Raw genomic sequence first — 72,089 nt, 5'->3', positions numbered from 1 at the left:
TGCTTTTTCCGGGAACAGAACAGGAATGGAGTCTTTGAACTTAGTAAGTAATCTAGCTAGATATGCGTTAGATTCTGTTTAAATGGCTGATAAAATAAGCTGTGCTGAATGGAATGTATATTCCTGTTTTTGTGTCTTTTTGTAACTTAAGGTTTTGCCTAGAGGGATTCTCTATGTTTTGAATCTGATTACCCTGTAAGGTATTTGCCATCCTGATTTTACAGGGGGGATTCTTTTACTTTTTTTCTTCAATTAAAATTCTTCTTTTAAGAACCTGATTGCTTTTTCATTGTTCTTAAGATTCAAGGGTTTGGGTTTGTGTGCACCTATGCAAATTGGTGAGGATTTTTATCAAGCCTTCCTCAGGAAAGGGGGTGTAGGGTTTGGGAGGATTTTGTGGGGAAAGACGTTTCCAAGTGGGCTCTTTCCTGGTTATATATTTGTTAGACGCTTGGTGGTGGCAGCAATAAAGTCCAAGGGCAAAAGGTAAAATAGTTTGTACCTTGGGGAAGTTTTAACCTAAGCTGGTAAAAATAAGCTTAGGGGGTTTTCATGCAGGTCCCCACATCTGTACACTAGAGTTCAGAGTGGGGAAGGAAGCTTGACACGTGGAGCAAAGATGTTTTCTACTCTTGATTTGCAGAGCGCATACCACCAGGTTATGTTGCATGAAGATAGCAGAGACCTCACAGCATTTATTACACATGAGGGACTACTCCGTTTTAAATGTGTTCCATACAGTCTCGCATCAGCCCTTAGTGCCTTCCAAAAAATGATGTCCTTGATTTTGAAGAATCAAAATGGAGTTCAGTGCTATCTGGATGATATTATCGTGTTTGGAAATACTTCAGAGGAGCATGACAATAACCTGCAGTCTGTACTAAACTGCATCAGCAATGCAGGCCTCAAGCTCAATAGGTCCAAATGCAAATTTAGACAATCTGAACTCTCCTTTCTGGGACATACAATTTCACAGGCTGGACTAAAACCTGATCCAGCTCATATCCTGGCAATTTCAAATGCTCCTTCTCCAACAGATTTGCAAACCTTACGTTCCTTTTTGGGTCTTACCTCCTGGTATGCAAAATTCATTCCCAATTATGCTTCTGTCATTCAACCGTTACGAGAATTACTATGGGGAAGTTCAACCTTAGTGTGGACAGCGGATGCACAAGCTAGTTTCAAAATGGTGAAAGACTTGATTGTACATAGTTCAGTACTTTCACTATTCAGTCCTGTATTGCCCACAATTGTAACTACTGATGCTTCTGATTATGGACTTGGGGCTGTCCTCACACCACTTCATGAGGACAACACAGAGAGGACTGTTGCATTTGCTTCAAGGACACTAAGTAATGCTGAGAGGAAATATTCTACAGTCGAAAAAGAAGCACTTGCTTATGTCTGGGCTACTGAAAAATGGAGAACTTACCTGTTGGGCCTCACGTTCAAGTTCCGAACAGACCACAGCCCTTTGACAACCACGAAAGGACTGGGAAGAGTAGGATATCGTATTGCTAGATGGTCTGCAAGACTACTCTCTTTCAATTATGAACTGGAATATAAGCCTGGAAACCAAAATGTGGTAGCTGATTGACTTTCTCGCCTGCCTTTGCTTTCACCAGATGGTCCACCGGAGGATGAGGATGTAGTAGTTGCGCTTATTACAAGCACTCTTACTGCAGTTACAAGAGAACAATTTCAAGCTGCTTGTTCAGCATGTCCAATTCAACAAAAACTATGGGAATTTCTGACAAAGAGATGGCCCAGTAACCCTAAAAACCTTGACCCAGTTTTGCTGCCTTATTTTAGAGTTCGGGATGAACTTTCTTTGCTTGATGGCTGTGTGCTACGAGGTACACACCGGCTACTTGTGCCAGAAGAATTACAGTCAAAACTCATACACCTGGCACATGATACTCATCAAGGAATTGTCAGAACCAAACAACGACTACGGGATCTGTATTGGTGGCCAGAGATGGACTCTCAAACAGAAGCACTCATAAAATCCTGTGTCACTTGCCAAATGCATGATAAGACAGCAGTGACATGTACCCCTCCATTACAGCCTGTTCCTCTTCCTGAATCTGCATGGGGAAAAGTGGTCATTGACTTTGCAGAACCCTTTGATACTGCTCCAATTGACTGTCATTATGCCATCACCTTAATAGACTATTTCAGTAAATGGCCTGAGGTAGCATTTACATTGCAAATCTCTTCTGCTACAGTAATTAAGTTCCTCTCTTCAGTTTTTAGCAGGGAAGGTAACTCCAAAGAACTGCTTTCTGATAATGGTAGTCAATTTACTTCCCTGGAGTTTGAAACTTTTCGTGTACAGATGAACATTTTACACAGAAGGTCATCCCTATACTACCCTCAAGCCAATGGGGAAATCGAACGGTTTAACAGAAGTTTGAAAGAGAGTTTGTAAATGACTAAACTGGAAGGGCGATTGTGGATACCCTTCACTACTGATTTCTTGCAAGCATACCGGGCTACACGACATGCCACAATGCAAAGATCACCCGCAGAGTTACTGCGTGGGAAACAATGAATACTAAACTGAACATTGCTGGATTGTTAAAGGCACGACCTGATGTGAGAAAAACAGTTGAACAGAACCAAGCAAAGTATAAGGCTTTCACAGACAAGCGGCGGGGTGCTAAGGGACCAAAGTTTGAGTGTGGTTCCTTCGTTAGAATACGAAAACCTGGAATTTTACACAGAGGGGACCATAAATTCACAGCTCCTCTTAAAATCATAGAGAAGAAGGGACCTTACACCTATCGACTTTCTGATGGGCGGGTATGGACTGCTTCTTATCTTGCACCTGCCTGTGCAACAAGAGGAGATTATGCCAACACCCAGTCTGCATTGGATGACTGCACCATAGTATCAACACAACAAGACATTGCACTGGAACCGGGGCTTGAGAGACGGCCTGTCCAGACCCAGACGACCACCTGTCTGGACTAGACTATGCTATGTAATATCTAGTGTTTTCAGTGTAATATTTCTGTCAACAGTATAGTGCCTTGTTTCTTATTTGTTCCTGTGGTTAGAACAACAATGTTTATTGTAATTGGGAGAGTTTCTTAAGAGAGGAGGGAATGTGGTGTTTAGATGTTGCTTGTAATTATTAGAACTGGGAGCACTGGCTGTTGGGAGTCTGAAAGGACAGGAAACAGGAAGGAGGGGGGAGTAGTTGAAAAGGCTGAGGGAGAGCTGCTGAGGGGGCAGCAGCAGCTTGGAAAAGGGGTTTCCACTTAAAAAAATAAAGTCCTGTTGAAGTTTGTTAGTACCTTGCCTGGCTACTACAACACACCTACACCGGCATCAGGCACAAATGAATGATTATCAGAAATATACTACACTTCCAATTCTAGGACATCAGCACAATCTTCCATGTGGACAACCTACTCCCCCCTTTCTGGTTATCATCTCTGCCCCATTGCACTAGATATTTAAGCAGCACACAAAGGTCTGCAAACAGAAATGGCTGGTTTAGGAGGTGCTTACAGATGATGTATGTATTCTGCAGCTTCCCATATCCAGCAGCTGTATCCCATCTCATGGAATCATTTCTTTTTTTTTTCCTTTGCTGCTGGTCATGTACTGCTTGAGTGTATGTAGAACTGCCATTATCAAACAGAAAAAAAGCACTTTGATGGGTAATATTTCTCAGGGCACTGTGTTCCAAATATTAAAGTGTAAACAAAATATGATACTTTAATTATAATGTCAACTAGATTAACATCTGATCAAAGACTATATAGATAAAGGGGATTTAACATGGCTTTGACCTACATATTTTACTTAAGTGTCAGGCTTCAATCACATAACACATACAATATAGATCTGTTTGATCTGGACAGGCAAAATGGAACAAATTCTCAGATCTCAGAAGATGGTTGCCCTTGGGATATGTTATACTACAGTGTGATGAAGAAATATAAAATAATACCAAACAGAGGAAAATGCAACCATTCCCTGTCTGTATAAATCATGAGATAAAATAACCTTGAGGAGTGCAGGCGTCTCTGATCTTTCTCAGAGCTTCTGCTGCCTGTGGATTTCCCTTGTAAAATTGTAAAACCTTCCATTGATTTTGATTATTAATAACAAATCAGATCCCAGGTACCCTAATAAATGATAAACAATTCCCAGCATGTTTATTGTTGTACTGAAGGGGTAGAAAAAGAAAAGACGCAATGTTTTCCCTCACAGGTTTACAGCCAGTAGTCTATCTATAAAACAGAGTCAAAATGGCTTCTGCTAAGTCTCCTGGATACATGGGGCTGACTCTGCCATTTGGAGGACCAGAAACAATATCTATATGACTTAATTTGTTTGGCCAGTCCCAATCATATTAGCTCAGAACTCAAAAATACACTGCACTAATCATAGAATCATAGAATATCAGAGTTGGAAGGGACCTCAAGAGGTCATCTAGTCCAACCCTCTGCTCAAAGCAGGACCAATCCCCAACTAAATCATCCCAGCCAGGGCTTTGTCAAGCCTGACCTTAAAAACTCCTAAGGAAGGAGATTCCACCACCTCCCTAGGTAATGCATTCCAGGTTCACCACCCTCCTAGTGAAAAAGTTTTTCCTAATATCCAACCTAAACCTCCCCCACTGCAAGTTGAGACCATTACTCTTCATTCTGTCGTCTGCTACCACTGAGAACAGTCTAGATCCATCCTCTTTGGAACCCCCTTTCAGGTAGTTGAAAGCAGCTATCAAATCCCCCCTCATTCTTCTCTTCCGCAGACTAAACAATCCCAGTTCCCTCAGCCTCTCCTCATAAGTCATGTGTTCCAGTCCCCTAATCATTTTTGTTGCCCTCCGCTGGACGTTTTCCAATTTTTCCACATCCTTCTTGTAGTGTGGGGCCCAAAACTGGACACAGTACTCCAGATGAGGCCTCACCAATGTCGCATAGAGGGGAACGATCATGTCCTTCGATCTGCTGGCAATGCCCCTACTTATACATCCCAAAATGCCATTGGCCTTCTTGGCAACAATGGCACACTGTTGACTCATATCCAGCTTCTCGTCCACTGTAACTCCTAGATCCTTTTCTGCAGAACTGCTGCCTGCCATTTGGTCCCTAGTCTGTAGCGGTGCATGGGATTCTTCCGTCCTAAGTGCAGGACTCTGCACTTGTCCTTGTTGAACCTCATCAGATTTCTTTTGGCCCAATCCTCCAATTTGTCTAGATCCCTCTGTATCCTATCCCTACCCTCCAGCATATCTACCTCTCCTCCCAGTTTAGTGTCATATGCAAACTTGCTGAGGGTGCAATCCACACCATCCGCCAGATCATTAATGAAGATATTGAACAAAACCGGCCCGAGGACTGACCCTTGGGGCACTCCACTTGATACCGGCTGCCAACTGGACATGGAGCCATTGATCACTACCAGTTGAGCCCGACAATCTAGCCAGTTTTCTATCCACCTTATAGTCCATTCATTCTTCTTTAACTTTCTGACAAGAATACTGTGGGAGACAGTGTCAAAAGCTTTGCTAAAGTCAAGGAACAACATGTCCACTGCTTTCCCCTCATCCACACAGCCAGTTATCTCATCATAGAAGGCAATTAGATTAGTCAGGCATGACTTGCCCTTGGTGAATTCATGATGACTGTTCCTGATCACTTTCCTCTCCTCTAAGTGCTTCAGAATTGATTCCTTGAGGACCTGCTCCATGATTTGTCCAGGGACTGAGGTGAGGCTGACTGGCCTGTAGTTCCCTGGATCCTCCTTCTTCCCTTTTATAAAGACGGGCACTACATTAGCCTTTTTCCAGTCGTTTTTTCAAGGCACTAAGCTACCTTGAACTTCTTCTGTGTATCCAATCAGTGGAAAAACCCTCAACTAGTGGGGAAAAAAATGGTCTTGCATTGAGAATTTCATCACAATTTCACTGAAAAGGAGTAGTGTTTTCATTTTTGCAGTAAATATTTTGCACAGTTCTAAGTAGTAAGGTCTAAAATGGGGTCTACTGCACAAGCTCAGCAACTTTATTTTCATCAGGAAATTCAATACACATCCTTGTTGTTCATTTATAATTGCCTGGGCCCTGCATAGGCACAATAGTGAGTAGTAAAAAGAATGAGGAGTACTTGTGGCACCTTAGAGACTAACAAATTTATTAGGGCATAAGCTTTCATGGGTAAAAACCTACTTCATCAGATGCATGCAGTGGAAAATACAGTAGGAAGATATATAATATACAGAGAACATGAAAAAATGGGTGTTGCAATACCAACTCTAATGAGACTCATCAATTAAGGTGGACTATTATCAGGGGGGAAAATTAGTTTTTAGTTTGTGTAATGACTCATCCACTCCCAGTCTTTATTCAAGCCTAATTTAATGGCGTCCAGTTTGCAAATTAATTCCAGTTCTGCAGTTTCTCACTGGAGACTGTTTTTGAAGTTTTTTTGTTGAAGGATTGTGACTTTTAGGTCTCTAATTGAGTGACCAGGGAGGTTGAAGTGTTCTCTGACTAGTTTTTGAATATTATAATTCTTGACTTCTGATTTGTGTCCATTTATTCTTTTGCGTAGAGACTGTCTGCTTTGGCCAATGTACATGGCAGAGGGGCATTGCTGCACATGATGGCATATATCACATTGGTAGATGTGCAGGTAAACAAGCCCCTGATGTTGTGGCTGATGTGATTAGGTCCTATGATGGTGTGCCTTGGATAGATATGTGGACAGAGTTGGCAATGGGCTTTGTTGCAAGGATAGGTTCCTGGGTTAGTGTTTTTGTTGTGTGGTGTGTGTTGGTTGCTGGTGAGTATTTGCTTCAGGTTGGGGCGCTGTCTGTAAGCAAGGACTGGCCTGTCTCCCAAGATCTGTGAGAGTGAGGGATCATCCTTCAGGATAGGTTGTAGATCCTTGATGATGCGCTTTAGTTGTGGGCTGAAGGTGACGGCTAGTGGCATTCTGTTACTTTCTTTGTTGGGCCTGTCCTGTAGTAGGTGACTTCTGGGTACTCTTCTGGCTCTGTCAATCTGTTTCTTCACTTCAGCAGGTGGGTATTGTAGTTGTAAGAATGCTTGATAGAGATCTTGTAGGTGTTTGTCTCTGTCTGAGGGATTGGAGCAAATGCAGTTGTATCTTAGATGGTGGCTGTAGACAAAGGATCATGTGGTGTGGTCGGGATGAAAGCTGGAGGCAATGTAGGTAAGTATAGTGGTCAGTAGGTTTCTGGTATAGGGTGCTGTTTATGTGACCATTGCTTATTAGCACTATAGTGTCCAGGAAGTGGATCTCTTGTGTGGACTGGTCCAGGCTGAGATTGATAGTGGGATGGAAATTGTTGAAATCATGGTGGAATTCCTCAAGCGCTTCTTTTCCATGGGTCCAGATGTTGAAGATGTCATCAATGTAGTGCAAGTAGAGTAGGGTGTTAGGGGATGAGAGCTGAGGAAGCGTTGTTCTAAGTCAGCCATAAAAAGGTTGGCATACTGTGGGGCCATGCGGGTACCCATAGCGGTGCCGCTGACTTGAAGGTATACATTGTCCCCAGATGTGAAATAGTTGTGGGTGAGGACAAAGTCACAAAGTTCAGCCACCAGGTTTGCTGTGACATTATCGGGGATACTGTTCCTGTCGGCTTGTAATCCATCTTTGTGTGGAATGTTGGTGTAGAGGGTGTCTACATCCATAGTGGCCAGGATGGTGTTTTCTGAAAGATCATCAATGGATTGTAGTTTCCTCAGGAAGTAAATGGTGCCTCGAAGATAGCTAGGAGTGCTGGTAGCATAGGGCCTCATGAGAGAGTCTACATAGCCAGACAATCCTGCTGTCAGGGTGCCAATGCCTGAGATGATGGGGCGTCCAGGATTTCCAAGTTTATGGATCTTGGGTAGCAGATAGAATACCCCTGGTCGGGGTTCTAGGGGTGTGTCTGTGCAGATTTGTTCCTGTGCTTTTTCAGGGAGTTTCTTGAGCAGATGGTGTTGTTTCTTTTGGTAATTCTCAGTAGGATCAGAGGGTAATGGCCTGTAGAATGTGGTGTTAGAGAGCTGCCTAGCAGCCTCTTGTTCATATTCTGACCTATTCATGATGAGAACAGCACCTCCTTTGTCAGCCTTTTTGATTATGATGTCAGAGTTGTTTCTGAGGCTGTGGATGGCATTGTGTTCTGCACGGCTGAGGTTATGGGGCAAGTGATGCTGCTTTTCCACAATTTCACCCCGTGCACATCAGTGGAAGCACTCTATGTAGAAGTCTAGTCTGTTGTTTCGACCTTCAGGAGGAGTAGTAAGTTGTAAGTAAGTGAGTAATAAGTTGCTGTACTCCAATGCAAATGAGTGGGCATAAGCTTCAGTAAGGTTGAATACTAGCCATAGTTCTGTTGACTGCATGGAAGTAAATCTTAAAATCCTTGAGTGCCTGTTCCCCTACCCTCAAGAGCATAGGGCTAGTTAAAGAAGTGAAGTCATAGAATTAAATGAACACATTTGATGAGATATTGGTTTAACAGTAGTATTAAACATACAAATGACCCACTTCGATAACTGCTTTCTTCTTTGTGCGTGGTCCAAAAACTTTGTGGCTGTGCAGCAGCATTCTCCTAGATGAAGGATCAAGTTATAACGTGCTTCCCTGGCTCAGACATAAAATACTCCATTCCTACTCTGTTCAGAATCAAGCACAATAGAGTAAAATAATGTTTTTTTTCTAGAACACAAACTCCCATCAATCAAAGCAGTCTAATATCAATAAATCACAGATTAATGGTTACCAAGAGTACACAGAAATATTAGTTATGCTCTCTGACCCATGATTCATAGATTTGTATTATAGTGTCCATTAAAACATTCAATGAATTATAATAATGATTATTGTGAAACCCTATGAATAAAAATAGTTGACTTTTTTCAATTAATGTTGAAACTTAATATACAAAAAGAAAGCAAGGAAATTCACAGTGCAAGTTCCAACTCGAAGCTTGACTTATCTCATTGTGTCTTCACACATACTCTATTAATATGTGTGATTTTTGCATTCTATTATATGTCCCTGACAAAAATCAGAAACCATTGCTTATATAGGAAACAATGGCAACTGGAAGTGCCACTTGCATCAGATGACTAAGATTTGTGGTTATGCATTATAGGGCCCCAATCTAGCAAATCTCTTAAACTCATGGTTAACATTAAGCACATGCTTAAGTGCTTTGCTGGATCAGGGCCTAAGATAGGAGTAGTTACATATCATGATTCAGGACATAAGCTGATTTCCATAAGAGCCATGAAGGAAATTTATCCTTCATGTAGAGAACTTGTCAGCCGGGGTTTTGCTGAACCCAAAGCTCTTGGTAACTTTACTTTTTGCGAGGTGGTGGCAGGAAATAAATCAATGGGGACACGGCTGTCCAGCTGATAGATAGTTGATGCAAGCAGGCAAACAAAAGTGGTTTCACTCAAAGATTCTATTTTATTTAGTCTCCAGCACTTACATATGTCTGCAACAGGTTAGTAGAGCATCCCAAATTACCCCCAGATTCATATTTGCCCAGGGTCTTGAGGAGGTCTCGAGTGGTTAACTGTAGATGTCCAGTGGGCAGCCTTCTGTCTGCAGGGGAACTTGAGAGGTGTCCATTGAGCTCAGATTTCTTCCTCTTTTTATACCCAATTTGTTAGTATTACATAGCTTGGTCATCAAAAACAAACACACACAAACAACAACAGCTGAACAGAAGCTAAGTTAAGTGTGGCGTTTTCCTGCCTGATGTGTGGAATTTTCCATTAGTTAACCAGCTGTATCTCACATAGCAATAGTGAAATAACTATTTCCAGACTTTCCATCTTGTACAACGGCATGCTTCAACAAAAAGCTCAAGTGAGGAGGGCACAGGGTCATGTTTATTCCTTGTGATCATTCACTTCCCCCCTCCCCTCCTGGCCTGTTAGTTGTGCTAATGTTTCAGAAAGGCCTTTCTAGCTGCTTTTAGCAGTAAGCATAACAATTGATACTCCAGCTGCAGGCAATGATCTAGGCATGTTACTGGATTAACAAAATTTCCTCCTTACAAACTGAATTATGGTAAGTGCATTTACAGGGATTATCACCTTCTCCTGCAACATCAGGCATTGGTTTCTGTTGGAGACAAGCTACCACACCAAATTGGACAGATTGTTTGAAATAGTAGGGAAATCCTATATTAGTAATAAAATAGAACGTGTCACCATGTAGTATGGTATTCAACCATTTATTGAATAACCCAACCAAGAGTTATTAGCCTTTGGCTATACATAATCACAATGGGGCTGAGTTAAAAATAAGATACATTTGAGATAGAAAAGAGCTAATAGGTTATCTAGGTAAGTGGTTCTCAAACTGCTGTCCACGAATCACTAGTGGCCCACAGAAATTTAGTCCAGCTTACTGACAGTGTAGAATTGCTCGTTGCAGTATTTATTTATATTTACATACACACATTAAAAGAAAGCTTAAATCCATATACTCTAGTTTGTTTACATTGACCATCCACGGGCACGGCCACCCTCAGATCCCAATGGCCGTGGTTCACTCTTCCTGGCCAATGGGAGCTGCGGGAAGCGGCGTGGGCTGCAGGGATGTGCTGGCTGCTGCTTCCCGCAGCTCCCATTGTCTGGGAATAGCGAACTTTAGCCACTGGGAGCTACGAGTTGCCGTACCTGCGGACACTCAGGTAAACAAAGCGTCTCACGGCCCGTCAGGGGCTTACACTGAACAAGCCGCGAACCAAGTTTGGGAACCCCTGCCCTAAATAATTCTTCTTCATATCCTTGCAGTGGGCTTTCATTTCCCCCTTTTTTCACCTTAACATATTTAATTGTTTTAATATTTCCTAATGAGTCAATTGTTCTGGTTATTGAGTTGCTGATGTTGCTTTTTTTCTGAATTCCCGCCAGTTTATTAACCACTTTCTGGTATTGAGGTTTATAGAACTGAATGCACAATTCTAGGACACAAATTTCTTAAAGTGAAGCCATTGAAAATGTGAGGAATTGTCCTTAGATTGTGTCTATTCAAAATATGATAGAAAATGATTGGATCATAGAAAATCACCTCTCTGTTATTTTACCAAAATGAAGTACTTAGTAAAATATTCTATTATTGGTCAACAGATGAGGAACATTTTCATAAATAAATTTAGGAAAAACAGTATAATAGAATATCATGGTTGGAAGGGACCTCAGGAGGTCATCTAGTCCAACCCCCTGCTCAGAGCAGGACCAATCCCCAACTAAATCAATTTTTATATCATTTAAGTTGACATGCTGCTAGAAAGAGTTATTGCTTGTTAGTTCATTTTGCCTGAAAAGTCAGTTTCCATTCTATAGACAAATGGAAAGTAAATTACTTTATGCCACTCTACTGAGAACAAGGAAACATTTAAAATAATGCTATCAATACAACACAATACTCTTCACGTCCATCAATTCGGATGCCACATTGGTTACTATGTTGTTGTTGTGTAATCTCTAAAATGAAATGATTGACACGTGAATTATCTTTACTTTGACCCAAGAAAAATTGGAAAATGATAGGCTGATCTAACAGATTTATCTTCAGAATAGCAGAATGCATCTAAAAATAATCTTTAATGATGCCTTTTTATGTGCTTTTCAATGTGCTAGGAACATTGTGACTTATTACTGTACTATGAATTATGCTTAAATGTAACATTAATGAAGCATGCAGTTTTGCCATCAAAACTGACAGAAATGTATGTGCCCAGTGTCTATGAAATAGATTTTAATATATCAAGCTAATTTGATATAGTTTTTGCCATTGAAAAGGCAACATTTAAAACAGTTTTTTACACAGTGGTGCCTCAGCTATTGCAATATTTTTCTGATTTTTGTAAGTAACTGTGGTACGTTAGGTCCCAGTCCTGTGACAGGATCTGTGGAGCAGATCCAGGTGTTTCTATTGGATTATTGGGGCCTTCATTCCCTCAGCATGTCTGCTGTTGGTGACTGTTGAAAATTTACTGACAGCCATATCATATCTGACTGTACAGTTTTCCAGTAATGATAGTCTGCACACAAAACTGTTTATAAAATTGTTAAAGTCCCATTCTTTCGAATTGTCCCTCTTAAAACATTTTTTTCTTTTTTGGAGGTGTGTATCATGACACAGGGATTCAGAGGACGAGGGTGCTGCAAAAGGACAAATTAGAAGGACCATTTGTTATTGACTTTGGATAACAATTTAACACTTTAGCTCCACCTGCTTCAAACTAATGCAATTCTCTGAGTGAATAAGCAAACTCCAAGGCCCCAGAGGTCTAGAATCCAGGCCTACCAGGCAGCTAACATCTCCATACTGCCACTGACTGGCAGGTGTAATCAGCTTGCACTCCACTGCCCATGACCCACTGTGGACAGAACATGGGAAGTCCCACCTCAAAGTATCTGATAGGCAGCAGCCTCATGGCTCCTGATTGGCTCTCCACCCTATATAAACCTAAGGGGCATTTCAGGAAATGTCCAGGTAACGTTGTGGATCTCCTGTGGCTGCCATGACCCCTGCTCCTGAACTCCTGGTTTTGACCTCAGCTTGATTTGAACTTTGGCTCCTGCCACAGACCCTGAAACCTGACTCAGACTCGACCCGGGCCTGGAACCTGACGACATGCTACTCCCTGCCTTCGGTTTGCCCCTGCTCTGATTCTTGGTCCTGACTGCCCTGGTTGGGATCCGAACAAAAACTTAAACAACAACTCATAAATAAATAAATATATTTTCTAAGCACATTGAGATAAAGTATTCTCTGGATGAAGTACAACCTGCTTCTGATTATACAGCATGTAAGGATTTAAGGGATCAGATCACCACAAATTTGCGTTTTCAAGTTACATTCTTAAATCAGCTTTTAAATAGATTTATGTTGCCTGTGGATATGAAGCAGCAGAGTGAAACTAAACCTTTCTGATTTCCAAATCAGCATTTAAAGTACTATAATTCACATTTAATGAAGAAAAACGGCAAAATAAGCATCCACAAGCATTTAACTAGAGACTTTATGCACATAAAGTTTTTATCCTCTGCTAAAAGCTCCTTCACCTTATCTTTTTTTTATATGCTGAGGCAAAATGTTGGAGTTGGATATTGTTAGCATGCTATTAAATTATAGAAAGAATGAATATTAGGAATAAATTTTAGTCTATTTAACTAAGGCATGGCTGGAGATTTTCCGGAGTTGTACAAATCATTTTCCTTTTAAAGGAAGAAAGTACTTTATTGCAAGTAGAGCAAGAAATAATAATGAGGCCATATGTCCCTGACATGGCATTATAAAGAATAGGTCTTGCCAGACAAAGCTGATTTTTTTTATAGAATTACAATATTAGTGGGTGAAAGGAAAGAAGAAGATAGACAATAGTTGGATTTTAGTAGGCATTTGATAGTGTGCAATCCTTCTCTCAAAGCTGATTTAGATCAACTTGGATATGAACATCATAATATACATTGCAGCCTTACTAAGAAGACTATAGATAAAAGTTTACGATAAATGAAGTATCGTGGAGGGGTGTCTGATCGGGAATGACTGGGATCTGAATTAGTTCAGTCTTATTTAAAAATGTTCCGTAGTGATCTAAAAGAAAGGTGGAGATAACATACTGAAAATTAGAGATGATAACAAATGGGGAGGAATTGCAAATACCAGCAAAGACAGAGAGAGAATATAAAGGAACCTTGAGAGATTAGAAATATGGACAGCAAAGATTCACTTTGGAGAAATGAAAATTAATACATATGGAAGAAAACAATGGGCATGTAGAGAGAGAATTGTAATATTTGATTGAACACATTGAATTTGAGGAAGAACCCTAGAGGTCAACAATGCTGACAAGTTACACTAGGGGTGATAGACTGGATGTTAGACTTGAGTTTGCAATGTAATCGATTATAAAAAGAGAAATTCAGAGCAACATGTAACCATAGGATATGTCAGGCTTAGCACAGTCCCTCTCAACATGGCTGTACATCTGGTTACCAGAAATATATTGATTGATTAGATATTAAAATAAGCAACTAAAAGAAAAAGAAATGATTGAAATATTGACTGGTTAATAAAAATGATTAGATGACTACTGGGACTGATTTATGAGGAAAGACTGAAAGAGTTCAATATGTGTAGTTTAGGTAAGGGATTACTGTGAGGGTGGGGGAACATAACAGTTTACAAATATTGGCAGGATACAAATGCCAGAACAGGAGAAGAATTATTTAAGTTTAGTAAAAGGGCATAAGTAGGAGTAAAAATTGAAATCAAGAAAAAGAAAAATTAGGCTGAATAGCATGAAACACTTCTGGCAGGGGGATGCGTTAGATTGTTATACTGTACAAAAAAGAGCAGGGGAAGTCTTGTTGCTTTGTAACAGTTAATGACTAGATTTGGAAGAATACTAGTAATTGTATAATAGGGGATATTTCTGCGCTGGCCAGGGCCTGATATTCTGAGTGTAAATTTGTGTCTTTTTGTGAAAACTCACTTTGTTTTGCTACCTGTATAATTGGACTCAGTGACTCTCATTGCACCAGAGGTCATCCTACCCACAGTGGCAGGTGGAGACTTAAAAGTGAAGATTCAGATGAGCTAGAGTTATCTGGACATTTTGAGTAGTAATATGCACCGTCAGGATTCTATCGCAATAAAAGTGGGTAAAAAGTACAACAAAAAAAAATAATGCTAGTAGGCTATGGAACTTTTCACCTATAGATCTAAAGTACCTGTAGAACTGTGCATTGAATGGAAATTCTGTTTCATGATGGATTTCAGCATTTGTCCTCATTCTGATTAGGAATGAGACTGGTAATTAAAAAATTCTCCCCAGAAAATATTCAGGGGAAAAATCATTTCATGTTTATCAAATCATTTTGTTGACAATCACAGCGTATTGACTTCAGCAGAACTGCATTCTCAAAAGGAAAACCATTCTGTGAAAACATTAGCCACATCATCAGGGGCTCATTCACCTGCACATCGACCAATGTGATATATGCCATCATGTGCCAGCAATGCCCCTCTGCCATGTACATTGGCCACACAAAAGAATAAATGGCTACGCAAAAGAATAAATGGACACAAATCTGACATCAGGAATCATAACATTCAAAAACTGGTAGGAGAACACTTCAACCTCTCTGGCCACTCAGTAAAAGATTTAAGGGTGGCAATTTTGCAACAGAAAAGCTTCAAAAACAGACTCCAATGAGAAACTGCTGAACTTAAATTAATATGCAAACTAGATACCATTAACTTGGGTTTGAATAGAGACTGGGAGTGGCTGGGTCATTACACATATTGAATCTATTTCCCTAAGTTAAGTATCCTCATGCCTTCTTGTCAACTGTCTAAATGCGCCATCTTGATTATCACTAAAAAAGTTTTTTTCTCCTTCTGATAATAGCTCATCTTAACTAATTAGCCTCTCACAGTTTTTATGGCAACTTCCAACTTATCTGTATGTAGATATATTTATATGTTCCATTCTATGCATCCGATGAAGGGGTCTGTAGCCCACGAAAGCTTATGCTCAAATAAATTTGTTAATCTCTAAGGTGCCACAAGTACTCCTTTTCTTTTTGCATTCTGTCAAAGTTTTTCTGAAGAGCTCTAGACAAGAGTTTGAACTCATCCCAGCCCTGCAGTAACTGCAATTCATTGGCTGGTGGCTTGTTGTCATCCTGTGTGAAATGAAGTAGTTCCTAATGTACAAGGACAAACAAAACCACAATTAAAAATGGGAGTACTTGTTACTTTTGTTGGCCTTTAAGCAGAAAGGCTAAATACTGAATAGACTTGGAGACTGAAATACCCTTTCATCCCTTGATGGGGTCTCTGCTGAATTTGGTTTGAGGTGTTTTGGTGTGACAGAATTAGGAAGTTTCACTGCTGCAATCCATATGGCATCTGTTGTGTAGATCAGACTATATCAAAACTTCACTTTTCCAGTATCAAATTCATTTGCAATCTAGGAATGGGTGTAAGGTTAAAAAAAAAATCCTTGATTTGCACCTGTGCTCCTGGACCCCTACTATATACACTATGGGCGCACATAAAATACCATAGGATGAAGTGAACACCAGGGGGAAAATACACCCCCTGATTTCAGATCTTTTCCTTTCATGAGATTCTTGTTTGTTTACTTTGGGAGCTCCACCTATTAACCCAAGGACTTTAAAGCCATTAGCAAGATGAATAGTACCTACTCTTCGGGCAAAGAAATTAATTCTACTTAAGTGGTAATCACTTTTTATTCCAAGCACTGAATACTGGAACGTTGAAATCGCTGATGTGTATCATTCAAGATAATGGATAAAATGGACATCTTTACAGAAATGTGGACTAATTTTTTAACATTGTATAATTAAATGTATGTACTAATGAACCAGAATGCCAAAGTTATAGACAATTGTAGATATAACATAGATTTCATGTAACATGCTACACATTTTTCTGTTAATACTTTTCTTTACCAGAAGTGTCTGATCTTGAGTAAGCAATATATTGATTTACAAGAATCTTATTCTGAAAAAAATACATGTAAATTTCAAATTATTTCCTGCCAAAAACTCAGCTAGCCTAAGGAGACTAACACATAATACATAAAGGTGATTGTGGGGAATCCGATAAGAGATGTCAGAACATCTGTTTTACCAAATGAATTAGCCTTTTCAGTATCCCTTTAATAAAAAAGTTATTGATGTTAGAGTCAAAGATTGTCTATTACTCTTCTCCCTCCCACCCCCATGCAATAACAGCAACAATCAGGTAATGGTGGTTGACGTTAACATCTCAACACTTTGGGTCAATTTTTTAGAAGAATATTTCAGATCCATGAGCAAAGAGGTGCCTGTCACTGTGTCTACCTATATGTGCACAATTAGTGAAACTGCATGTGCAAATTGTTTGACTGTGTGTGAAATCATATGAAATCACCCAGACTGGACACACTATTTTGGTAATAGCACTCTCAAATATAGGCACACATTTAACAGGCAGAAATTTAGTTTTCTTTTGCATATTTAGTCCTTCATGGGGCTATTGCAGTAACAAAGAAATCAAGTTTCTCACAAAATTCCCTGTTTGTTCCTAATTCAGGAACTACTGGATTCATTATTTCCAATCCGAAAGTGCAAGTTCTAGAATTCAATATGTTGTCTAAGGTTATTCAAATAAAACACAGTCAGCATCAAGCATGAGGGGAATTTTATGGCTTTTGTGCACATAAAAGGCTTTTGCAGCAATTCTTGTTAATGACATCTGGCAGAACTGGTAAGAGGCTGATTGCTCACTACCGTATTTCAGATCCTCTATCTACTAAGAGGTAAAACTGCCCTGCTAAGACTAAGGGGGAATTAGTTATTCCTTGTCCTTTCTGATCCTTGCAAAGGCTGCTAAACTATGTATTAAAGGATGCTGTTTCCTAACTAAAGAGGAGTTGGAATCATATTCATTACCTTTCAATTTTTCCTAATTTCCCTTATGAAAATGCCTCTGTAAATGTACTGCACTCTATGTTTAACTCTACTGCTGTTTAAATTTTACAATCGTAAAACTTTTACAATACCATCTTAAAGGCACTAGTCCCTTCCCTGTTGTGTTTTTTCTTTAATATGGGCATTTTTACTACCACCTTTTCCAGCCAAAGTTTATGTGCTCTGTAAGCCTTCAAACCAAAACATATTTCTTTTATAACATTTTCTCCAGCAAATCAATTGATACTAATTCTTAGCACTTGTCTTCTTTTACAAATACTAACTAATAAAATCAAGATGCATGATGGCATGTTGAATATTATGTTCTCAGATGCAAGGGCACACAGATAGCCACAACCCTCATTGTGATAGAATCTTATCTTTCGTGCCACGGGCTGATGTTGCTGTGACACAGATTACCATGATACGGCAGAGAAAAAAATTACCTAAACTTCACACTAAAGAATCCTATAAAAAGCTAGGGAATACTTGAATGCTTTCTGCAGAGATGGGGCAGCATTCCCCCCGACCCCCCCCCCCCCACACATGCCCATTGTTATGGAGTAGTGAATCAAGAAGAGATGGCAATATGTTAGATAAGTTAACTAAATACTACCAGTTATACCAACGCTTTGAAACTATAAAGATGGATCATGCAATAAAGAAAATAAAGAAAACTCAAACAGTCCTCATACATTGAATATTTTGCACTTTCTGGGTATGTCTGCATTGCAGTTAAAAACCCATGGCTGGCCCATGCCAGGTGACTTGGGGTCCCGGGCTTGGGCTAAGGGGCCATTTAATTGCAGTGAAGATGCTCAGGCTAAAGCCTGAACTCTAGGACCTTGTGAGAGGGGAGGGTCCTAGAGCTTGGGCTGCAGCCCAAGCCAGAATGTTACACTGCAATTAAATAGCCCCTAAGGCTGAGTCAGCTGGCATGGGACAGCCATAGGTGTCTAATTGCAGTGTAGACATACCATCTCAACTCAGTTTTGCCTTGAATTTATAGATACACACAAAACTACATTAAAGAAACATTGTTAAGTCTTCAAATTCAAGCACTCATGAGTTAGCAAATGTTGTGTGTATGCATGATACAATCTTAAATTACATGATCACATACTCTTTTTCCCAGCACCACTGCCTCATTCAGTACAACAGGATGGAGCTAGTCAATGGTTTGTTGTCTTGTTGTTCTATATGTTTATTGCTCTAAGCCAATAATAGTATCGCACAGGGGAAAGGTTCTCTATGATGCCAGTCTCTGGGAAGCTGTCCCATGCAGTGATGTTATATTCACCTTACACAGAAGGTGTGCTCCCAAAGTTACACATTTCAGTTGGTATTATTTATAGGATGATTTTACAAGTTACACATCTCTTTCAATGTCATTAAAATCCAACTCATCAGTTTGTCCCAGTTCCCTAGCTTGTTCTGTTCCTTCCTTATCTCTGTTTTGGACACTAGCATTCCCGGTTCTAGTCCATGCAGGTACTTCTCTGGCTTGTACCAAAACATAGAATTAATGTATCTTGATTTTTGACAAGTTTCTTAGCTGCTTATGCCAAATGCTTACTTCAGCAAATGCAAGGTGTTATGAGATACTGAGCATAAGTGAACAGGATTTTTTGTCAAAGGTCTGTGTAATGGTATAGGCCAGTTTAGGCTATATCCATGTTACAGTATTTGTGCTTAATTGTTGGTGCTTAAGGCATGTTAATATATATATGGTGCAGAGAATATATATATATATATATATTTGAGCTGGCATATATTATTCAACAATAAGGAACACACAATCAGTGACCACCTATGAAAGTGTGGTTTAAGTGACTTGCCCAGCATCACTCAATAACTGTGTGGCAGGGTCAGAGATGGATGCCAAATCTGCAGGGAAGAATATGATTAACTTAATCATGACAACATCTTTCTCGTCCTTCCATCCCCTGCCTCATTCACTACACACCTTCCACCTTCTCCAACAATAAAGCACACATCCGACAGCCAACAATCTCTTTCACTATTGTTCCACGATTCATTCCCGAAACAGGGCCATGCTGTACTCTGAATGAGGGGTCCTGTGGTCATGTAATTAAAGATTATCTCATGTATATGCACAACTGGACAGAATTAAGCTCCATGGACTGGTGAAGAGCAGAAGTGGAACCATAGTCCTGACATCTTCCTGACCCTTCTGGGATGGTTTGCATCCTAGGGGTTGTTACCTACTCAGTGTCCATCCGTGATCTCATCCTTAAGCATCCATCATGCAAAAGCAAACCACAGTATTGCCCTCTTTATTCAGGGGTGGTGTGTGTGTGTAACTGAAAATTAGGGTCTACGGTATGAAAAATAAGAGGACAGGAGACATACCAAAAGGGAATGCACCTTTGTCCTCCATTCAATCGATAGAATAGCAAAGCATGCAGACTACTACACAGGACACAAGGATACAATGTCCGATATATTGGGTACAATCTCTGATAACTGGTGCCTGAGCTGTCACGTGCTAATGTTAAGCAGACACTGTCACATACTGTACTGGACAAGTGTGATGAATAATAGCAATGAGTAATACTTCGCACTCATATAACAGCTGTCATCTGAGAATTTCAAAATTTCAAATTGCATTACAAACATTTAGTTATTTAAGCCGCACTACACCCTGGGAGGTAGATAAGTAGTATTTTACCTTGTGGCAGATAGTTAGCTTTGGAACAGGACTTGTAAGATTGTGTTACATTTCTATACATCTACTTATAACAGTTTATATATTCTCCATGGCGCAAATCTTGACCTTGACTCTGCAGGTGTGGAGAATCCCTTAGCAATGTAGTTCTCATGCACAAGGGGAGGAGCAACATTTCAGAAGGAATATGCCCTAGAATGGTACAGAGTCCAGCTCTATGGGGGTGCCGAGGGCACATGAAGGTTGTGACCACTCTGTGGCTTTGGGGAAAGATTCCTTTCTCCCTTTCCCTTGCAGATCTCCCCAATACCCAGCCAAGATTCTTGGAGTGGGTGCTGGGGTTTTCCCCAGTATTGATAAACTGTATTGGGCCTACTAAATCCCAAAGAGGGAAAGTGGGCCAGAACAACTGCCAAGGTTTGGAAGCAGTAGCAGCTCTAATCTTAGCAGGTGTCCGAGATGGGAGGTGGATTCATCCTGGCCTAATGTGAGCCTGCTGACCTTAGATTCCCTGGTGACTGATGAAGCACTCTTACAAATCGTAGGGTTGCTAGGTGTCTGGTTTTCAACAGGAACACCCGGCTGAAAAGAGACCCTCCCCAGCCTGGTGAAAATGAGTGAGTGAGTGAGGGTCGGGGACAGCGAGCAATGGAGGGAGGGGGGATGGAGTGAGTGGGGTGGGGCCTCAGAGAAGGGGCAGAGCAAGGTGTTTGGTTTTGTGTGATTAGAAAGTAGGCAACCCCAACATGTGCTACCTAAGGTAACACAGAGTCACTGGCACTCCCATTTCCAGTCTCTGCTCTCACCATTAGGCATGCTCCATTCCATATTACTCCCTCACAAGCATCTCTTGATAAAAAAACAAACTGATGAACTCTTGGGCTCCCTGGCCCTGTCTCTTGGCTTCCTCATCTTAGTTGGGTGTTCTGCTCTGTTGTTGGAGCTCCATTGAAACTCTGCTGGGCAGATGCTTTCCTGATTTTCTCTGTGATGCTGCAACAGCTTTATCAGCTACAATATCAGCCGCTGGACACTCCCAGGTACTCTCCTGGAATTGTCTTCTGTGGTCTTGGCCTAGCCAGTTACATTTCCAGCTGCTCCTCAGTAATAACCTGGCATGGGACATAATGTGTCCTGGAAGTGCCAAATGTCTGGAAAAACAGTGTCTGCCATAATGGCAGAGTGCTTATTTACTCACAAGAATATGTTCTGTAATTATTCTGTATAACTACTGTCATACAAATAAATGAAAATGGAACATAAGTTATCCATGCACAGTGTTTTTAGTCTCTTCTAAAGCCTTGATATGGAATTTTCCATAACCAAACTATTTTAGTCTATTATGACGAAGGAAAATTGTATTCTCAGAGCAGAAAAGGCCATGACTTAGTTGCAGAGATGTGTAGTTGTAGAGATGGTTCTTGTGTCTAACAGCAGATGCCCAGATAATACCCATGTACGAGACACTCTTTAATCTGATTTGCAAAAGTAACAGAAATGTAAGCTGGACATCAGGAAAAGTTTCCTAAAAGAGACACCTATTACTGCACATTGTTGAGCAGTCTCCTAAGAAAAGGATAGCAGCCCCTTTGCTTGAGACAATTTATTTAGAAGATATACGGTTAGGAACAATCATGCACTGCTGGGGTAAGGGTATAGTAGATAACATAGGAGGTCTTTCCTATATTTACTTCTTAATATTGCCTTGGAACGCTGGATTCATACATGGTACTTCCCTTGTTGATAGATAAAAAAGTGCAGGTATCAAATTAACCACTATACCTATGGTTTGTCTGTTAGCACCTGAATTGTCCTGAGGGCACTCAGAATGTCTTTTAGTTTAATTTAGAAATACACCATTAAACTTTCTCAGACTTGACATCAGCAAAATTTAGGCTCCAATTAGATTTCCACACATGCATGATTAGTATGGAAAAGTAAGTGGTTTATTTAAATAATGTTCTGCACCATTTTCCCTTTCATGCTCTGTAAGGCCTGTGGAAAAGGATATGATGGGAAACCAGCTAGTTTCTAATCTGCCTCTGTGGTAGATTTATGGAGCATAAAAGGCTTTTGAAAGGATGAAGAACACTTACCCAGGATGTGGGGAGGAAAATCCTAATTTTAACAATTGTAACTTTCTAGAGCACAGCCACAAGAATAGAAGATGATGGCCTCAACTTGAAAGTGTACCGCCTTTCTTTTCTTTTCCAGAGTGCTCAGCTCTAATTAGGTGCCACACAGGCTAAAGGCCAAAGGAGAGCCAGATACTCCAATAAATGGCAGCATGGCAAAATGTTTCTGCCCATCTACAGAAATAAGGATCAAGTATCCTCAGAAGTATGAGAAAATTAAAGAGGAGTTAACAAAAAGCTGTCTCCAATCCATAGAAATCTATTTTTAAAGAAAAGCTGGTATGTTTTCAGTTTAATTCCAGGAGTGTCATTATGGCTTAGATATGGAGTAGGAAATAGCAAATAATAAACTGGGAAGAAAACCCTATAAAGCAAAGAAAGCTATTTATTATGTGGAGGTGGCTGTATGATTTGTGTACTGTTTGGGTCAGGGCATGTGTGGAACTGAGATGCTCTACATACATATATGAAAAATGTGGGAAGAGTTTCGGGAGAGAACCCTGTGTGAATAACATACCTGGCCCTCCTCCAGAGGCCAATCTAGAAGGCTAGGAGATAAACTTCTGAATATAGCTGGGCAAATTTTTCATAATTGAAACCCAGATCGGGTTAGAGTAAAAATAAGTCAGTTTTCAAGTACCCTGTCCTAAGTTTTGGGTGGTGGAGCAGGGTTTTAGGCTTTTGGGATGTTTGGGGATAACTGGAGCATTTGTACTGCTTGGTAAATTTGTACTCTTCACCATTGGTTTAGTTGCTGTAAAGTATAGTTTAAAACTATAGAAAAGTGCATATGGAGTATGAAGTAGATGAGAAAGGGTAATTAACTTTGAAAGGTACACATTGGAGAACTAAGTTGCGCATTGAGTTATTGCAATAACCTTGTATTGCTAGAGATCTGGGTTCAAGTTACCAGTGAGAATTAATTTGGTTATCTTAACCTTGATCTCATTTTTCACATTCCAAAGCCATAATGCATCTGATAATCTCTGTTTAAAAGATCACCAGGAGTGGAAAAGAAAGAGTTTTGCAGGTGAGCTCAATACTGAAGTACATTGGCAGAACAATATCAAGAAGCTATCACAAAGCCGGCTAGCACTGGTTACAATTCCACATAACCCTAAAAATAGGATTTCTAGTGCAGGGCCTCTGTGCAGGGATGAAATTCATCCCTAGATAGAACATACAGTTCTTAGTGAAGTTAAAGGGAGTTCCAGATGCTCAAAAGCTGTCAGGATTCAGCTCTATCAAATTGTTCAGGGCAAGTAGCTGTTTAAAACATCTTGCACACTACTGATGTAAATTAGATGTCATGAACAGAGCTGGAGTTGTAATTCATCTGACTTTTTGCTGATAATGTAGAAAGTTGGGAACAAGATGGAAATTAAATGGACTAAATAAATATTGTTTTTTTCACCTTTTATTGTGGATGTATTTTTCTTATGATGAATCGGAAGACCTGTGGGTACCATGAGTAATTATAATCATTTTGACTTCAAACCACGTTAACTTTGATTTATGGCTTCTAAAGGACTCTGCAATTTGAGCAACAATGGCATAGTTTTTTTAAATAGCTGTTTATGCAGAGTGTTATTATATTTCAGTATTTGTAACAGATCATCACAAAACTAACTAGCCAGACAATTATTAATTAATTCATTACAAGGAAACATTTATCATACGATTGACTATCTGGGCAATTAAGATTTAAATGAATTGTGATTCTGCATAAAAGTGATGTATTTTTTCTCTTTTGAAGAACATATGGATGGGATTCCACTTTGTGCTAGATTTGCCAGCTCTGTCAGTCTTCTAAATACCAGTTACTTGCTTTGCAGAGACAATTTATAAAAGTTTGATTTGCTGATTTCCGTTATATTCTTTTCCAGCGATAATCAATTAGATCTACCTGTGGGCCAATTTGAGAATTTTATGACAAGAGGTGGGCCATTTGCACAGAAGGCTGACAAAAAAAAACAAGAAAAACCCCTTCAGCTGCGAATAAATAAAGACCTTGATTGCAACATAAGTATTAATGTTTCTATCTTTTAATAAAGTTTGTAAATCAACATTATTACCTGTGTTTGTGGCAATCTCTAATGGGAGAGGTGACGTTGATGATCTCTGGCAAGCTTTTTGAAGAGTGGTTTTTAGGAGGCCAGGGCAAGAGGCATGCACTGGTGAAGATGCTCACCTGTCAGACAATCGTGGTGTTGATTTTTTGTAACACTCATGGTAGAAGACCCAGATTCACAGAGGTACATTGATCTGATAGATGGCTTGATCCTGGTTATTCTAAAACCGGTCAGCATATTGAGTCTAGAAATCACAAAATCCCACCCCTCTGAATTTTGCCTATAAAACATCTGAGCTCTGGAGCCTTACAATTTCTAATTGAAAGGTACCTTCATCAATTAAATCAAGAATATTCTTTGTTTTAGAAGGACAAGGTCCATCAGCAGAGACAACAAATGGATCATGAACAAATAAAAGCAAATTCTTTGGAAGTTTAAAATTCTCACATAACGTTTAAAAATTTTTGATCAGATTGTTTAGGAATTCTTGCATTATTTTCTCTGAGTTTCATCTGAAGGAACAACACACAATGTGGGAAAGTGCAATATCTTTCCGATTAAGTCTGTCTGAAAGATTTCAAGATTCCTCTGAAAGGCACACACTTTTTCAAACAGATCCCCAACACTGCTTGCCCAGCCTTGGAGCTGCAATTGAGGGAATTCAAGTGCCCAGTAATATCGCACAGAAAAGCTACCTATAACATAAAGGGAACATCATTCATCAATTCCAGGAACTCACAAGCCTTGTTGGTCTTGCATTTGAAAGAAATGCTATTTCTTTTTGAAGCGCACAAAAATCTCTCTAACGTGCGCCCCCTACTTAACCAACAAATAGTCCTTGTGCTGCAACAGGTCACTGTATTCGGTTGAAATGTCTTGTAAAAGAGCTTTAAAAAGATGACCTTGTAAGCTAGAAGATAAGCTTATATAGTTCACTAATCTTCTCACAGTACCCATTGGTTGTTTTTTTCCCCCAAGTCCTCAGATGACATACCACACAGGACAGTCTGGTGAATGATGCAGTGAAGTGTTTTTAATGAAAAGTGTATCACTGCCAGACATGAAGCAAAGCCCACTCTTTCCCTGTCATGGATTGACCTCCATCTGTAACAAGCAAATTTACTTTCTACAGATCTAAACCAGTTTTTGCAAAAAAGCCTTTTACCTTTTCAAAAATGATCTCTCCTCTGGGGTAGGTTTCTAATGGTATTAAGCACAAACATTTTCCTTGAAAATTTCACAATCACAAAATCTAACAAACAGCAATAGCTGGGCAGTATTATGTAAGTCACTTGATTTGTCCACTGCAAGAGACATGTATTTGGCATTTTTTTAAATCGGAAAGCAGTTCTGACAGACAATCCTCATAAATTACCTCCAATCTTCACCCTGCTGTGGAATCAGACAGGAGAACTTGCTTCACGTGGTTCACAATGTCATCTTTGTTTTTATTTCCAGTGAAAAGGTTCTCCAGTATTTTCAATGTGCACTTCTTCACAAGCTCGGCATCCAGGAAAGGCTTTTTCTTTTTAGCTAGGACCAACATTATCCGAAGAGAAGCAGCTTTGCTTTTTTCTGTACAGTCACTGGTGTTGTGAGAATGACATTTGAAGTGTGATATGAAGACTTCAGATTTTCAATTTTGTCACGTCTTGCAACACTGCCAGGAGGAGAGGCCATGTTGAAGTTACCGTGCTTGGATTCAAAATGGTGCTTCATGTTGACGACCTTACAGATGGATACAGTAGTTTGGCAGATTAAACAAAAAAGATTTTGCTTTTAAATGAGGTGGCATAATAAAAAAAGAAAATCCACTGTCCTGTCTGTGTTAAAAACTTGGTTTTTGCTGTCAACTTTGGGATGTTTACTCCCACTCACATTCACTGATGAAAAATGGGTGGCATCCTAGCTCAATCATAGCTAATGCTATAGTGAAAACTTAAGATCTAGTAAGCAGTGCTTAATTTGTGCTGGGGCTTGCCAGGGCTCAGCCCTGGCACCTCTAGGCTTGGCAGTTCATAGCCCTGACACCTCTGGGCTCCTGGCCAGCAGCTGCTACTGTCCAGCCACCCAGCTCTGAAGGCAGGCGCTGCCACCAGCAGCAGTGCAGGAGTAAGGGTGGTAATGCCACACCATGCCAGCCCTACTTCTGCGCTGCTGCTGGCAGTGATGCTGCCTTCAGAGCTGTGTGCTCGGCCCGCAGCTGCCACGCTCCAGCCACCCAGCCACTCCTGAGCCCTAGCATCTCTTACATTAAAATCAAGCACCACCAGTAAGTTACTTACTAAGGAAGTCATAGGCAAATGATAGACAGCACATCGCTGTTTATATATTTAATTATAAAAGTTTTTTAAGGTGAGCTGGTGGGCCACGCAGGAAGCCTTGGTGGGCCACATTAGGCCAGCGGGCTGCCTGTTGTATATCACGGTTGTATGCTATGCTTCCAATGCTCCTCGTCAAAGGCCAGACTAGGTCTTGGTGTCACACCTGTGCTCAGCCTTTATATAGTGGCAGGTGGTGAAAAGGTTGGAATTCTCCCACCAACGCTGGCTGAAATCCCCCCACAGCCTGCCTGTGAGTGGTACTGCCACCTCAGAACTAAAGCAGTGTCTATGGCTTGTTACTCAGACTCTAGATCCAGGAGAAGCTCAATGGATCCCTACAGCCACAGCCATAGCCATCCTCCCCATGGTTTCCATAGACATGCTCAGAAGACTGCTGCATAGCTGCACATGTGACATGCTGCCCTCTGTGTAGTATCTCTGCATCCTGCCTCTCCTCATACAGAAGAACTTCAGTGCTTTTGCTGCTGTGATATTGTGTCGGCCTCAGACTGGCCCTGATAGGGTTAAAACCCAGCCTGGAGAGCTGCAAGGAAACAGCCAATTAGGGAGGTGGCTGCAGCCAATTAGGATGGTGGTTGGACCAGCCAATCAGGGCCCAGCCAGCCTGTATAAAAGGGAGCTGCAGGCCATAGCACATCAGTCTGTGGCAGGAAGCCTAAAGGAGGAAATGGGCTTTCTAGAGGGCTGCAGAAACTAGCACTGTGAACAGGGCTGCTAGGACTTGCAGGCCTGAGGCCCTGGGAAGAGGGTGAAGGAGCCAGAGGCAGGAGCTGAAGGTGCTGGGGCTGCGGGGAAGTGGCCCAGGAAATTGAGACAGACTGGTGGTGAGAGAAAGGATGGGCAGCAGCAAGCTGTTTACAGGGTCCCTGGGCTGAGACCCAGAGTAGTGGGCAGGTCTGCCCTGCCCCCCCCCTCACCTGCTGCTGAAGAAGCAGCCAGGCTAGGGACTGCCAAGCTGCTGTGAGGAGTGGCTAGACTGTTGTGGAGGAGTCTCCTGGAAGGGGGGGAACCCGGATAGTGACATGGCCGAAGGTCTTGGCCATGAAGCAAAGGCAGTGCAACTGGAACTGCGATGGATCTGCAGGCAGAGACAAGGATGGGAGAGCCACTGCCACCAGAAGGCATACCTGCTGACCAGAGCTAATTCCTGAAACCAACAGCAGAAGGTGCCAGTGTGGTGAGTGACCCTATGACAGCTGCCTTCAGGGCCTTTCAAAGCTTTTACTTGAGCTGGCAGATTTAGCCCAAATGGAAGAAGTGTGGCCTACTGCAAAGTTTTCCAAACTTTGGTTAGAGTGCCTTAGATGCTCAGAGGGAGCTTGCTGGTGGCATATTATGATTAGAAAATAGTCTCCTGTGTGTGAGATAGTAAGCAGTCTAGATATGAACAGTATCAATTAACTACTAAATGATATCTTTATTGAATATGAGCCTCAGAGTATTGAACTTCTCCTTCCAGTCCTGGGGGAATCCAGGAAAATAATATGAGTTAAATAGTTGGGGGCAAATCAGGCTCCCTCCTCCCTCGCCTCCTCTAGGGGGCTCTCTAGTGGAAGAACCTGTGCAATGATGGTGCACAGGGTCTGAAGGAGGTTATGAGGCTAGTGTACCCTTCTGGTTGGAGTAGATCCAGACCCTGAAGGAGCTTCCTAAATGGTCACACATAGGGGATTTTCAGGCAGAGTAGGGGTTGACTGAAAGATAAATCCTCCAATTCTTTCCCTGCAGGGGTTGTGGAGGCTCTTACAGCCATTAGTTTGAAGTAGCATTTGCAGGCTGGCTTTGTTCCCATGCTGTTATCACTGAGAAGGATTCTTTCCTCACAGAGAGCCTAGATAACTGAGGCTAGGTGCCTAAATACCTTTCAAAATCTAGCCCCTACTCTAATTCCTTGGACTGGGCACCACGGAGAAGATTTTGTCTTTAATTTGGAAATGGTGTGATCTAGATAGGCATCAAAATACCATTGTGAATCTGTGACTAACTCCTATTGATTTCAATGAGTTAGGTGCCTAAATACCTTTGAATCCCATATGCGGGGGGAGCGGGTTTAAACAGCACCTGTGTTGGCTAACTCTTCTCAGGCCATATTTCTTTATTTATTAAAGGAAGCATGCAACTCATTAATTAGTGTAAAGTAAGACTGATTAATGTGACAAATTGGACTTTTCATCACCTGGTGCATTCTCACATTATTTCAACCATTATCTCCTTGTAATTATTTTAAATGTTTTTATTTTGTAGTTCCTAGATCTCTGCTTGTGAAGCAGGAGGAGGTGCAGCTACATGCTAACTTTCCTATGCCAGCGAAGGATTCTCATTTTGAGAGAGCTTCCATTACACTATTTCGTCAACAAACTGTTAAATTATCTGTACTGTCTCTTTGTTACAAACCACAAAGAAATGAATATAATTCTCTTTGACTCTTATTAAAAACTGAAGAATGATGATGATGATTTATAAGTACTTGTACTATAGCCCAATACACCACTTATGTAATTGCACTGTACATGTTTCTTGTTTTGATTAGGAGGTGACTAGGCACTGCTCAGATTGTAGTACTTAGAGCAATAAATTGGGCAAGTGTTGACATCTTGCAAAAGCAATCAGATTTATTTTTCCTTGCGCTTTGACTACGTAATATCCTCTGTATCCATGTTTAAAAAGTTATCCATGGACTTGTTTTTAGATCATGGGAAATAGAAGCATGAACAATATGATAGAGCCACGCTTGCCAGGGGACCATATGCGCCACACAACTTACCTGATATCTAGTTTTGTTGCAAACACGAACCCTTTGAAGAGTCTGATCTTAATTTTATTAACTTTCTGGATGACATTGTACCTGGTTTTGAGTGAAGCTGTAATGATCTGTGTTTAAGATTGAAATATATCCAGCAACTACACCTAAACTATGGAGTTTCACTGCATTTTGTGTCAAAGCTATGCAAAATCATGAATTTGGCATTATTTCAATCTGAAATTCAAAGTGAAACTTGAGGGTGTGTACCAATGAGACCTGCAAATGAAAATGTGTTTGCATAAACTCCAGTGAGGTGAAATCTCTGAGTTTCACAGAGGTGGTGCTAATGAGTAACAGTAAAATCAATGTTTTTAATTAGGCCACTTGATATATTTTTTTTTTCCTAATCTGCTTGTCTACATTTTTAGAAGGGATTTAGCCTTCATGCTTCAGGGTATAAGCCTACCTACCATTAACTGATGCGGGGTAGAGATTTAGGATAATGGGCTAGATTGGCCACTGGTCTGATTCAGTAAGGCAATTCCTATGCTCCTCTTTTTGTGGTCATGTTCCTCTACAGCCATAACCAGCAGATCGGAGATGTGAGGACGTTTGTACTGAATTCATATCCTAGGCATGGGCTGGATGGATGTAAAAAGTTCTCTGCAGTCCACACCTGGGCTATCACCATTCTACTTCTAGTCTATTGTTGATGTGTAATCTCTTACCAGCTTATTGTGACATTCCCATTTTGCAGCTGCTGTGTACCCAGACACGTAGGAACACCAGCTTCAACAATAAATTGTGTTTATGGCCAAATCTTCCCACTTTGTCCAGATCATGTAGTTTGGCTTGACATTGGAATAAGGAATATTCCTCTGTGGCTGAGGGGAAGGAATTAACCGCATGGACTAGGAGCACCAGTGGATCTGCTGTGTGTGATCCCAGCTGTATTCCTAAAGCTGTAGTATCTCCCATGACATCTGCATCCCCACTATGAGGAGAAGGGAATGAATGGGGAATCTATATTGCATCAGATTATCTGCCCCACCCTCCTCTGAACCATTGTGGCCCATCCCAAACATCCTTCTCCACAGGAGATTGACTATGTGTGGACCCCACAAAACCTCTCCTCGTTCTCAGTGGGACCAGGTTTTTGCCAGTTCTGGGACAGAGCCTAATACTGGAGGAAGGTGTAGCGTTTGCCTGTTAGATTGTATGAGTCTGAATGAGCTCTCCCCTAACATCTAGGTGCTCAGCACAATGGGATTGCTTGCCCAAATGGTCACTTTTGGCAGGTGTGGGATCCCCAGTTTCCTTGTTGTTGGGGCAGAAGTAATAAAGGGCTGTTATCCTTGTTGTGTGACCCAGGGGCAGCAGAACTGTACTTGGCATTTCCCGATTGAGGGACTCACCCTCAACTAAATGGCACCCAGTAGGCAGGGGACATGGGTTCCAAAGCCCAGTGAGTGGAGAGACAGGTGGGGACAGGTACTTTTACCTGGTGGCCTGAGCCTTGCCTAAGGGTCCCAGATACCATTTGACCCTTCTTTCTCCACTGTGTAATAGAGCTAATTTAGACTCAGATGAGTCTTGTTACACACTGCAGAGCTGAAAACACTGATACTTAGGTCTAATACTTAGACCTGCTTTGGGACAGTCTCGAATGCAAGAGACTGCTCAGTGTGCATCAGCAGTGAGGCTCCCCCATTTAACACAGCTCACAGTGATTTCAGTTGTTAATGGGGGGGTGGGGGGGCTATGAAGACATCTTGGAGCGGCCAGCAGGGCATCAGGTGGGGAGACGTGGTGAGCGGCCAGCAGGGCCCTGTAGAGAGGGGCGTCTAGTGAGTGCTTGAGGAGCAGAGCAAGTAAGGTGCCTCCTTACCTGCTCCTCCCCCTGGATTGGAGGTGAACTCTGCAGATGCACCTCTGAACTCTGGGTCTGCACTGTCCAAGGACAGCAACTATGCATGGGGTGCAGAGAAGGGACGAGCACACTAAAGGGACTTTTGGGTTGCTGGACTTAAGAACCTGAGGGGAAAAGGACACTGCTCAACTTGGTGGTGGGTCTTTTGGTCATGGTTTGTTTATAAATGCTGTTTGCGGTGTTTCCCCCAAATTAATGCAGCATTATTTCCCTCCTTTTATTAAAAGCTTTTGCTACACTCAGTCTCTGTGCTTGGGACAGGGGAAGTATTGCCTTTTAGAGGCACCCAAGGGATGATGGGTAATTGTCCTAGGTCACTGGGTGGGGGGTCGAGCTGGTTTTGTGTTTTGTTGAAAAGGAACCCCTAGATACTGAACCTGGCCCTTGTTGCTGCCAACTCTGACTGGCAGAAGGGTTGCACTGGTATACACCAGTATAGCAGAGAGCACAATCAGTACTCATTACTCTAAGGGGAAAATGGTTTTCTGAGCTCCTGTATAAACAGTTTTGTAAGCTGTATCCTTATTATCCTGCTATGTATAGTAGGAAAATACCTCTGATTAGTGTGCGATCTGGCTGAACCAGAGTTTTGAAGTTGCTATTGTTCAGTAACTGAGATTTGTACTTAATCTTTGCACTGAATTAGTGGTAAGTGATTTATGAGTCAATTTGCTTCCAACAAATAGTAGCTAACCATATACATTGTGTAGTGGGAATGGAATATTAAGACACTAATCTTATATGAAAGTGCATAATTTTATGACATACTGTAACCAATACAGTACTTGTTATTAAATTAATAATAGCTTGATGTTAGCTGTTATGATAAGGTTATAAGATATATTGATACAATACAAAATTAATAGGAACAAGGCTGCAAACAAGGTCACTGCAATTTATTCATAATATTCACATTGAACTTCAAAGCAGCATTTTTCATCCCTTGATTTTTATTCTGATAAATGTTTGTTGCTGGCTTTTTCCAAAGTTCCAGGAAATATTGGATGGTATTATTTCATTAGGAGGAACATAGTGCAAGAATCTGTCAGGCTATATGTCTGCTTGAGGCTGTATTGATCTGACTGCTGTGGGCAATTCTTCTCTGGCGCTAGATGCTCCTCAAATGGTCCGTAAGTCCTCTGTCCTTAGAGGTCATGCAGTTCTCAGAATATCCCAGGACAAAGTCCCTCAGTAGTCATTATGTAACTATATTGAGCAGGTCTATTTCAGACCTGAGCACAAAGTTGGGGAGCTGTGAAGAAAAGGGGTTTAGACCAAAAAGATGACTTGCTTGTACATTGATTTGTGCTTTCACATTTATTTTTACTTTTACCATGCAGAAGCTTGTTTCCTGGAGCTTGATGTTACATCCATGATGTACAACAAACAGGCACTTGTACTACAGAAAGGTTTGTTGAACCTGTTGTTCTGATGATGAAAAGGCAGATCATTGAAATGCTAGTATAGTTCCTAGGGTGACCAGACAGCAAGTGTGAAAAATCAGGATGGGGTGGGGGGTAATAGAAGCCTATATAAGAGACCCAAAAATCAGGACTGTCCCTATAAAATTGGGACATCTGGTCACCCTATTAGTTCCTCTCTGTAGGGCAGGATCCCAGGCTCTCCAAAAGTGGGCATCCCTTGCAAGCTGTGGAGTCCCCTCTCCACAGAGGCTCCTTCCCTATTGCATGAAGGAAGGGTTTGATGATGGAGGTTCAGTGAATCCATGACTAAGGGATTCATCTGCTATCCCCTAATCCCATGTAACAGGGGTGTATGGGCTACAGAAGCGATTGCAGCACTGATACAGCGGTAGTGGCCGTGGAGTACTTTTTGCTGCCCCATACAGCATGGGAAGGAGGAACTGTTACCTGCAACCTCAAGATCTCCTGTGCCATGGCCTTTCACACAGGTTTGGGAGATGGGGAGGATTTACTACTTAGTGAATTGGGGTATCAGGGCCTAGTTCTGTAAGGTGAAGTATGCCCACAACTTCCATGGACTTCAATGGCTCAGGAATTAAGTAGGGTTGAAGACACCTTACAGGATCAGATCCTTAGTGAGGTGTATTTGTTTTTTTTTTTAAAGACCTCATTTCAGTTCACCTTTAAACTAGACACAAGTTTAATTAAATACCAGTGCAGACTGTTTTCAGGTTTCCCTCAACATGGTTTTATATGTATATTCTATCTCTTTTAAAATATGCTGGCAGTTCATGACTATATTAAGCAAACCCTTCAGGGCAATAGACACGACAAGATATTATTCTGAGATTAAGGGAGGAAAATGAGAAAAAGGACAGATGGGCACAGAGGGAGCTAACAAAAGGCAAGCTGGAGAGGAGGAGGATCATACTTGGTTTCCACTGCTAGAAAAAAAAGAAGCACCCATTGTGTGCTTTGAGACCGTGATTATCTCAAGTCACTGATTCTTTCAGAGACTAATCTGCTGGTTCACTTGCCTTTTCTCCTTGTGCTTGGAAAAGAAAAATCAAAAAGCATTAATATCCATTATGGTAAGATCCACACCAAAGGGACCATTAACTAATCTGTGTTAAAAGATTTGTTGGATACATTTTGTTTTCCAAACACCCTGTGAGCTGATTATTTACTCATTCCTATTACTTTCATTTTTTTTCTTGGGGTTTTGACAGGTACTGTGTAAATGAAATGTATCCCGGACTGAGACTCCATGTGCTATCACTTTGATTCTATGTAGCCAAGAATTAGGATTTCGAAAATGCTGATGTCTGGGTCTTGGCAGCTGACAATCTTGTCTGTTAGTAGCCCAATGTCAAGGATAACTGCCTCTTCCTGGGAGGTGTAGACTGAAGTGCCAGAGTATCTCCTCCCATCAGGAGATCTCTAATTTACAGGACCCAAAGCAGGTCAGTCTGGAATCATTACTATTAAGCCTCTATCAATGTAAAAATCCTCAAACTGAATGGTAGTTCAGAAAGAATAAGGCAATTAAGTGACAGAGAAATGATCTCTTATAATCTGACATAATATCTCACTGACACCTATTTTTGAATGTAATATTTTTTTTCTCTTCAGTTGAACATGAAGTTAACCAAACTAGTCTTTTCTTGTATTTTTGTATACTTATTCAATGAACTATTATAAGTTACAGGTAACAGTTCCTGATGTGCCACTCATGTGACATTATAATGTGTGCAATATTAATTTTAGACATTTGTTATATTTCTCATTAATATGCAATAAGCAGCCCAACATCTGACACAAACACATTCACTGTCTCTCAAACACATGCATGTGCGCGCACGCACACACACGTTTAATGCCAGAGCCCATCAACGCTTGCTGTGAGGAATTTATCCTCTTATTTCTCCAAAAGATCATTCACATCCAGAATTGCCTTATAGCCCACTCAAAGCAATTGGCTGAAAGTAGGTCCAGAAGGACAGTGCTTTCCTTTCAAGTACTTAGCCCATTCACACACACACAAAAAGTAGTCATGGAAGCTGTGAGGGCAATTGAGGCTATCACCCATGACTCTGACCCCTATCCTTGTTGGAGAGCAGAGAATATTTGGGGACCCTGCTATCAAAGGCTGTTATCACTTCTTGATGAGTGGAATTAACCACCCATTCTGAAACCTGCAACAGTCTAACTAATAATAATTAATAATGCACTGAGATGTTATCAAAAACCAGACCCCTTGGCTTTCAGCTACCTGGATCCCTTTCAGTCAGGCTTCAGGCCAGAGTAGAGAGAGCACTTGTTGCTCTGGTGGATAATATCCTGTCCACAAAGAACAAGGAATTACAATAATACTCACCTGAATGGACCTATGTAGGCATTTGGTGTTCATGTTCTCACTCCAAGAAGCTGCAAAGGTGAATGGAAATTACTTGAAATGGTTCAAGTGCCTACACGCAACTGATCACAGAATGTTATGGGCAACTCTTCTTCCACCTCCAAATCCCCACAATGCTCAATCATCTCCCCCATATTATTCCACATCTATTAGACAATCTAGCCTGAAATGTCAGCAGTACACGTAAGTCTTCCAACTGTACTTCTCCTTTGACAGAGGAAAATGGCACTGTCTCCCACTCTTCTCATTGCCTAGACAAATCAGCACCTGGATAAGACGTAGCTAGCTAACAGCAAGACAGAGGTGATGCTGGTAGGAAAGGAAATTCTTTGAAAAAATTTACTTCCTGTATAACATTCTCCCTCTATGGAGGCCATCTGCCCTCAGGTTTTTAATTCATTCTGTAGTATTGGGGTCCTTCTGAGCAATTGGACAGAAGAGTCCCATCCTATTGGACATGGGCCTGGCCACAATGATCATTCATGGCCTCTAGCTTTATTATTGCAACACATTATGTCTAAGAACAAAGTCACATGTCCTGAAAAGACTCCAGTTGGTACTAAATGCAAGAGCCAACCCATCTACTTAGCTACCCAAGTTGCCATGATGAATATATCGACCTGCTACTCTGTTCTTTGTTCTCACAACCCATTAAATTAATATTCTTGATCCAGGCCTCTGCCGCCATTTTCAAAACTTCCCATGGGATTTGCTTCTAGCTAAAAGTTTCTTACCTTCCTGGTCATGACAGCTATATTCCACTGGTTCAATGATTGATTAACTGGGTAGCTCATAAGCACTGGAGCTAGACTTTGATAGAAGCTGATCCTAGAGAGTGGAACATATTCCTGCAAAAAGTAAGAATGACCAGATAACTAAATGAGAAATTCATTTCTGAAGGTTATTTCATTCAGGTCTCCTTTGACAAGTTTTCCAACCCACACACATACACACCCACACATACAGATGCACACACTCATATATGCATGTACACATACACCTTTCTCCCTGCCCCCATACATACACACATCCCAGCTATAAATTAATCAAACTACTTCAACAGGCTGAGAAGGAAGAAAAAGGTTGCTAGACTGTTACTTTTATTCTTAATTTGAAATACTTGAGAGATTGTTAGTGATAATGATAGTATACATACTAACATGTATATCATATTCATATCCATATCTTCTTTGTGCATGGAAAATCTTGGGCCACATTGTACATTTATGAAAACTAACAAATGGCAAATTATACATGCAAAATTAAGTGATATTGTAATATGAATGTCATATCCTATTTCTCTATTCACTTAAAGGTGCCATCATATGGAAGTCTGTTTCTAGGAGAAACAATGTCTTATTAATAGGTTATATAAAACTCATAGGACACTGCACTGATTGCTCTTCTGTCAGTTTAAAAAAAAAGTTAGGTCGGGGGGAAAAACAAAAATTTCAATTACATTTACAGCAGCAGCTGAAGGGGAATAAAATCAATGAAAGGAGCATACTTATTAGAGACCTGCAGTTGCCATAAAACTGAAACTAAATCACACTGACAGTGTCTGAACTTCAGATAAATTGCTTTGAATTCAGAATGGGAGCCTGGAGAAATAATGGAAATGATATTGCAGTTGCTGAAGAAAGGGATAGAACTCTTTATATCCATTGCTTCTTTGGATCTTGTAGCTATTGTAGGGATCAAACACTGATTTATCTGCTTTATTTTTTGTGTAGGACTCCTATTGTTTCTCTAGCAGATAAACACTATTGTCAATCACTTTGGCATCTAATAAGAGAATTATGCTGTTTTGAGGGTGAGAGGTTCCTTGTGGGTAGACAAACCAAGGTTACCTGCTACATTTACCGAAGAGAGGGAGGAGGCAGAGGGATAGATACGCTGAGATAGCCAGTTAAACTTACTCTTGCCTACAATGATTTGTCTAGCCCAACAGTTCGTTTTTTGTGATGTTCTGATGTTAGTCCCTGTTGAATGAAATCTCATGTAGTTTCTCATTAGTGTTCTTCACCCAGAACAACTGAGCTCTCTGGACTCACTGAATTTGTGTTTATGGTTTGACTCATGCTCCAAACTTTTATGAAACTGTAGCTTTTGCCTTTGTTAATTAATGGTCTAAATTCCATGCTGTGCCTCTTGAGAAATGCCTCCCCAAAACTGTAGCCTGGGGGCCTTTATGACATCTGTGTACTATTCTGGGCTCCTGTGAGGCTGAAATGACTCCAGGGTAAGTTAGAGGAGCCTCCCCTGAGCGGCCTATGGGCTGTATAGCAGCCCATAATTCACTTTCTCATCCTACTCAGAGCTGTCAGTATTTTCCCTCCCCTCCCCCCTGCCCCTTTACTGAGGCTTGCAATAGGGATGGAGTGAGGCGGCAGCACAGAACCACTTATCAGTGCTACGCTGCTCCTGTGCTGGGACAAACTCTCCACTGGCTCCTTGTAGCTCCTGTATGGTCTGTAGGGGCCACTACAGTGACACATACGGGCCAGAGTATCAACATTAATGAACCAATATTGTGGTGGTTCTCCAAACAAATTACAATCTCACTAGGTAATTTCAAATATGTCAGTTTTTCTAAGTAATTCTTTTCAGTTCTATTCCACTTTTTATCAGAAGCTCTCACAGACCTTTACAGATACTAAGACTCTCCACATCTCTGTGGTAGAGACTAGTAAGAATTATCCCCATTTTACAGATGTGGAAACTAATGTGTAGAGAGGTTAATGCACAGAAGTTATCCAATAATACATGGGGAGTCAGTGGCTGATCTAATACAGGAGATAAGGAATCTTGACTCCAGGTCTCCTTCTCGAACCAATATACAATGAAATAGATGCTACAGGGGGAAAAAAAATTTATGCTGCAATTTGCAACCAACTTTCTGAAGAGGCTTTCAACCCATGAACATTTGGGACTATAAAGTCTCATCATGACGTCGATGCCTACACTGCATTCATGTGATTTTTTTTTTTAGTAGCTTTTATTTTAAAACCAAAGATGTAAATATTCTAGCCTTGATTCTAGCTAGTGCTGCAGCCCCATTTTGTGTGTGTACTGTGAGTAGAGGAGAAAACAAGAAGCCTGTCCCCCTACTTCATGCCGCATTGCATATGTGTGTTCAGAGAGATGTGGGGAGGTGGATGCCAATCCCTTTCCCAATACTGTTTGCACCAATGGAAAGAAGTCCTCACCTTCTTCCAGGCCTCCATTTCAGCCTTAGCCTTACTGAATCAATAGCAGACCATCCAGTGTGGGTTAGCCCTTTTTCATATTGCTGTCTACAGCACATCTGCATTGTGAAACTGATTCCACATAAACTGTCCTATGGTATTGATGATTTTGCAGGAGAAATGTAACAGGGCAACAACCTTCATCTCTGTTAATTCCCACACTGCCAGCAAGTTTTTTGCAATAGCCAAAAGGGAGTTCAGCTTTTCAACAAGTAGAAATGGACTTTTACCATCTGGTTCTAGTCAAATTAATAATGTTATGTAAAAGTATTGATGTAAAAAAAGGTTAGGGAGATATTACAGGGATAGTACACTCTCTCTCAGGACCAGTTTATGTATATGGTTTTATAGATTATTTTCACTTTTCTGTAGAATCGTTGATTTTTTTCCATCTATTCTGTTTGTGCACTGGTTAGCACTGGGTAAGTCCCACTGAATTTAGATACCTGTACATTTGAATTAGCCATGTATATGTTCATGGGAGGTAATTTCTTCATATAAATGATTGCATCATTTCTCAGAGAGCAGAACTATGTATGGCTGGTGTATAGATAAAAAGTGACTTGGCTACTATGAGCTTGTTAGAAAACTGAGTTTGCATATGAATGTATGTATATGCACAAGTTTATCAATTTACTGTAAAAATTGCAGATTGCAAGTTTTCGTTACACTACAGTTTTTCACTAAATGATTAACAATGTTGAAATATTCAAAAGCCTTTCATTTTGAATTATTTTAGCTTCACTGTCTTACATCATTTTGATTCTTTCAGTTTTGCAAGATCTTGAGCTGTGTTCTGATATGTTTCCGATCCTGTATACCAAACATTACACTCCAACTCTAAATTCTGGAATAATCTCCTTCAGTAATTATGTCCAGACAAGCTTTAAATTTTTGTTTTATTGTTTATATGGTTTAAAATTCCTCTGTACACTTACAAATGAGTTTCAATGGTAACATATTTTCTAAGCAGAAATATGTATTTTTCCTTTAAAAGAAAAAAGTTCAAATCTTGAAAGAATTATTATTCAGATGCATATTCTATTAGTCAATACAAAACAATTGCTTGATTTTTACAAATTGCTTTGATGGGTGATAGGATAGATGTTTGCCTTGAAAGCATTCAAATCTCCCCACAATTGCCAAGATCAGTGTTCAGACTGGGGGTGGAGGGAATGTTATCCCCATAGGATGTGTTGGTATCTACTTTTTTCCCCTCCATTTTCCTCATTCCCCTCTTTTTCAGTATTGTGGCTGCCAGATGAAGAATGGCAACAGACAATCCCACTTGTTGGTATTCCCACTTATGCCCCCACACTCTGGCTGTGCACTAAAGAGCACAACCAGGGAAGCTATACAAGAAGTTTTTTTTACTAGGCCCTGATCCTAGACAGAGAGCCATTCATTCTTGTTAACCCCATATGGTCTGAAGGAGATGCTTGAGTTTGTTTTCCATCTGGAAGGCATTACTGAGATGGAGTCTCAAAGTTAAGCATATTAGGATCCATTTAAAAAAAGTATTCAGGTCTCTAACCATCTGAATTTACTTAGTCTTCTGGGTCTCATAAGCTTCAGCATGGATTCACCCTCATTTATTCAATGAATAACAGTAAAATTGATCAGCTACATTATTAGATGTATTTCATAAACCTTTTTTTAAAGTATTCAACTAGTTCTACTCTTCCACAGTAAAATTTTTGCACAGTTAAACTGTCATTGTGGTGGTTTTAATTTAAACATTAATGTTGGAGTGGGGCAACCTTCCAGATTTCCAGGAGCCCCTTTATTTATTCTGCCACCAAACTGAATTAAGGAAGATTGCAATGATTTCCTGGCCTCTGACAGTTCACCCTTCTCCAGACACTGCTATATTATTCCTCCCAGAGTGAATTCATCCCCTAGGGTTCATAAACACTTCTGAAGAGCAAGGTTTTTTGTTGCCTGTGAAATGGAACATATTGCACCAGATGGCTGGTATTTCTAAAAAACATCCCCAAGGAGGGATCCCTCTTACAGCTCTATAAGATCTTCATACCTAGCTTGCACGATGAACTGTGCAGTTTGAATGCTGCTATGCTATTAAAATACTCAGTATAATTTTAATGAACAAAGTGTAAACATTTCCAGCAAAGGGCAGCTAAGTGAAGCTTGTTGCCTCCTTCAGTGGTTATCAGAAGGAGTCTCAGTTTCATTGGGAGAACAAATGAACAGAATCTCTCATTGCTCATTTGACAAGAAAAATGCATCCTTGGTGTTTGAGATTTATCACTGGCTAAGAGGAATTGTTGTTTTTTTGTTTGTGGGAGCCTCATGTTAAAGTATTGGCAGTGCATGACTGGTATGCTGGATACTCCACTGAAATGCCTTCTAAGAAAGGAGAGGAATGATTTGTCACTATGGAAGTATAAGATTGAAGATTTAACAAGGCATATGCCTGAGTGACCTTTAGGGCTCAATCAACTTCATCAGAAACCACTTGAGAGGACAGAGATGCAGCGTAATGCTCTTGTAGGGAGGACCAGAGATGAATGTCTAATAGCTATACCCTACAGAACCTGCCTAACATTTGCCCAGGATTTGTTCACAAACAGAAAAGTACTTTACTACTCACTGTACATTTTTCTCCAAAGAATGCAACTAAAGGAAGGAATTATTCACATGTTTTAATACTTGACTTGGAATAGAAGTGGTTGAACCAAATGAACACTTTCAAGTATAGTCAGATGGAAAACGCTTTTGATCAAGCCTATACTCCTCCTTTTCCCAGAGCTCCAGGAGTCAGATCTAACCATGCTGTTAAGGCAGGTAGTGGGACCAGGTTCTCCTGCTGCTAGTTTCTCATCTGCTCCATCCCAGTACAATGAGAACCTGAAAAGAACTGGCGTTGGACTGATTTTTTTTTAAACTCACCCTGGATTTAACTTTCTGGATAGTTGCTGGAAGTGTAAAAAGAGGATTTATTTCTACAAGGTTCATGAAATCCAAATGAGCATTGGGCTGTTAAGTCATTTTGTATTTGCAAGTGAGATTCTGCTGCTCAGAGGCAACACATATGAATACTGATTTGGTAAAACAGCTCTTTGAGAAAAGCAGATGGTCAGTAAGTATATGAAAGAAGAAAAGATTGACAGACAATATATGTATAAAAACACATCTGATTAAAATCACATCATAGTAAAATCTTACAGATAACTGTGTACATCACCATCCAGTATTCTTTCTCTTCATCTGTGTGTCTCAGTGTATACTGCACATATAAAAATAAGATTAAAAGAACATTTATGTTGCAAAGTAAAGAGTTCTGAAGTAAAAAAATGCCAGACTTAAGGTTGCCTGTGCAACTTTATTTCAGATCCCTTATGCATATGCTTATGATACGGTCTTTATTTACATGATCACATATTTTATCCCTGGGATCCCTGATTCATTCAAAAAGAAAAGGAGTACTTGTGGAACCTTAGAGACTAACAAATTTATTTGAGCATAAGCTTGCGTGAGCTACAGCTCACTTCATCAGATGCATGCAGTGGAAAATACAGGGGAGAGATTTATATACACAGAGAACATGAAACAATGGGTGTTACCATACACACTGTAACGAGAGTGATCAGGTAAGGTGAGCTATTACCAGCAGGGGAGTGGTGGGGCGGAAAAAGCTTTTTGTAGTGATAATCAAGGTAGACCATTTCCAGCAGTTGACAAGAACATGTGAGGAACAGTACGGGGGCGGGGGGGAAATAAACATGGGGAAACAGAATACCACTAGCCATCATATTCAGCCCCCAACTAAAACCTCTCCAACGCATCATCAAGGATCTACAACCTATCCTGAAGGACGACCCATCACTCTCTCAGATCTTGGGAGACAGGCCAGTCCTTCCTTACAGACAGCCCCCCAACCTGAAGCAAATACTCACCAGTAACCACACACCACACAACAGAACCACTAACTCAGGAACCTATCCTTGCAACAAAGCCCGTTGCCAACTGTGCCCACATCTATTCAGGGGACACCATCATAGGGCCTAATCACATCAGCCACACTATCAGAGACTCGTTCACCTGCACATCTACCAATGTGATATATGCCGCCATGTGCCAGCAATGCCCCTCTGCCATGTACATTGGCCAAACTGGACACTCTCTACGTAAAAGAATAAATGGACACAAATCAGACGTCAAGAATTATAACATTCAAAAACCAGTTGGAGAACATTTCAGTCTCTTTGGTCACTTGATTACAGTGGCAATTCTTCAACAAAAAAACAGACTCCAGTGAGAGACTGCTGAATTGGAATTAATTTGCAAACTGGATACAATTAACTTAAGCTTGAATAAAGACTGGGAGTGGATGTGTCATTACACAAAGTAAAACTTTCCCCATGTTTATTTCTCCTCCCCCCCCCACTGTTCCTCACACGTTCTTGTCAACTTCTGGAAATGGCCCACCTTGATTATCACTACAAAAGTTTCCCCTCTCTGCCCCCCCCCGCCCTCCTGCTGGTAATAGCTCACCTTACCTGATCACTCTCGTTACAGTGTGTATGGTAACACCCATTGTTTCATGTTCTCTGTGTATATAAATCTTCCCCACTGTATTTTCCACTGAATGCATCCGATGAAGTGAGCTGTAGCTCAAGAAAGCTTATGCTCAAATAAATTTGTTAGTCTCTAAGGTGTCACAAGTACTCCTTTTCTTTTTGCAGATACAGACTAACACGGCTGCTACTCTGAAACCTGATTCATTTAGTGCATAGGATGGATGGTGCTGACCTAATGAGCAGCTATTCAACATTTTGCATAATCTTTATTGTTCAATATGTGGCCTCTGTGCCTTAGTTACTATACATTATTCAAACCCTGCTCAGAAGACACAACTTTTCATTTCCTTAAGTGGTTGTCTATGGCATTTATCATAATATCAAGTACTTCGCAAACTTTAATTTTCACAATATTCGTGTGTGGTGAGGGCTTTTATTATCCCCATTTTACAGAAGGCAAATAGAGGCACAGAGATTAAGGTAACAAATATCCATTGCTTTTGGATGCTCAATTTAGGACGAGGACCAGATTTTTCAGAGTACTTATTATATACCACTCAAAGCATTATTCCTATTGACTTCAAGCAGAGGGATATAAAATAGTCCCAGTAAATTTATCTTTAAAACTTAAATATACAGAATAGTTTTTTTTTTTACTGTGTGTGGCACGTATGGATATCTGGGTTCAATTCCCATATCTGCCACACACCCACTGGCAGTCTCTTGAAGGCAAAATTCGTCTCTGTGATCTGCACTGATATCTGCTTACCCATGCTACAGATCAGACAATTCTGTGTATTCTACGCAGAACTCTCAGCACCATCAATGATATGTGAAATGAGTGCATGACGTGTGAATGGAAATACCCCCTGAGGACATGTTACTCTCAGTGCCTCTTCATATTTCTTTTTTGGTAAAAATACTCAAAGCCATATACGTTTGTTTCAGACAGCACTCAGAATAAAGTTTCCCACCTGTAAATTGGAAATAAGACATGTCTTGTCTTTTAAGATTACAGGCTCTTCAGGGCAGAGAACATTTTACTGTGTGTGTACAGTGCCTAGCACAAGGTGGGGGAGACCTCAGTCTTCATTGTGGGCTCTAGGAACTACTGTGATGCACACAGGAAGATACATATGTGCAGGAGTATGACTAGATTCTCGGCTGCTGTCAACTGGTGTTGCTCTGTAGAAGTAAATGGAGCTATGCTGATATGTCTGCTAAGGATCTGGCCGATAAATGCTACTTGACATGATTTTGAATTTTTCACCCGAAGTGTAGCAAGACACTATACATGCAAAGTTTGGAGGGCTTTATTTGGCCATTGTTATCAAGTGGCTGTGGAGTAGAAGTCTAACATATATACTTTTCACTTGCCATAATTCGCACATCACTGGAGGAGGTTTGCTCACAATAAATAAATAAAATGTACTTGTAGGCAGAGACAAAGCATAGAAAATTTCAGCCTGAAAGATTAATTTTTTCAGAAAGTTATTAGCATATAAAAAGTCTCAAGATAACTTAAATATAGTAGATGCCACCAGGCAACTACTGTAATAAAAGAGAGCCATCATGAAGAGTACATTTCCACTTAGTCTGAATAGGAAAGGCCTGTAGATAACATTCTTCTTTTTATGATTTAACATTTTTCTTTTATTTCAAAAGCCAATTTTGCATTTCATTAGGTACAACAATATACCATCAGTCTCACGTACAGTTTACAAGCACAAGCAATAATATATAGCACGAGAAGGTAACAAAAGAGCAAACCACCTTACATCGAGTAATCTGTGCACACCATAGGAATACCATGCCAGTATGTGTCAACATAAAGCAGAAAATGTTTGTAAATAAAATCATTTCTCGAATCCCAAGAGAACTAACCATGCAAAGATTGTCTGTTTTATGACAATGATCCAAATTTTGCCACTTGACATTTGGGCTTGATGTTTTGCCTATGAAAAATGAACCATCAAGATATGTCTATCCCACTGAGTAACCATGTGATTTTATTTTCCCCTCATCCTCCCCCAACCCCATCTGACTATCTTCTTCTTCCCCTTATCCCATCATCTGGGAGTGGATCATTGTGCAAGCATCCACCATCTTCATCTGTCCAAGATAGCACTAAGGTCCCCCTGCTTGCCATCTTCTTTGATGCAATCCATTCATCACTTCCTTGGCTTTCCTCAGGTTCTCCTTCCTACCACACTCCCCTGCCATGCTGTCTTCACCAGGTCCTCTTCATTCATCGTGTGTGTGTGTGTGTGTGTGTGTGTGTGTGTGTATGTATGTGTCTGAACAAGTTAAGTCATGCTTCCTAGATTTTGTCAGCCACATCCAGCTTTTGACTTCCCTCTCGTTGGTGTGTCTGTCATTTATCACATCATGTATAATTAAGGGCTTGTCTCGACTACTGGTTAAGTCGAAGTAACTTTCATCAGTTGGGTGTGAAAAAAAATCACCCCTCTGAGTGACGTAAGTTACATCTACTACACTGCGCTACGTTGGCAGGAGACACTCTCCCACCAACATAGCTTCCACCTCTCGTTGAGGTGGAGTAATTATGTGGACAGGAAAGTGCTCTTCCTTTGACATAGCGTGTCTTCACCAGATGGGCTACATCAGCGCAGCTGCATTGGCGGTAGGGAAGACAAATTCTAAGATAATACACATTTCAGGGCAAAGACTGTATATTGTTTTTATGAGGCATCTAGTACATTTTGGAATTTAATAAGTCCCAGTGGACTGTGTGAGCACATATGTACTTACCATTTTACTACTATTGGAAAGTATTCTAGAGTACAGAAGTTGTTCCATCAACGATGGCAGACACATACATTGTAGTCTGTGATAACAACACATTTTATTTGTTCTGCTTCTCACTGCCAAAATATTCCAGGAAGCTCATACAAAATATAACCCATTTTAACCATGGCTAATACTCAGTACTGGCAATCTTTACTATCACTAAAAGTGCCAAAAATGTAAGAGTAAACAGATTTTAAGCTCTGTTTAAGAGAAGAAAAGTCCTTGATACTGGGAGTGTTTGGAAGACTGGGCATTCCAGAGGCCAGATCAAACCATCAGCTTTCCCCAACTTCAAAGCAGTTCTAGTGGACTTGGCTAAATGTATCGCTCAGAATCCTTATGGGCTGCTGAAGAAGGTAATCATTTTCCTGTCTGTTGGGAAATAATGGAGATGTTTTGGCATTTAAACATGTATGTTAGCTTAAAGAAAAAAGTAGCAAGGACACTAACGCTGCCATAGCCTAGAAAGATTTGTAATAATTGAATCCATGGCATTGGGATAACTGAACATCCTTTCTTTGGCAGCTTGGAGACTAGAAACACTCATCTTTTTAGTAATTCTCACAATATGACTCATAACAGAGAGGCACCCGTAGGGAATTATACTAAAATAAATGGATCTGAATTTAAGGGGCTGTATCTCATAATCCAGATGTAAAGTTCTAATTACTTGTTTAGTCAGAGTGATCAAATTCCAGAAAATATTTAACAGTTCTTTCTATGCTAATTTTCAGCTCACAGCCTATTCCTGATTTTCCCACTTCTTTCTAAATTGTTACATGGGAAGTGGTGTTCTTGATGCACATTCTATTCCTTTCATATGCAAAAAAGTCAACCTCACTCAAGAACCACCAGTATTAATTTTTTTTTGTGCATTTTGACCATGCTGTTCTGAATCAGGTCAGAACACTGGTGACTTTTGAGTCAGGTTGACCGAGTCTCTTTAGGTACTACATAAGTAATCCTATTGACATCATTGGAGTTACTCTTCATGTTTGGGTGTGATTCATGGTAAATAGGCTTATCACAAACTGGCCTTTAAGCATGTGATTAACTTTAAATGGTTGGGAAGGGGACCCATTCCGTAACTTCTTTAATGTTAAATCTGTGATCATGATCATTTTTCTTTTCAGAATAGGGACTTCGGGCCAATTTTTCAAAGTTATTTTGGTGCCTAGAGATGCAGATAGCGCCCAGTGGAATTTTCTTAAATGCCTAAGCAGGTTAGATGTGTAACCTACTTAGATACTTACAGAAATCATACTAAGTTCTATCTGCACTGTTAGGTTTGTAATACCTTTGAAAATCTGGCTCTTTCCTTCCTTGTTAGGGAAGATATTTGTTCTTTACTAACTGAAACTGATAGTACTCTCTTCTGGTCATGAAGAGGCCATTACCACAGCAAGAAGATATGCTGGATGGCCTGTTAAGTTTTTGCTAATATCTAATGTGCTCTATTTTATGTCTTGTTGTAATGAAGTGTATTGGCATTGAGTAAAGAAACATAAAGAAATAACAGCAAAAAGAAAACGAATTCCACATTCCACTAAAGAAAAAGGAAAAATAACAGCAAGTTTATTTTAAAACGGATCTAATTAATTAATTTCAAAATTAAATGAAGAGAATGACAGCGGCAAGGATAGAAAGCAGAGTAAAGAATAAAATGTCAAGCAACTTGATTAGCAATAGAATTTCTAGACATAATGGACTAGATTCTTGGAACTCCCATCAGGTTTCTTTGCATAGCTGAGGCAGGAAAAAGGCTGCTGGAGAACTGCATTAAGGAGGCAGCTGATAATTTCCCTGAGGTAGGGTATCACAGAGCTAGCTACTCTACACTTTTCTAAAAAGAACAGGAGGACTTGTGGCACCTTAGAGACTAACACATTTATTTGAGCATAAGCTTTTGTGAGCTACAGCTTGCTTCATCGGATGCGATGAAGTGAGCTGTAGCTCACGAAAGCTTATGCTCAAATAAATGTGTTAGTCTCTAAGGTGCCACAAGTACTCCTGTTCGTTTTACGGATACAGACTAACACGGCTGCTACTCTGAAATCTACACTTCTCTGTTAAAGGAGGTGCAAATGGCATGCCAGGGGAAGTCCAGAGCAGAATGTGGTGCTCTTCTTGATTCTTGGCTGATGAAGTAGGACTGCTATAGCTGGTGTAATTTAGAGCATTCCTTAGACCGGAATTGCTGTAAATTATGCTGGGGGCCATTTTGGCCCCAGCTGGCCCAGCAACAATGGAGAGAAAAGGTGGCTTAAAGCCACTTTCCTTCCTCAGCAGCACTGAGTGTAAACTTGATTCTGCTAAGGATTAAGGCTTATCTTTAAAAAAAAATTAAGCAAAATACTTTCCAAAGTCATAGGCGCTAGAGTGCATCCATAGTTCAGGAAACAGTCAGCCTTTGACTCTCTGCTGTAGTCTTGTTTTAAATATGTCAGAAATGGGCAGTGAAATAAGACCTGGCAGCTTCACTCTTATAATAAGACAAACCCATAATGAACCAAAGTACACAACACTGCTTTTGCCATCTGCAGAGCTTCCAAACCTCTTGTAATTTTATAGCAGTGGGCTGCCAAAGCCTTTGAAAGCCAAAACTTAAATAGAAAACATGCACACACAAAAAAGAAGCTAAAAAGAGACAATATTGCAAATAACAATAATTAGAAAACTGACAACAAAAGAATAAAATTATACAGAAAATTCAACAGTGACAAATAAAAGCAAGATTGCCCAACAATGCTATGAGGTAAGAACAGTGGCAGAGGGAGATAAATGGGACTTACAGAAAAGAGACAAGACTCTATATAATACAAACTGGTGTTAAACAGAGAGTCTTCCAAAGCAGAATTACGCTAGCCTGCTATAAAACTTTAAACCCTTTCCTGCTATGTGTTGCATCTTCCTCTTTCCCAATACTTTGTCAAGAGTGATGAATCATGGTGTACTTATTCCACCTAAAATAAACCTTGAATTTTAGAGCTGCAGTACTCTTGTCCTTTTTTTTTTTTCTTGGTTTGTCAGATGGGAGGATATTTTCCTACAGAGATTAATGTGCAAACCAAACTCAAGAATTAATAGTTGAATGTCATCTTGAGAAAAATGTGAACAACCAGTAAGGCAAATGCATCTATGTAGCCTCACAGGCTAATGGTTTTAATCCTGCTTTTTATTTTAAATAAGCAACAAGCAGATGAGTAATACTAAAATACATAGAGTATCAGGGTTAGAAGGAGGTCATCTAGTCCAACCCCCTGCTCAAAGCAGGACCAATCCCCAATTTTTGCCCCAGATCCCTAAATGGACCCCTCAAGGATTGAACTCACAACCCTGGGTTTAGCCAGGCCAATGCTCAAACCACTGAGCTGTCCCTCCCCCCTCATGACTAGGTCAGTGACCATGCTACATTAAGATATGAATTTATCTCTACTACAACACAGGATAATTGGAGGTGAAAGGTGAACTGATGTTTATAAAGTGGTGTGTCCTGTCTGATTGAGAACAAATGCTGTGGAGAGAGAAGTGCTGGGAGGGATTACAGTGTCAACATATGAAGAGCAAACGGAATCAAGGTGTTATATTAAACTTTGTGATGAAAACGGAAAATAAAAGTTAACAATGATATTTTGATTATGAAACGAACTTCATATAAAAGAAAAGACACCAGGCCTAATTCTCAGGTGACTGCTTTGGCAGTGTTACAGAGGGTATAATTGTAATTTACTCACACCCTGGTAAGGCCCTTTTATAACACCAGGGTGGAATGAAGGGGCTTTAGTGTAAATACAAATCTGGTCTAATAAAGTATTTTAGAGGCAGAGACCATGTCTTCAAACATGCTTGTACAGTGCCTAGCACCATGGAGCCTTATTCTGATTGTTATTATGATACTGTACAGCTACTTAATGTTAATAATTAAACCCTTCTGATGCCCACAAAATTAAACAATAAAACTAGGGGGCATGAAGGACCCAATCCTACAAGTTACTGAGACCTCCTCAACTCCCCTTGAATCAGTGACAGTAGAGAGGGCTCTGCACCTCATAGAAGGGGCTCTGCAGCTGGCAGCCCATAAGTCTGTCAGCTAATGATAGTATTACAAGGAAACAAGCACTTTCATTGACAGGTGGGACTTGGATCACACCCCACTATTCCCCTTGCCTCAAGTAGTACCTATTAAGCCGAAGGAATGAGTGTGATTTGTCTTCCCCCTGCCACACCCCAGTCTGTGGCTTAGTATGGGAGGATGGCACTCTGTTGTGTTGCCCCACAGTAACCCAGGAAGAAGAATGTGACTCAGGAAAACTCGCCACCTCAGCGGGTAGGGGTTTGCCTGTCGCTCTGAGGGAAGAGTAATCTTTAATATACTCGCCTTGACACCTTGGTGTAACTAAACTGCTGGATGTGTAGATGGAAAGTGCAGGAGGATATGAGTCAAAGCTTCATCTACTTTCCACCCGCATACATGAGGGACATATAGTGGCTCTGAGAAACTTGCTTCCCTCACTTGCTGGAAGCAGTGGTGTACCTTATGGCTCTTCTACTTTCTTGTGCTGGTGTGCCAGATAAGCCATACTCTGGCTGTATGAAATCAGTCCAAAACAAGCCTGAGTCTGACTCTAGAAATCTATACCAAGCTACAGGAAACCTATGTACTTTGTAATGCAGAGCACTACAAAGCAGGGTTATCTCAATGTATATGGTCTAATATCAGAGAACTTTTCAGAAATAAAATGAGGGTAATAGATAGAGTGCCTGATTTTCAGGATATCATGGCCTGAGTAATCACTTTTGAATACATATTCATGTACTAGCTTTGCATAAGCAGGACTGTAGTGCCACATAGGCAACGGGGATCAATCCAGAGTACAAAGAAAAGGAGTACTTGTGGCACCTTAGAGACTAACCAATTTATTTGAGCATAAGCTTTCGTGAGCTACAGCTGAATCCAGAGTACATTCTACTTCATGAAAGTTAGCACAGTGGACATTCTTACTCGTGATATTTAATATGTCAGTATACCTCTTATTCATAAAGGCTACATGTGCTATTTCTAGCTGAAAATAATTGTACAAGGAATTGTGGATTATTTCGATGGACTTGCATGTGCCTGTTCGCATATTTTGCAAGTCAACTTGTGTGTAAAGAACTGGGCAGGAGAGGGTGTGACAAACAAAACATTCTTGTGCATGAGACCTTTAAACAAAATGCATTTCTTTAGTTCAGCTCCAAATTTGTACATGCAGATTAGTCATTTGGTATTTAAATTTAACTAACATGGCAATCAATGTAATGGTTCTAGACATTTGAGATTTTTTATTCATCTGTTTATTTCCTATTGCCCATCTGGTGTGCATGCCAGAGAAGGTGATGTTCTAAAAGCTGAATGAGTGAAGTAAAAGAAAGTAGATTTACTGTACTCTCTATATTTGAGAGTTGGGCTCTCCTTTCTAGATTTCCTGGGGTGGACTTGTGTTTTCAAGATGAGTGTAAATTTGAATCTCTATGATGTTAAACAAGATGATTTAATAATAGTCTACAGAAGTTCAACTACTCTTTACTGTCCGGTTATACTAACATCTACAATTGAATGTTAGTTTTTTTCAGTACCAGGTGTGATGGGTTGGATCACAGAAACCCCTTTGGTACTGCCACCTGATGTGCCTAGACTACCTCTGAGCCTGTTTTCCCTGACAGCTTGGGACTTCACTACCTTGCCTGGTTTGAGCCAGACACGCTTGTCTGCTGCAAACACAGATCCAAGTCTGAACCAAGTCCCCCACAAGCTGCAGGCTTAATTGAAAACAGTTTAAGAAGTGCTCCTGTCTCCAACACTCAGATACCCAGCTCCCATTGGGGTCCAAACCCCAAATAAATCCGTTTTACCCTGTATAAAGCTTACACAGGGTAAACTCATAAATTGTTCATCCTCTATAACACTGATAGAGAGAGAGGCACAGCTCTTTGATCCCCCAGGAACTAATACTTGCTCTGGGTTAATAAGTAAAAAGTGACTTTATTAAATACAAAAAGTAGGATTTAAGTGGTTCCAAGTAATAACAGACAGAACAAAGTGAAAAAAAAGCAAAATAAAATAAAACACACAAGTCTAAGCCTAATACAGTAAAAAACTAAATGCAGGTAAATCTCACCCTCAGAGATGTTCCAATATGACTTTTACAAACTAGACTTCCTCCTAGTCTGGGTCCAGCAATCGCTCACACCCCTGTAGTTACTGTCCTTTGTTCCAGTTTCTTTCAGGAATCTCCTTGGGGTGGAGAGGCTATCTTTTGTGCCAGCTGAAGACAAAATGGAGGGGTTCCCCAGGGGCACTTATAGTTTCTCTTTTGTGGGTGGAAACCGCTTCTCCTCTCCTATGCAGAATCCAGCTACAAGATGGAGTTTTGGAGTCACCTGGGCAAGTCACATGTCCATGCACGACTCAGTTCTTTATAGGCCGATGCCATATTCCCCGGAAAGCTCAGATTTGGGTTGGCATCTCTCAAAGTTCATTGTCAGCTTAAGTGTTTCTTGATTGGGCACTTACTGAGAATAGTCTTTTCTCAAGAAGCTGACCAAATGCTTCACTGCGGCTACTTAAAATCAAACAAGTACATAGCCAATATTCATAACTTCAAATACAAAAATGATACATGCATACAAATAGGATGAATATATCTGGTAGATCATAACATTTGCAGAGATGTTACATGGCATATCTAGCATAAAACATATTCCAGTTATGTCATATTTACACTCATAAGCATATTTCTGTAAAGCTTTATGGGGTGCAACATCACACCAGGTATTTTTTACTGTGCTTAGATAGACTCCAAGTTGCTAAGTGCCTCCTGGGATGTGCTGAGTCCCCACTACCCCTGTTGAGGCCAATAATAGAGTTGAAGGCACAGAGCACCTTGCATGATTTTGGCCTAGATGGAGTTCTCATGAAACTAATTGTTGTTTAACAATAATTTTACAACGGAGTCTCAGCAGCAGCAAGCAGAATGTGAATTCCATGACCGTTAAGTTTCTACCCATCCTAGGAGCAGAAAGCTACCAGAGCACCAATCTATTGGGCTCACTTGTAGCTTTTAGATAAAGCAAGGTGTGGTGCAGAGTTGTATTATCCAGGGGAGTGAGTGTACTGCACAATCCCTTATGAAATCCCGCTGTAACTGCTTTATATTATCCAGTGTTTGGACCAAAGAGAAGCAGAGAAGCAGTGAGGAGGGGACATGGATTTTAGTTGTAATATTCTGAGTCTCTGCATAAGTGCAGAGGGTAAGGCAGGTCAGCTCAGCTACAAGGGCCCAGAATCATCCAGAAATAGAGTGTGGCAGTTACTGGACATGTTCAGTACCTGTTTCTGAAGCTGTACAGGAAGTTTCTGAATCTGTATACGTGATTTTCATTGTGATCAATCCACCTGGAGGTCACGCTCAGTCACTTTCTAAGAGCAGGGCTGGCCTTACCATGAGGCGAACTGAGGCGGCCGCCTCAGGTGCCAGACTCGGGGGAGGGGTGCCACTAGGACGCAGAGTGTAGAAAATTGTGTCTGCTGCTGGTGCATATTTATTCTCTCTGCTCCAGATGCACAGAGATGGTGGAGTGCTGAGCTGGAGGAAGGAGGGCACAAGAGACATAACAGGCAGCAGGAGGAAAAGTGAGAGGGAATAACAGAAAGCAGCAGGAGCTGCAGGGAGAGAGAGGAGGAGGAACCTCTTATGTACCTGTCTAGCACCCCCAGGAGCCTGGACTGATTTAACACCAGCTTCTCAGGGAGCTTCCTGTTTCCTGCTGCTTCCCTGAACCCAATTGAGGAGAACAGGCAGTCAACTGAAGTAGTAGGAGCCAGTTAGGCCCGTAAGATGCTGATATCTTCCCTTGCTCAGGCCCTGCTACCAGCCTGCTTATTTGTCCCCTTCAGCTGAGTGTTGGGAGCCACTATAGCTGGCACAGAACAGCAGTCATGAGTGAAAGAAGAAAACGCCCCTCTGGGGAAGCATTCAGAAAAAGAAAGAAAGCAAAGGAAGCTTTTCTATCTAAGCAGGAAGGAGCTCTCCTGAGATGGATAGACACAAATGTTCACAGTGAGCCTTCCGGTGAGTGGTGAGGAGATGCCTGGTCTTCCAGTTAGTCAGAGTGCAGGTGACCTGGCAGCTACTGCAGCATCCATATCTCCATCTCAAATGGATGTAACCATGCACATTCCTGAAGAAAAGTGTAGATCAGAGAAGCGTGTGGTGGAGGCGCAAGAAACAGCTGCTGCTGAGTTTAGTTCCTTAAGTCTAGATGATCCAGGACTGTGGACCCACTTGAGCAGTAGCCTGAGGGACTTCCTTGTACTGCATGGACCACAGCAAGTGAAAAACGTCATGTTCCCCAAAGACAATGAAAATAGAAATTTCCATCCAACACATTACTGCTGTGAAATCCCTAATGGTGACAAAGTGGAGAGGCCATGGCTTATGTATTCAAAACCCCAGAATGCTGCATACTGTTTTTGTTGCAAACTCTTCCAGTCTAATGTTCCAGCCACATTGGGTTCTACAGGAACAAAGGACTGAAAAAATCTGGCTAGAAATCTGGCATGCCAAGAGAAGGCAGCAATCACTGGAGAGCATTCCATAGGTGGAAAGAGCTTGAGATGAGACTAAGGTTAAAGGCCACCATAGATGATCAGCATCAAGAGAAGATTGCCTCAGAGTCTCTTTACTGGCAAAATGTTCTGAAAAGGCTCATTGCCATTGTGAGAATGCTTGCTACCCAAAACCTAGCACTGCGTGGCACTTCAGATCAGCTGTATGTGCCAAACAATGGAAACGTCCTTAAAATTGTGGAGCTGATGGCGGAGTTTGATGCTGTACTCCAGGAGCATCTAAGAAGAGTCACCACCCAAGAAATGTACACACACCACTACCTTGGAAAAATAATTCAAAATGAGATCATACAGTTACTGGCAACAAAAATCAAACAGAAGATTGTGGCAGATCTGAAGTCAGCAAGATATTACTCTGTTATTCTGGACTGCACACCTGACATCAGCCATACAGAACAAATGACTTTAATGGTGCATTTTGTAACAACAGCAGAACCCAGTGAAAATGTCCTTGCAATGGTGACTGTCAGAGCATTTTCTAGAATTTACTGACATTGATGACACTACAGGAGCTGGTATGACAAATGTGCTTCTTAAAAAGCTGGAAGATACGGGAATTGCGATAACTGACATGAGAGGTCAGGGCTACGATAATGGTGCCAACATGAGAGGAAAGAACAGAGGAGTACAGACATGAATCCGAGAGTTAAACCCTTGAGCTTTTTTTGTCCTATGAAGTTCTCATTCATTGAACTTGGTGGTCAGTGATGCAGCGTCAGCTCCTAGTGAGGCTGCTGAATTTTTTAATGTAATTCAAAGCATCTATGTATTTTTCTCTGCATCAACTCATTGATAAATTTTGAAGCAACATCTGGGAACATCCCCTCTGACACTGAAACCACTGAGTGTCACACGATGGGAAAGTGGAGTGGAGGCAATAAAGCCTATCAAACACCAAATTGGGAAGATGGATGGTGCCATAGTTGCCATTATGGAGGATAATGCTATGACAGGAACTGTTCATGGGAGAACAGTGGCAGAGGGAAATGGAATCACGAGAAACATACATAACTTCCAATTTCTGTGTGACTTAGTGTTGTGGCATGACATATTGTTTGAAATAAATGTTGTAAGCAAGAGACTCCAAGGTATTGACCTTGATATGTCTGTAGCAATGGAACAACTGGACAAAGCAAAGTCATACCTACAGTCTTACCGGTCAGATGAGGGATTTCAAAACATTCTGAAGAGTGCACAGAAGTTGGCAGAGGAACTTCACACTGAAGCTATTTTCCCACCCATTCAAGAATACAAGAGTCACCGAAGAAGAAGACATTTTGATTATGAGGCACAGGATAATCCCATAAGAGATCCCAAACAACAATTCAAAGTTGAATTCTTTAACCAGGTGCTAGATTGTGCAGTATAGTCAGTTGAAGAACGTTTCATGCAGCTCAAGAAACACAGCAGTATATTTGGGATGTTGTGTGATATTCCAAAACTCCTCACTATACCTGCAGAAGACCTACACCAGCAGTGCAGGGCACTAGAGACAGTGTTGACACATGATGACATGCGCGATATTGATGCAAGTGATTTAGGTAATGAACTGAAAGACCTTTCAAGATACATTTCAGCAAATAAACTGGTTAGTCTCTAAGGTGCCACTAGTACTTCTTTTCTTTTTGCGAATACAGACTAACATGGCTGCTACTCTGAAACATTTCAGTAGGATCAACTCCAAAGGCTGTTCTGGAATATATGTGTACAGATAAGATGACCACTCTCTTTCCAAATGCCTTTGTTGCTCTGTGCATACTTCTAACACTTCCTGTAACAGTTGCCAGTGGAGAACGCAGCTTCTCCAAGCTGAAGTTAATAAAAACACATCTACGCTTCACAATGACACAAGAGAGGCTGGTCAGCCTTGCAACCATCTCAATAGAGCATGAGCTTGCCCGGACTGTGGACCTTCAGGAAGCAGTTCAAATCTTTGCAACCAAGAAGGCACGGAAAGCACCACTTTGATTATTCAAACAGATAAAAATACCAGTGTTTACTATGCAGACAAGAAAAGTTACATTTGCTGTTCAGGCGTTTGAAAGTTATGTCTTACTTAAAATTTTTGAACCAGGCATTTTAAGTTGTTAGTTCTCCTTTATTGGGGTAGGTGGCAGAGCAGTACCATGAGAGGAGTAGAACAGGAAGAAGGCAGAATTGAGACCTTTCAAAGTTTTGGCCCAGGTGAGGGAGCATGGGGGCGTCATTTGAGCTCCCTGCCTCAGGTGCCAAAATGGTGTGGACTGGCCCTGTCTAAGAGCTTAGCCAATCAGAGCATTGGGGTGTGAGGGTGAAGGTTATAAGTACAGGAGTTAGTGTGCTCTGTGGACTTAGTGGCTGATCCATGCAGGACCAAGAGGTGTGTCTGCTGTGAGGGCTGGGTTGCTATACCTGAACCACTTTGGATATAGGTGAGTGTTATGCCAGCTTTACTAACTAGGGAAGCACTCCACTGGGATTCATGTTTGGCCCACCAGGGTCTGTCTTACAGATCTAGAAGGAGATCTGGGAGGAGCGTAATGGTCACCTCTAGAGGCTACAGAGCCTGTGGAACTTACATTTTGCTATCAGCCAACTGCTCTAAAGTGGGATTCTGGCACAGTTAAAGAGAATTCAGAGTGCTTAGTGAGGTGAGGAGTTTGTAAATTCTTGCCTTACTTAGTTGCACTTATGAGGGGAAGATTGTTCTCTGTAGATTGAGAGCTTTGTCAAGGTCCAGGGAATGGATATTTATATGCTGATCCTGATACCTGTACCACTTTGGATACAGGCTACATATAAGCTCCTGCTAGCTTTGGAGATCCCCAGACTACTTGTTTGCTGACAAGGCTCTGAAGTGTTTAAAAGGACTGGAATGCTGCCATTTTTTTTCAAGCTCTGAAGAGGCCAGGTGGCACACATTTATACATTGTGGTCACACTATAAATACTGAGAGATCATCTCTGAAAGAACGTCATGGGGGAATATGTTTTGATGTGTGTGCACTAAAGTACAGACATGTAGATGTTATGTTGGGATCTTATATTTGAATATATGTAACAGCAAAGTGGGGAGATCAGTACAAGGAACATCAGTAGATTTACTACCAAACAGCTTTTGTTTAAAAGTTAATGATAGTTTTCCAAATACTAGTTGCAATGTTTTTGTGTGCACTAAATGTTTGTTTTACTAAGAAAGTGTATGCTACTTGGTCTGTGTTTCTCTCTTTCTCGCTTTCTCTCTCTGAAGTTGACTGGGAGATATTAACTCCTACTTTATAGCCCCGAAGTTTCACTCTGTGTAATGCTTTCTGGAAAGTCTTGAAAAGACAGAATTCTGGCCTGTGCTGCAGCAAAGAGAAACTGAGGTGCAGGAGAAAGGGGCATGTAATGGAGTTGTAGAGAATATTGCCTCTGCAAAAGGGTGGTAGGAAAGACTGAGATTGTGGTTAGCACTTGAGCAAAGGACATATAAGTAGGAGGGTCCTTTTCCCTTCACCCCAGTCCCGGCACACCCACTTAAGCTCTAACCACAATGTAGCTGGAATAAGGAGAGCTGGAAGGGCAAGAAAATCTCTCTCTCTCTCATTTGTCCTATAAATTATGTGTAATTCATGACACAGCTATAATGTCATAGATGTAGTTACCAAGGGCTAGATTCACAAAGGTTACATGGTTTCAATGCCTAACTTTTAGGTACTCTGCTGCCCAGTGGAATTCACAGCCCCTAGATTTTCCAGGGATTGAGGTGGGGCTGACCGGTCTGTAGTTCCCCGGATTCTCCTTCTTCCCTTTTTTAAAGATGGGCACTATATTTGCCAGGTACTATAGAAGCCAGTCAGCAAGCTGAGTGGGGAGCCACCAGCCAGGAGTGAAGTGCAAAGGAGGAAAGATGGGGCTTAGAGCTCAGATCTGGAAAGGTACTTGAGTGCTTGGCTGAAAGGTTGGAGAAATGTGCTTCTCTCCACTTAGGAGTCTCAGCTGTGGCCTCCAGCTCTCCTGGATTTGGGCCCTAAGCCAGATCAGCCCTTTCTCATGGAAAAAACAGAGAGCGCACATAGAGGAAAACTTTTCAAATGATGCCAAAGTAGTCGCACTGCCCTGTGCCCTAAGACGCATTGTACCACCTACAGATCCTGCCGCCTACCAAGGGATGTGGTTTAAAGCCATAGTTTAGCTCCAAGTATTTAGAAACTATCTCATTATTAGCTTTCACAAGTACTGTTCTTTATACAGTTCTTTGCATTGTTACCTCAGTTAAAAAATTTGTTCAGATAATCTTAACCAAGTCAAGACAAATATCTGTGGTCTTTGTTCATTCCTGCAAATGTTTACACATTTTATATATAAAAAATTTAAACATAATTTTTTTAAGAGAAACCCCAATTTAATTCTGCAGGCAAAATTCCTCTTGTGAGGGCACATTGTTCTGGTAATGTCATTTCCTCCTCTGGACTTTGTTTCTGCAACAATCCCACACAGTTTGGAATTTGATATTGTATTAGCCATACAACAGTTATACACTTTCATGAAGGAAACACCCACTTAGAATAGTTTCATAGTGAAATCCTGAAACCAGCCAGCTTATACAATCAGCTTCACTGAAAACCTTTGGTACAAAGGCTATTTATTTATATGAAATACATCAATAAAATATTAATGACCTATGCTTCCATTCTCAAACAGCAGGTGCGTGCACTTTCAAACAGCTCACTTGCCATCTCTCATAGAGACTGAAGCAGCACGAGTGCTTCTGCACACTGTAATTATGTAAACAATTTTATTTACAGTTAATTACAACACAGACGACAGTGGGATCCTCTGAATATTAACAATAGCATTTCTTCCTGATCTAAAACTAAGTAGCACTTACTTACACTGCAAACTAACTGAAGTATCAAAATAACACCTTTGCTTAATGCAGGAAAAATGAATATACAGTACAGCGGCTTTCGGGATTTCAGATTAGATATATTCTTGTTCATTATAAATGGCATTGGGGTAAAACTTGATTTACAGGGATAATCATTATTGTTCTGACAGTTGATTAAGTATTGTGTATCTGGTTATGAGTAGCAAAAACTGGAATTAAAGTGTGATATGTGGACAATAAAATACAATATCATATATTTTAAGAAGAAACTCTTTAGGCAGGATCATTATTTTCACACAAGTAGAGTATTTGCAACAGTTATGATGTTGCTGGATTATCAGTTAGGGCTGTGCCTAGCAGTACTTTTGAGCTATGGCAAATCCTTTGTAGATATAGAGGTAGTAGGCCAGTCCCTCTGTTTCAGCCAAATTGCAGAGAACAAGTAGGTGGTGGTGGGCAAAGGGGACTTTAAGATCAGCTTTTCTAGTGGTATGCTGTGCTGTGTATGCTGGTGGTCTAGAGCGGCATTGAGTCTGCTGTAGTTTACAGTGGACTGCAACAGCCACAAGGCCTGACAACGAGCTGGAGACTGGCGTGCAATAGGGGAATCCTGGGGAATCCTCCTTTCTTCTAGTCATGCACTCTACAACTTGCTGTGCTAGGAACAGGGAAGATGAGTGATCTAAGAGCCCATTTGTGAGCACTACACCAGTGGGAGGACCACCCGTATCCTCAGTAATTATCTCCAGGACTGTTAAATTGGTTTTCTGGTCAGATAGTGCTGGTGATGCAGCACAAAATGGCCTCCTGGGAGGATCTAACCCAGGATATTGCTTTCTGAGACAGAAAATATAAATTGAACTGAGTGGGACATCCCAGGAAAAAGGATGGACCCCAGGAAAGTGGGTTCCACATTCATCAAGCTAAATGTGGAGCTGAGGAATGAAATCTTGAAGTCCTGAACTGCAATAGCTGGTGCTGATCATCTGCATGTCTCCTACTGCAGGAAGGGAGTAGCAGACACAAATTGCTGATACCCCATATATGGACTTGAGGGTCACTGTAGTGAGCAGCATGGAAACTGCTCCTCTCCCCACCCCCCTTCTGATCCTCACATAGAATTAACATTAACCATTCCTGAACAAGTTCTCAGCCCCATTCAATGTACTTGTAGTGGCTGGATTGTGTCTCAGCTCTTGAACATGCACACTAGTGGCTTAGGGTGACCAGACGTCCCGATAAAATCGGGACTGTCCCGATTTTTACTTCGTCCCGCGTCCCGACTGATGCACTATCGGGACGCCATTTGTCCTGATATCACGGCTTTGGCTGCTCCGGTCACTTTTTTTTTTTTTTTTTTTTTTTGCTTCCCCCATGTGTCCTGATATTTTGTCTGTTTCATCTGGTCACCCTATAGTGGCTGGGATGTCATACCTACTTAGCTGCCTATGGCATTACATGGTGATTTAAGATCAGGATGTTTAAAATAAGTTTTATCTCTGACTAATCCAAAGAGTTTACAATTTCTAAGGTTTTTCTAAGCAGTTTTTACAAGACTTCTTATTCTCGCTCAGATTCAGGGGAAAAAAATGTCCGCATTTATTTTACTGCTACGTCAATTAAAGAGTAAGGAAAAGAGTCAAACACAGTAAGGTGAAATAATCCATGTAATAACAACACACAGGGTCTGTTCTCATTTACTTTAAGGCCCCTTTCCACCACGCTAGCAGTATAAATGGATCTTAACATGAATGTAAATTAGTTGCATCCACTTTAGGGCCCCTTTACACTGCCAGAGCATAAGTGAGAATCAGGTCCTTACTGTCCATACAACATTTACTCTAAATATGTATATTGTAGGTTATGATTTGATTTCATTTTGGCAATCAACTAACAATGTTCTCTAAAAACAAGGGGCTGAAATGATCCCTGGTGTAACTCCACTGACTTTGTAGAATTAAACCATGGAACAACTTGGCCTGAGGAATCTTAACCAACAGGAAACCAAAATTACTACTTTTGGTGTGGGTGACATATTTCAAAAGCAACTTCATGTAAGGTGGGTGGGCTGGAGAAACTGACCCCTCCCATAACAACCACGCAGCTGCCTTTGGCATCTAAGGTAGGACACAACATTACTACAGTATGTTTCATATTTTCATCAGTTTTGACAAGCTGGCAATTATATAATTGGTTTCAGAGTAGGAGGCATCAGGCTTTCCAATCTTATGAGGGTTTGAATGTAACTCCAGAATGAGATCCAAGAATTGCTGTCCTTCACGTTTTCATGCAAACTCCGTAGATATGGTCAAAGAATTAAAATGGGTGGTTTAAAGGCTCTCAGTGTAGGGAATAAGCAAAATTCACACTTTTGAATTTCATACATCTAATTAAATTTCATCTATAACACACACACGAGCATACAGTGCTTTCTCTTAAAAGTTTGCCTTTACTGTTGTAACCATTAGAACATTTACAGGGGGCCAGACTTTTGGCTGTCTAATATGTGCATGGATGGGAGTAAGGATGTGCGTTGCACACCCTTTTACTTTTTTGCACTGGCTACTCATATCAAGGTCATATACTCATATCAAGGGTCATATCAGCTCAAGAGGGAGGGCAGCCTCCCTTCACATGTAGGCAGGACCAGGGAGTGGGTGGAGCGTTCATTCTGCATTGGCACACCAGAGGAAGTAATCTCTACTGCGAGTTGGATTGGTTCGCATTGCTTGCCGTTCCCACAGCAAGGAGGGGGAACCAGATGGTGACTCTGGAGTAATGCAACTAAATGCTGTCCCTTGGTCCGAGCTTGTGACAAAGCCATAATTTAGCCCATATAATTTGAATAATTCTGCATTCTAAATATAAGGAATACAGAGAATGCTATAAAAACTGTAAATGGCAAAAACAATAAATGGAAGCTTTAAAAGTGCCCATTGTAGTACCTACTTAATCCCTGGGGAAATTCTACTGAAGTCAATGGAGTTACACCAGGCAAGAATTGGGCCCATGATTTTAAAAATAGACTAGATGGCACAAATTAATTGTACACCAAAGGCTTTTAAACCATGTTAGATAAGTTACATAGTCAAAGCTAATCTTATTACAGTACAATGGTATCACAAGAAGTTCATCATACCAAATTTAATTTTGTTCCCCGTGTCTGATTTAGGTGTCCATTATCTCCAATTTCTGTGTTAGAGAAATACAGTGGAAGCCAAAAACTTGCCCAGTTGCATCTGCTGCTTCAGTTTACTCTTGATTTTGTAGGGGATTTTGATAACTAAAAGTGGACAAGTATAATCAATAAGCAGCTTTCATGATGTCACTTTTTGTACACAACTCCTCCCCCCATTAGAATAAAGAAAGAAAATGTACAAAGACTGAAATGAATGAACAGTTGAAAAATGTCAGTGGTTTGCAAAAAATCAGCTAATGTAAGCTATTTTATAGCCAATCTCCTTGTAAACTTGGATATAGAAGGAAAATGTTTAAGGAGGATAAATATAGAGGATACTGGAATTTATCTATTTGAGATAAGATGACCTTTTCCCTGATGAAGGAGGAAACCATGAGTGGATAATGTGGGAGTCCGTGAGAACACTATCAATTCCAAATTCTTAGGGTAGTTATTATGGTAGTAAGGTACATATTTAATGTCCATACCTTTTATAGTGGCTCTTGGTTTTAAACATACTTATTGTGGTAGCTGCTTTGATCACTTCTCTCTGCCATGGTTGCAGTGTTCTATATTGGTTCTTTAAAGGTCATCCTTCTTTCCACTGAATGGGGGAAGAAACACAAAGAACGGAAACGGAACAGAAAGACCTGAGATGTGGGAAAATGGAAGATGATTACGGCAGGAAAGAGAATTTTTAAAAAAATATGTTGTTATATTTTAACAGCTAAATGACATACTTGCATTGAGAATACTAAGATATTGAAGGCCAAGTGCTATCATGGGCATTCATACTAAGGGTGAAATCCTAACTCCATTGCAGTTAATGGGAGTTTTGCCACTAATTTCAAGTGGTTCAAGATTTCACTGTAGGTTTCTAACATACATGGGAGTTTCCGATGTGGCTGGAGGAAGGGTGGTCTAGTGGATAGGGTGCTAGTTTAGAGTTCAGGAGGCCAAGATTCATTTCTCTGCTTTGCTACAGGCTTTCTGTGTTGACTTAGGCAAGTTACTGAGTTTCTATGAGCTAGATTTACAAAGAGGCTTAGGCATGTAACTTGGATTTATGCACCTAAATCCAACATTTAGATACCAGTGGCATTCACAGAATTCCTTGCTCAGTTGCCACCTATCCCTGGAGGCACCTTAAGTCTCTCAGCTGCTAAGTTACTGCTGTGAAAGTGTCCTAGGTGCCTATGTTTTGGCGTCTGGGCCTGCACAGAGCTGCATCAGTCCTGACCCCACCCAGCAGTCACTGCTTTTCTCATGCCTAAGCTCCGGTGGGATTCTCAAACTAGGCATTGTCCTGCCTATCTTACTTGTGGGACCCAACCTGGTACGTATGTGCTCCTTTATCCCAGTAGTTAGGGCATGCGCCTGGGATATGTGAGACCTTGGGTTAATTCCTCCATCTGCCTGATGGGGAGAAGGGTTTTGAACAGATGTCTCCTACCTCTCAGGTGAGTGCCTATTGGACTACAGAGTCATCCTCACTGACCCAATGCATATTTATGTATTTTGTACAAAGTGGCTTAATAGGAGAAATTGAGAGAGACCCATACCAGCATGTTCCATAAGAGAGGCTGCCTGCCTTCTTCTTGTCCTTCTGCCACTGGTCCCTTTTGTGCTCCTTTTGGCTGCCACCTTTCTTTCAAGAAGTGGCTTAGGTACCCGACCCCAGGAGAGGAGTTCACAGCTGTGGATTCCAAATAAAGACAGGCACCTCTCTCCAGCTTGAACTTAGGTGCTGAATTTCCTGAGAGGGGCAGGGCTTAGGACACTACATAAATCCAAGCCTGAATGAACAAAATATTTGTATTTCAAAATGCAATGGCAGCCTACTATTTACTGACCACTGCTGTCAGGCACCTCCAGAGCAATGACTGCTTGCTGAAGACAGCCCTCACATCAGTATCAGCCTACTAGTGTCTGCTCACTGCTTCATATAATGAGTTCCACAGAAAGGGCAACCCTGGAGCAGAACAGAATTAGGAGAAAATGATGACGTGAGCTTCTGTGACAGACCGCCATCAACCTGTCAATAATTCATGTGTAGCACAGACGACTAGTCTGGGTAGGGAGGAGTTGCAAGAATGATATGAGCCTTGTCTCTCTGAGCTCAAATGGAAGGCAGAAATTAAATTGGAGCATGGATAACACTTCCAGCCAGGACAATTGACCTAAGAAAACCTGAAAAAGAGATCGGTGTGCTCAAAAATGTGTCTCTTTTACCAACAGAAGTGGTCCAATAAAAGATATTATTCACCCACCTTGTCTCTTTAAGAAAATATGGTTGGTTGGTTAAAGCCACCTTTGTCCCCACTCTTCCTACTTCACTGGGAAAAGCACAGCTTGAGTGAACTGGAGATCTGGCCCTAATATAAATATATGTTTAGATTTCTCTTGTGTGTACAGTGCCTAGGACATTGGGGGCCCAATCTGTTTAGTGGGGCCGGTGCTAGGGTCTATCAGGTCTTCTGTCCCCTGCTGGAATCATCAGTGCCCTAAAACCCTTTGCCTAGGGAAACACCCCCTTCCACCTCCCCATGCGCAGGCCTGGGTACCAACAAGACTTTACCCTCCAAGGGACTAGAAGGGCCGGGAAGACATGCTAACCAATTAAGATAAGTTAAGATGACTTGACTGCGTCCTCTTGAGAGAGTGCTCGGTGGACCTCCTTAGTCCTGTCCTGGAATTGTGACCAGTCAGGGCCTTTGATTAAGTGCTGAGATCAGGTGGTCACTTTTTTGTTTGGTGGCAAGTTTAAAGGCAAGTTTAAAGTTTAATTAATTATTAAAGGACTGAGGCAGAGCTCATTGTATGAGTCATCTTGCTCTGAGTGGGTTGCCACGGGGCCTATAGGTGACACTGCAAAACAAAAATATTAATATTTAATATACAATACATAGAACAATATATATTATATTATATTATATTTTGTGATTAGAACTATTAAAGATTTTCATAACAAATATTCATTCCTTCAGGAAAATGATAAAAATAACCTGCATACGTGCAACTTCATAGGGTTTTCTGGACAACTTCTAAATAACTTTAAATGAAATGGGGGGAAACAGAGCAGCAACGACATGTAATTTTCTTCTAGATAGTTAAATATTGGACCATAGACAGTCTCCTAGCATCTCAAATTGTTTGGGGAAATAGAAGATAAAATGATCAGTTTAAATTAAAAGAAGACATTGGGATAACAGGGAAGAAAAGGAAAGGTTGCACTTCTGTGAAAAAATGATGTGTGATGAAAAATGGAAGAGTTGGTTAGTTACTAGCTGGAGAATTAATGAAATAAAAAAAGCTGCAGGAAGAAAAACTACAGTTGTGAAAATACAGACAGCGGGGTGCCTGCTGACACCTGAAGTTCTGCAGTATTAAATTGTGTCTCAGAGATATTCATCATACTTCCGCCACTGGAAGAAGACACAGACCCAGCTTATTAAGAAATGCTGTTTAGAACATAGCTCTCCTATTACATGTGAATCATCCTCCTTCCCGTATATGTATACCTGAAATAAATCTGAGGTAACTCTTGAAGAAATAGGCCTTTCCCAAAGCTCAGTTGACCCTGTCCCCCCCACATCTTTAGGGAAATTCACATCTGGTTTCCTGCACCGTAGCTAAGGCTAGTCCTACTACTGCAGCATGACAATGTTTTTCTATGGACTGTCATAATGTGTGTGTTTCTTGTGATGCGTGTACTGTTGAGACATTCTTGTTGAAAATTTCTAGAATTATAAATAACTAAGTAGGCAAAAAAAAGCCATATCCAATGTATTATAACCAAACGGAAAGGTTGTTCTCAGTAAAAAGTAGGTTAGTAGAGGACCTGAGGAGGAAAGTATGTAAATATCTTTAAAGAAACTTAAGAGGCATAATAAAAGCCTTCAGGAGGATCCTAGTGAGAAATAGATGCTGCATCTCAGCTGTACTTTCCTGAGTGTTTTCAAAAGAAAGAAAAAATGAAAACGTGAAGACAAGGACATGCTGCAAAACCTTGATTTCAGCAACATAGTCCTTTTAAAGTGTGTGTTGATTATTTTAAGAAAAGATTAAACAGTTTACTTTCATGAATGTCATGTTACAAGCTGTACAGTACCCAGGTGATCAAGTCTCATTGTGATATAAAGTCATAATGCAGTATCAGAGTGTTGTAAGTAGTCATGGGTGAACCTCAAAATGTTTTTTCTGATTTGGATGAACATTCAAGGTTATACTTACTTGAACTAATTAGGTAAGAAATCTCAAAAAACAAAACAAAACAAAAAAACCCCAAACTTTCCCATGTGAATTCTGCTATTTCTTATAATCCTATTGCTGCAATCATAGACATTTTTGTGATATTTCATTAATTTCACTTCCAGCCCCAAATCAGGAAGTGTAGAGGCACAAGAACATGAGACAGAGGAAAAATTCAATGTGACCTTTTTGGCACCTCAAAAGAGGTTCTAATTTTGGGTGAAGGTGCAGATCAGTCCTTATTTTGTCTCAAATGTTCTGTCCTTTCCTATATGGAAGGCTTATGTCATGCATTAGTTTGCCTAATGTGTTTAAGTGTTGCATGGCCATGAGCTAGTCACCTGCTTTTAGAGAGAGATGCAGAAAAATGTGCATGAAAATGTGGTAATGGTCTAAGGGATTTAGATGCTGTAAAAATGTGGATTCTGGGGCCTTCAAGCCTTTCCCACATGAATAACTGATTCAGTAGTCATGGATGAACCTCAAAATGGGTTTTTGTTTTTTTATTTTTTTTATTCAAGATTATACTTATTTGAACTAATTAGGTAGGAAATCTCACAAAAAACCCACCCAAGCTTTCCCATGTGACTTCTGGTATTTCCTAGTTCTTGATGGACTGGAAAAGCTGCAGTCATAGACATTTTTGTGATATTTCATTAATTTCACAATTAATTCCATTAAGGTGAAAGGTACTATGCATGCAACAAAGGAGTACTCATGTGAGTTATGGCTGCAAGATCAGAGCCTTTGTCTGTATCCAGTATAAACTGCTGCAGTGCTAGGAAGATCTGACAGACTGATTACAGTACGTGATTTTAGTTCAAGAAGTACTTACTGCTCAGAACACAAAGAGCCTCAAGTGTTAGGTCTTTCTCTGGGTCACTAAAAATAACTTAAGTCTATTGATCACCAGTTGGTAACCAGAAAATGTTACTACAGTATAAAATGTTTCCATCCCCCGCAACTGTTCAACCATCAGCATGTTGGATCTTTTCCACAATGCATCTAGATGATTTTTTCCAGTGTTTCAAGGAACTGGTTTACATTTCATCAAATTCTTAATGAGTTCTATTTAAATTAAATGGAGTTCATGTTAGCAAAAAATGCAGTTGTTTATCAGAACATAGGAAGGAAGTAAGTGCCGTACAGCATCAGAAAGTATACTGTTGAGTCCTGTCATCAAGAGGGAGCAGTCTTATAGGTTTCAGAGGAATGTGAAAGATGTCTGGAAGTAGGCCGCTCTACAGAGAATGGCAGATTCATGGAATTGCCAAAAGAGACATCAAAGGAGCAAAAACAGAAGTTGGAGGAGATCCTGGAGAGTAAGGATCTCCAAGCCCAAGGAGGATCTAGTCTGACCTCCTGCACAACGCAGGCCACAGAATTTCACCCACCACTCCTGCAAAAAACCTCTCACCTATGTCTGTGCTATTGAAGTCCTCAAATCGTGGTTTAAAGACTTCAAGGAGCAGAGAATCCTCCAGCAAGTGACCCGTGCCCCATGCTACAGAGGAAGGCGAAAAACCTACAGGGCCTCTTCCAATCTGCCCCGGAGGAAAATTCCTTCCCGACCCCAAATATGGCGATCAGCTAAACCCTGAGCATATGGGCAAGATTCATCAGCCAGATACTACAGAAAATTCTTTCCTGGGTAACTCAGATCCCACCCCATCTAATATCCCATCACAGGCCATTGGCCTGTTTACCATGAATATTTAATTACCAAAACCATGTTATCCTATCATACCATCTCCTCCATAAACTTATCGAGTTTAATCTTAAAGCCAGATAGATCTTTTGCCCCCACTGCTTCTCTTGGAAGGCTGTTCCAAAACTTCACTCCTCTGATGGTTAGAAACCTTCGTCTAATTTCTAGTCTAAATTTCCTGGTGGCCAGTTTATAACCATTTGTTCTTGTTGAGGAGGGTATGACTGACAGTGTCAAATACGGTGGAGTATAGAGCTGATTGGGAAAATGCTGATTTGTCAAACCTGTAATGTTTTATGAAAACCTATTGGGTTCGACAAACTTGTGACAAACTGCAGGCAGGATTCCAACAGTACCTCAAGCTGGGGCTCTGAGGGCTTCCAGGGGCTCTGCCATAGAGACAGAAGCCTCAAAGTACTGGAATGGGCTTCCAGGTTCTGCAGCTCTGGGCAGCCCTACCTTGTGGGCTGCCTCTAGCCAGGGTACCAAGGGCTTTCAGACTCCTTGGCCAGCTGGCTCCCTGGTCTGCCTGACTCCGGAAGCCTGGTGAGCCAGCTGTCATGAAGCCTCAGATCCTGGAAGGCCTGACAATTGCTAACCGAAATTGACGTGATTCTTATCATGCTAGTTTCAGTTCGCAACTGCTGAGGTCCTGGGGAGCATCTTTCCTTTTAGTAGTGCCATGTGTTGATGATTCCATTTTTTTTTAATTCCTCATTTGCAGGAAATTCTGAAGTATTGAAATTTCCTGTGGACTGAAAATATTGAATTTTGGCCAGGTCTAGTGGAATAGTCAAAGAAAATGAAGATGAAGTACAGACCCTGAGATTTGGCCATGAAGAGTTTAGCAGAAACCTTGATGAGGTCAGTTTGAGTGCAGTGCGAAGGGTGGAATGCAGGTTGGACAGAATCCAAGGTAATGTTGAAGGAGACAAACCCTAATTTCCCATAGTGTTAAATTGGATGCAATACATCACTGTGCTTTGGCTCCTTTCTTACTTTCTTGTGGTGCAAAACAGCTGTAAAGCTGCCATAAATTGGGCACTGAGAATTCCCTCAAGCATGGGGGAATCTGTGGCTGATGTAGAGCTCGCATGGCCAGCTCTTTGCACCTCTTGTTGGCCTCCAAATAAGTAGAGGGAGAGGGATGGGGCAAGCCTGAAATGTGTTTCAGCAATGCCCAGATGGAATTACAGTGCCTAGATGACTGTTACAAATGGAGATATTGCAGCGTGGCCATGGGGCTATTGTAATCTACACCAAGGCCTCCCCTATGGGTCCTAGGAGTGCAGAATTGGTGTATGGGATCAGAGATTTCAATGATAAATAGGTTCCTAACTTGCTTAGGTGATTTTGAAAATCCTACTAGGTGTCTATCTACCTCTTTATGTGCCTAAATACATTTGAAAATCTGGCCCAAAGTCATAGTGGTCATGCAGGATCAAAGGTGCTAAATGTAAACCATAAATGTAAGATAGAAGTAGTGGTAGAGATGGGTCCAAGCCAAAACCCCAAATCCAAATATCTTCAAACTTTGGAGTGTCTGAAATCCAGATCTTGACTAATGAATATTCTGAAGAATGTTTCAATATAGGAAACAGAAATAAAGTCAAAATCTCTTAAAATGTTATAATGTGAATATTATATTTATACACATTCTTCTTATAGCATTCTTATAGCAAGCAAACAATTTTATCAGTGTGGAATTCCTGAGATATTTTTTGTTCTTTGCAAAAAACATTTTTCTTTCAGGGGAGCTTTGTACTGCTAATTTGATTAAATGGAAACCAGCTGAGCAAGCCACCTTCCTCTGAATGTATTGCCTTTCATTAGACCCCTGATCTATTTTAATTGATTAAGCTTCTGTTGCTTTCACTGTAATATTTGCAAATAATGTTCAGTGTCCTCTGAAGTCTATAGAGTGACTTAAGGTGCAGAGAACCAATCTGCATTAACTTTAAATTTATCATGATTGGCTTGACAGCTGAAATAATACTTTAAAATATTAAATATCATTCTTCCCGTATAGCATTTAACTATACCATTTAGAATACTTATGAACTGAATATATTTTCACCCTGTGGCACAAGTTATCCAGCCTTGTCATCATGTTGTTCATTCGTTTGTTTGTTTTTACATTATAGCAGTGAATTTAGTAATAGTAGCAGGTGGGTTGACAACCCTGGATACTGAAATCTTTCCTTTATCCACACAAGAGGTAAGTGATAACGTAAGCAGTACTGAAAGCTCCCCAGCCTTGTTCTGGAGAGTCAAGGGGGAAAGTGTAGTTTGTTCGTGATGTATATTTAGTTAACTGCCATTACATTGTTGTGGTACTGCTTAAAGTTATCTATTAATATTTATCACACACACACACCCACACAAATTCAGTGCTGATACGCTGAGTTAAATTTACAAACGTAAAAACAAAAATCTGAGCAGGATAAAAATCTTATCTTACCTCCCCCCCAATAGCCAAAGTACTAGTTGGATCAGTTTCAAATGTAATGATATGTTTAAAATGTGTGCAATGGGATCTAACTGTGTTCCCAAATTCTCAGACAAAACGTGGCACTATAAAGTTTTTGAACATAAAACAGAGGGAAAGGGAAAACCTTCTTAGATGATACGGATTTTAAAATAAAATAAAGAAACAGTTGAGCAAGCTATATGTAAGGAACTGGCTTTGTGTCAGTAAAAATATTGCTCTCTAATGGTTGGCCCATAGGAAGGATATGAACATAGGAATTTATGAATTACTGTACTGCATCAGGCCGGGTCTAGCTAGTTTCATATTCTGTTACAGACAATGGCCATTACCAGATGCTTCAGAGGAAGGTGCAAGAAGGGGACCATTACCTTCAGCCTCCCCCACCTCACCCTCCATAGGAGGTTGGATTAGTGGACAATGACTTACTACTATCAGCTGTTATGGGAGCTCGCCTTTATATCGAGTTATAGAGGCCTGCATTATTTCAACTGAAGAATCCGGATCTAGTCCTAGCTGTGTGTGTGAGGTAATGTATAATAATAACTGCGTCTATTGTCAGCAGCACATAAATTATTTACCTTATTGTTACAAAATGGCTTGGTATGGGAAAGCATAACTATCAAATTAAGTCTTTCTTATCTTTTCAAGGTCTAAATTTTATAGTCCTTCCTGGCATGAAAAATGTTAGAGGTGGGATCTGTACAATGTTACCTGTTTATGTGCAGTGCCTGTACAAATTTACCACAACACTACAAAACAGGAGGGTATAAGCCTTGTGAGATCAGATGGAAGGTAGTCAGGGCAGAGGTTGGTGAAGATATTGGAGGTTTGCATGTGGGATGGCATTTGTCCTGAGTGAGGCTTTGATTGTTTGATTAAGATTTGTACAGTACCTGAACTTTTGGTGTTATCGAAATTGAAGTGAAAAGCTTCTTGGGGCTTTGCCTGTTGCAGTTATTCAAATTACAATTTACTCCAGGCTGAAATTAATACCCAATCCTGCATCACTGATATTAATGAAAGCCTTGGCATTGACTTCAGCAGGAACAGGATTGGTGCCTTAATATTTGGGGGCTGAGCTTAAG

This window comes from Natator depressus, chromosome 5 (genome assembly GCF_965152275.1).
Source record: "Natator depressus isolate rNatDep1 chromosome 5, rNatDep2.hap1, whole genome shotgun sequence".
NCBI lineage: Eukaryota > Metazoa > Chordata > Testudines > Cheloniidae > Natator > Natator depressus.
Note: the sequence above shows the minus strand (reverse complement) of the source record.